General features: G+C 38.7%; 3 protein-coding genes across 4 annotated transcripts; all 3 read right to left on the bottom strand.

Annotated features, from left to right (window-relative positions):
• Positions 1 to 18,330: 18,330 nt before the first annotated feature.
• LOC100673683 (olfactory receptor 7A17-like) lies at positions 18,331 to 19,424 on the bottom strand. The gene has a single exon (XM_003413049.3). The coding sequence runs from the start codon at positions 19,303 to 19,305 to the stop codon at positions 18,331 to 18,333; it is 975 nt and encodes a 324-aa protein (XP_003413097.2). The 5' UTR covers positions 19,306 to 19,424.
• Positions 19,425 to 30,727: 11,303 nt separating this feature from the next.
• LOC100670907 (olfactory receptor 7A10-like) lies at positions 30,728 to 35,423 on the bottom strand. 2 transcript variants are annotated; one of them, XM_023552306.2, is made up of 2 exons: positions 34,482 to 35,423; positions 30,728 to 30,889 (listed from the first exon to the last, which is right to left on the bottom strand). In XM_023552306.2, the coding sequence occupies exons 1-2, from the start codon at positions 35,372 to 35,374 to the stop codon at positions 30,859 to 30,861; spliced, it is 924 nt and encodes a 307-aa protein (XP_023408074.2). In that variant the 5' UTR covers positions 35,375 to 35,423; the 3' UTR covers positions 30,728 to 30,858. The 2 variants fall into 2 exon arrangements, with proteins under 2 accessions (XP_023408074.2, XP_003413367.2); XM_003413319.3 differs by lacking the exon at positions 30,728 to 30,889 and having other exon boundaries at positions 34,454 to 35,423.
• Positions 35,424 to 70,062: 34,639 nt separating this feature from the next.
• On the bottom strand, positions 70,063 to 71,038 carry LOC100671191 (olfactory receptor 7A17-like). Its single transcript, XM_003413320.3, has one exon. The coding sequence runs from the start codon at positions 70,990 to 70,992 to the stop codon at positions 70,063 to 70,065; it is 930 nt and encodes a 309-aa protein (XP_003413368.1). The 5' UTR covers positions 70,993 to 71,038.
• Positions 71,039 to 72,089: the final 1,051 nt, after the last annotated feature.

Raw genomic sequence — 72,089 nt, 5'->3', positions numbered from 1 at the left:
GACAGAATCCATCTGACATGGGCAATTATATCCCTGGTTCCACAATCTCTTCTAAATTCTGCTTGAATTTCTGGCAGTTCCCTGTCGATACACTACTGCAGCTGCTTTTGAATGATCTTCAGCAAAATTTTGCTTGCGTGTGATATATATGATATTGTTCAATAATTTCTGCATTTGGTTGGATCACGTTTCTGGGGTATAGGCATAAATATGGATCTCTTCCAGTCAGTTGACCAGGTAGTTGTCTTCCAATTTTCTTGGGATAGATGAGTGAGCACTTTCAGCTCTGCATCCATTTGTTGAAACATCTCAGTTGGTATTCTGTCAATTCCTGGAATCTTGTTTTCTGCCGAAGCCATCAGTGTATACTTCTTCCTTCAGTATCATCGGTTCTTGATCAGATGTTACCTCCTGAAATGGTTGAACATCGACCAGTTCTTTTTGGTACAGTGGCTCTATGTATTCCTTCCATCTTCTTTTGATGCTTCCTGCATCATTTAATATTTTCTCTGTAGAATCCTTCAGTATTTCAACCCAAGACTTGAATTTTTTCTTCAGTTCTTTCATCTTGAGAAATGCTGATAGAGAGTAGATAAGAATTATCTTAGGTGAAGAAAAGGACAACGCACAATACAGGGGCTGTCAGCACAGCTGGACTAAACTGAAAGGTAAGAAGTTTCCTGAACATACCGAACACTCTGAGGGACAGAGTAACAGGGGCAGAGTCTGAGGACCATGGTTTCAGGGGACATCTAGGCCAATTGACATAACAACGTTTACTAAGAAAATGTTCTGCATCCCACTTTGGTGACTGGCAACTGGGGTCTTAAAAGCTAGCAGGTAGCCATGTAAGATGCATCGATTGGTCTCAGCCCACCTGGAGCAAAGAAGAAAGAACACCATAGACACAAGGAAAATATTAGCAAAAGAGACAAAATGGGCCACATAAACCAGAGACTCCATCATCCTGAGACCAGAAGATCTTAATGGTGCCTGGCTACCACCAATGACAGCACTGAAACGGAACATAACAGACAGTGCCTGAAGGAGCAGGAGAAAAGTGGGGTACAGAACTCAAATTCATATAAAAAGACTAGACGTTATGGTCTAAGACTGGAGGAACCCCAGAAGACATGGCCCTGGGACTCTCTGTTAAGCCACATTTTAGTCATCTAGTGCTGCTGTAATAGAAATACCACAAGTGGATGGCTTTAACAAAATGATTTTCATTTCCTCAGAGTAAAATAGACTAAAAGTACAAATTCAGGGTGTCAGCTCCAGGTGAAGGCTTTCTCTCTCTGTTGGCCTTCTCATCAATCTTCCCCCAGACTAGGAGCTTCTCCAAGCAGGAACCCTGGGTCCAAAGGACACTGCTTTCTTGGTGGTATGAAGTCTCTCTGCCTGCTTCTCTCTTTTATATCTCAAAAGAAATTGCCTCAAGACACAACCCAAACTTGTAGATTGAGTCCTGTCTACTAACACAACTGCTGCCCATCCTTCCTAATTAACATCGTAGAGGCAGGATTTACAACATATAGGAAAATGGAATCATAGCCCAGCAAAATTGATACACACATTTTCGGGGGAGACATAATTCAATCCGTGACAACCCAGAACTAAAATCATTCCCAAAGCCAACTCCTCAGACAAAGATTAGACTCAACTATAAAATGTAAAATAATATTCATGAAGATTGCGTTTCTTAGTTCAAGTAGATACATAAGACTAAATGGGCAGCTCCTGTCTGGAGGTGAAATGAGAAGGCGGAAAGGCACAGGAGCTGGCTGAATGGACACGGGATCTGGGATGGAAAGGGGGAGTGTGCTGTCACATTATAGGGATAGCATTTAGGGTCACATTACTATATGTGTATAAATTTTTGTATGAGAAACTAACTTGAGCTGTAAACTTTGACCTAAAGCACAACTAAAAAAAAGAGTTGGAGAGAAAATATCTACCATATATTTTCAATCATCTGTCAGTTTGACGTACGTACTATGATGGCTTGTGTGTTTCTGTGATGCTGGATGCCATGCCGCCAGTATTTCAAATATCAGCAGGGGTCACTCATGATGGACAGAGTTCACTGGAACTTCCAGACTAAGACAGACTGGGAAGAAGGACCTGGCAGTCGCTTCTGAAAAAGCTGGCATGAATAGCAGCAGAATATTGTCTGATATATTGCTGGAAGACAAGCCTCTCAGGATGGAAGGCATTCAAAGTACGACTGGGGAAGGGGCGCCTCCCCAAAGTAGAGTTGACTTTAAAGATGTGAATGGACTGAGGGTTTCAGGGTCTTCACTTCTTGATGTATCATGACTTAAAATGAGAAGAAATAGCTGCAAACAACCATTAATAATTGGAATGGCCTTGCATTCATCTTCAAAAAGAATATTTCAAGAACTATCCTGAAGTACAGCACTGTCAGTGACAGGATAATATCCATGCGCCTGCAAGGAAGACCAGTTAATACGACTGTTATTCAAATTTATGCACCAATCACCAAGGCCAAAGATGAGGAAATTGAAGATTTTTACCAACTTCAGCAGTCTAAAATTGATCCAACATGCAATCAGGGTGCACTGATAACTACTGGTGATTGGAATGCAAAAGGCAGAAACAAAGAAGAAGGATCGGTAGTTGGAAAATATGGCCTTGGTGACAGAAACGATGCCAGAGATCACAGGATTGAATTTTGCAAGACCAACTACTTTTTCATTGCAAATACATTTTTTCACCAACATAAACTGCTACTATACACACAGACCTCCCCAGATAGAATACATAGCAATCAAATTGACTACTTCTGTGGAAAGAGTTGATGGAAAAACTCAATATCGTCAGTCAGAACAAGGCCAGGAGCAGACTGTGGATCAGACCATCAATTACTCATACGCAAGTTCAAGATGAAACTGAAGAAAATTAGAACAAGTCCACGAGAGCCAAAGTACAGCCTTGACTATATCCCATCTGAACTTAGAGACCATCTCAAGAATAGATTCGATGTATTGAACACTAATGACAGAAGACCAGACAGGTTGTGGAATGACATAATAGATGAAGGAAGCAAGACGTCATTAAAAAGACAGGAATGAAAGAAAGGATTGAAATGGATGTTGAAAGAGACTCTGAAACTTGCTCTTGAATGTCTAGTAGCTAAAGCAAAAGAAAAAAATGATGAAGTAAAAGAACTAAACTGAAGATTTCAAAGTGAAGCTTGAGAAGACAAAGTAAACTATCATGATGACATGTGCAAAAACCTGGAGATAGAAAACCAGAAGGGAAGAACACACTCAGCATTTCTCAAGCTGAAAGAACTGAAGAAAAAATTCAAGACTTGAGTTGCAATATTGAAAAATTCTACAGAGAAAATATTAAGCAACACCGGAAGCATCAAAAGAAGATGGAAGTCACTATACCAAAAACAATTGGTCAATGTTCAAGCATTTCAGGAGGTAACATCTGATCAAGAACCGATGGTACTGAAAGAAGAAGTCCAAGCTGCACTGACAGCTTTGGCAGAAAACAAGACTCCAGGAACTGACAGAATACCAATTGAGATGTTTCAAAAAACAAATGGAGCACTGGAGATGCTCACTCATCTGTGCCAAGAAATTTGGAAGACAGCTATCTGGCTAAAGGACTGAAAGAGATCCATATTTATGCTTATTCCTAAGAAAGGTGATCCAACTGAATGCAGAAATTATTGAACAATATCATATGCAAGCAAAATTTTGCTGAAGATCATTCAAAAGCAGCTGTAGCATTACATCAACAGGTTGCTGCCAGAAATTCAAGCCAGATTTAGAAGAGGACATGGAACCAAGGATATCATTGCTGATGTTAGATCGATCCTGGCTGAAAGCAGAGAATAGCAGAAAGATGTTTACTTGTGCTTTATTGATTATGCTAAGGCATTTGACTGTGTGGATCATAACAAATTATGGATAACATTGCGGAGAATGGGAAGTCTGGAACACTTAATTGTGCTCATGAGATCTCTATACATGGATCAAGAGGTGGTCGTTCAAACAGAACAAGGGGATACTGTATGGTTTAAAGCAGGAAAGGTGTGCATCAGGGTTGAATCCTTTCACCATACCTATTCAACTGTAGCAAATAATTTGAGAAGCTGGATTATATGAAGAAGAATGGCACATCAGTGTTGGAAGAAGACTCATTAACAACCTGTGTTATGCAGATGACATAACCTTACCTCCTGAAAGTGAAGAGGACTTGAAGCACTAATTGATGAAGATCAAAGACCACAGCCTTCAGTATGGATTACATTTCAACATAAAGAAAACAAAAATCCTCACAACTGGACCAATAAGCAACATCATGATAAAGGAAGAAAAGATCTAAGTTGTAAAGGATTTCGTTTTACTTGGATCCACAATCAACACCCATGGAAGCAGCAGTCAAGAAATCAAAAGATGCATTGCAAATTGGCTGCAAAAGATGTCTTTAAAGTGAGCCTGATCCAAGCTATGGTGCTTTCAATCACCTCATATGCATGCAAAAGCTGGACAATGAATAAGGAAGGCCAGAGAAAAATTGACGCCTTTGAATTGTGGTGTTGGTGAAGAGTATTGAATATACCATGGACTGCCAAAAGAATGAACAAATCTGTCTTGGAAGAAGTATAACCAGAATTCTTCTTAGAACCAAGGATGGCAAGACAATGCCTTACATATTTCGAACATGTTACCAGGGAGGATCAGTCCCTGGAGAAGGCCATCATGCTTGGTAGAGAGTCAGTGAAAGGGAGGAAAACCCTCAAGGAGATGGATTGACATGGTGGCTGCAACAATGTGCTCAAGCATAACAACTATTGTGAGGATGGCAGAGGACTGGATAGTGTTTCGTTCTGTTGTGCATAGAACCTATTCGACGGCAATCAACAACAACAACTCAGGATTCAAGAGCAAGTTTCAGAGTTTCTTCTGATATCCATTTTGACCTTTTCCTTCTTTCCTGTCTTTCTAATGACCTCTTGCTTTCTTCATGTATGATGTCCTTCCACAATTCATCTGGTCTTTGGTCATTAGTGTTCAAGTGGTCAAATCTATTCTTGGGATGGTCTCTAAATTCAGGTGGGATATACTCAAGGTTGTACTTTGGCTCTCACGGACTTATTCTAATTTTTTTAACTTCTTGAACTTGCATATGAGCAGTTGGTGGTCTGTTCCACAGTCAGCCCCTGGCCTTGTTCTGACTGATGGTATTGAGCTTTTCCATCATCTCTTTCCATAGGTGTAGTGGATTTGATCCCTGCGTATTCCATTTGGAGAGATCCATGTGTATAGTCACCATTTATGTTGATGACAAAAAATGTATTTGCAATGAAAAAGTAGTTGGCCTTGCAAAATTCTATCATGGGATCTCCAGCATCGTTTCTATTACCAAGACCATACTTTCCAACTACCAATCCTTCTCCTTTGTTTCCAGCTTTCACATTCCAATCACCAATAATTATCAGTGCAACTCGATTGCACGTTGGATCAATTTCAGACTGCAGAAGTTGGTAAAAATCTTCAATTTCTTCATCTTTGGCCTTAGTGTTTGGTCCATAAATTTGAATAATAGTTGTATTAACTGGTCTCCCACGTAGACGTATGGATATTATCCTATCATTAATAGCGTTGTGGTTCAGGGTAGATCTTGAAATATTCTTTTTGACCTTGTATGCAATGCCATTCCTCTTCAAGTTTTTATTACCGGTATAGTAGACCACATGATCATCCAATTCAAAAGGGCCAATACCTGGCCATTTCAGCTCAGTAATGCCTAGGGTACCGATCTTTGCGCCTTCTGTTTCATTTTTGATGACTTCCAATTTTTTATACTTAGTACATTCCATGTTCTGATTATTAATGGATGTTTGCAGCTGTTTATTCTCATTATGAGCCAGGCCACAACAGGAAATGTAGGTCCCAAAATCTTGACTCCATCCACATGATTAAGGTCAACTCTACTTTGAAGAGGCAACTCTTCACCAGGAGTCTTTTGAGTGCCTTCCAACCTGAGGGCCTCATCTTCCAGCACTGTATCCGACAACGTTCCACTGCTATTCATAAGGTTTTCACTGGCTAATTCTTTGCAAAAATAGATAACTAGGTCCTTCTTCCTGGTCTTAGTCTGGAAGCTCAGCTGAAACCTGTCTTCCATCGATGACCCTGCTGGTAGTTGAATACTGGTGGCATAGCTTTCAACATCACAGCAACATGCAATCCCCCACAGTATGACAAACTGACAGACATGTGGGAAAATTGTATGTGTATAAAGTACAAAACAAGGGAGTTTGAATTGGGGTGTTCCATGTCCCCAGGAGATTTCTACAGTGTGAAAATACTCTGGCCTCCTGCATCTTCTCCTATTTTACCTCCAACCTCCCTGCCTTTTGTTTTACTTGCTGTGGTCACACTGTCCTCCTTGCTATTCCCTGGTAATGCCAGGATTGCTTCTGTACTGTGGCGTTTCCACTGGCTGTTTTTCTGCCCTAAGTGGCAGCCTTCTAACAGATATCAGGTTTTGTGTTGACATAAGTTTTCATTTCTCTGGAATAGATGACCAGGATGCAGTTTCTTGGTTGTACGGAAAGTGTTTTAATTGTTTTATTTTTATAAGAAAACTGCGAAACTATTTTCCAGAGTGGCTGTTCAACTTATATTCCCACCTGCAATAAAACGTATGAAAGATCCAGTTTCTCCACATCTCCTTCAGCCTTTGGTATTATCACAATTTTTTTTTTAATTTTAGCTTTTCTTATAAGTGTGAAGTGATACTTCATTGTGATTAATTCTAATTTCACTAATGGCTAGTCATGTTGAACATCTTTTCATGTGTGTATTTGTGATGCATTTTCTTCTTTCATGAAGCATCTTTTTTTTTTTACTACTTTCTAGTTGTATTGTTTCTCTATTTTTACTTTTGAGTTTTAGAGTTCTTTATGTATTCTAGATATGAATACTTAGCTCAGATATGTAGCTTGCAAATATTTTTTTCTAGTCAGCAGCTTGTCTCTTTTTCCTCTTAAATGGCCTGTCACAGAGAAAAGTTCTTAATTTTGAGATTTATTTATCGATTTCTTTCTTTTAGGGATCTGCCTTTGATGTTGTGTCTAAGGATTCTTATTCAGACATTAGGTCCCTAATATTTTCTTTTATTATTTCTAAAAACATTTATGGTTTTATGCTTTATGTCTAAATCTATGATTCATATTGAGGTATTTATGTGTAAAACAGCAATCATTTATTTTCTCTAATAGTTTCTGTAGGGCAGGAATTTTGGAACAGCTTGGCTGGATAGTTCTGACTCAGCATCTCTCATGAGGTTGCAGTCAGGTGTTAGCTGGAGCTTGTTGATCTACTTCCAAGGTGGCTTGCTCACATGAATGGCATAGAAGAGAAATTTCCAGTAAACCTTTTAACCAGAGTGAAATGTCTAAAAGCTAGATTCTTTGTCTCCGTTGCTTTCAGCAGTAGCATCAGTTTAAAGTTTTTCTTTCCAGATGTCTGTCTTTGGGCCCATTATTTACTCAGCTCTGTTGACACTAGCTCAGAACTTTCACAACTATGTATCATTGAGCTCCCTGAGTTAGCTACCATGGGAATCAAGGAAAAATATATTTTACGTTTTCTCTGTAATCAAAACAGGTAAAAGGAAAAAAAAAAAAAAAACTCTCAGAAGAGAAACTCATAAAGCTTTGAAATTCTAGGTTAAAGTGGTCCTTTATATTTCTTTCTGGAACTAATTTCAGGTTACTTCCAGAAATTAGACACGGAATTAATTGCCTAGCTGGTTTTCAATGGAGACAGCTCAGACTTCTTGACAAAGGCCTGCCATTTAGTCACCTAATTGCTAGTAACTGAGGAAGCATTTCCATCTCTGCCGTAAAGACAGGATGTAAAAGAAATATGATCTAAGGAGAGAAATCTTTACACAGGTGTCTTCTCTTTAAAGTGGACCAAGAGATGTTTTATTTATGACAGTAATGTAATAAAAGTTATTTTGAAAGGGCCGTGGAGTTAGTCTTATCTGAAGTTTCTCAGTCATAGCAATGATTGTGAGAATGGTGCAGGACTGGGCAGTGTTTCATTCTGTTGTACATAGGGTCTCTATGAGTCTAAACCAACTCAACAGCACATAATAATAATAATAAAAGTTTCTCTGGAAATTTAAAAGGATTTTGGTTTAACAAGCTATTTCTGGAAAATGAGATCTTGGTACCAAGTGGTTTGCAAAAATTTCTGAGACATCTGGTTAGGACAGGTGCAGTGGGTAAGAGTTTTGCTGCTAACCAAAAGGCTGGCAGTTCGAATCCACCACCTGCTCTTTAGAAAGCCTATGGATCAGTTCTACCCTGCTCTATAGGGTTGCTATGAGTCAGAATCTATTTGGCGGCAACAGGTTTGGTTTTTTTTGGTGATGTTTTTATGACCCCTCCTGAAGGATACGCAATGTAAACATTTGTGGTTCATTGAAGACCTTTGTAATTTATTCCTGAAACCCAACACTGTAAGCCTTCCCCGTGTACTCAATTATCCAATAGAAGCTCATTCCCCACCTTCTAACTCACCCTTCTTGTGACCTCCACCAAGAACTAACCAAACAAATGATTCTAATTTCTTTGTTCCTTGGACTATATCTGTTCCCGTTAGAAACTCTCTAACTGGAGCCATTAGTTTTTCACTTATGTGAGCTTGTATCTTTCTGTATTCAAATGTATTTTTTTTTTTTTATTTTACTGACTAAATCCTCTTAAGCTTATTTCAGGGACTGAATGGATTTCCTCTACAACATTGGCAAGCTGATGCTGACTACTGGAGAGAGGAGACTTGGCCTCTCTTCATGTGGTCCCCTGTATAGGACTGCTTGAGTTTCCTCAGGGAAAAGCAGCCAGCATCTCCCAGTGCAAGCTATCCAGGAGTCCAAAGCAATATCTTGTATAACCAGGCTTCACTGTTACTTCTATAGCTTTGTATTTGTCACACAGGCTGGCCTTTATTCAGTGTGAGTTGGGGCTACGTTAGGGAGTGAATACCAGGAGGCGAGGATCATTGGTGCTCGTGTTGGATTCTATCAAAACTCCCTTTTCTTTTCATTATGTAGTTTTCTTTGGCCATGTAAACTCTGCCCTTGACTTCAATTTTCACCCATGTGCTGATGATTTTCAAAAGTCTATGTTACCCCCAGATCATGTTCATTTTTTTTTTTTTCTTTACAAGGTGTGAGGTTTAGGTCAAAGTTAATTTTTCTCCCTCTGTGGATATCCAATTTTTACAGCACTATTTGTTGTAAACACTTTCCTTCTCTCCACCTCCCCTCCCCCACCACCCTTAGGTGAAATAGGAAGGCTAAAGGGTGGCCAGAATTGGATAATTTCCCTTCTTCGTCTTGTTGAATAAGTTCTGATAAAATCTTTTCCTCTGCTGTGTAGGGTTTTTTTTATGGAGAATTGGTTATTTTCCCCTCCATGCCAGAAACATAAGGGTTTTTTTGGTTTTTGTTTTTGGGTCCTCACCTTGAGAGCCCGATGGTACTCCTGGGGTTAATACACACAAATGTTTGGAGTCACCACCAAGATTGCAGCCCCCAGGAATTTCTCACTCTCATGGTAGTGCGCACTGTCCCTCTAGCAATTCACCAAAGTTACCATTTAAGTGTTCCTGCGAATTCATTCCTCCAGGTTTTCTGCTCCAGGTAAGGTGGCCTGGGCTGTGATTCTCTGTGTTTGCCTGCCTATATAGATTTTGGGATGGTGGTTTGCCCTGTGAGCTCAATTCTTTAATAGGTCTGAAAAAAAGTAATTGAGTTTAAGTTTATTCACATTTTTTGCTTGTAAGGATGGTAGTGAAGACATCCAATGTCTTTATATGTATGCATTAAAACCATAAGTCACTGCCCTTCTTTTGAGTCTTTGTCAGAAATCAATTGACCCCACATGTGTGAGGCTAATTCTGGGTTCTCTACTCCATTCCATTTAACTCTCTGCCATTTCTGAAACTATGTATCTTCAAATCAGGTAGAATGAGTCTTTCCTCTCTATTCTTTTTTAATTTGTTTTAGCTACTCTAGTTCTTTGCCTTCCCCTAGAGCTAGTGCCCTAAATTAGGACTTCCAGTCTCTTAAACTGTGAGAAAATAAATTTTTTTTCTTTAAACCACCCATTTGTGATATTTCTGTTACAGCAGCACTAACAAACTCAGACACTCTCCTAAAATACACACAAAGTATAAGGAAGTTTGGCATCCAGAATCAACTCTAACGTTATCAGTGTGAAAAGGGTAGGATGGAGGGGCACTCAGCATCCATTTCTCTCTCCTTGTGGTTTGTGTTCCTGCACCACAGAGGGTGGTGATTGGGAAACCATATTTTCAAAGCTCACTGAAACCTACAGATGTGATTATGGAGATAATGATTGGAAGTGCACATGAAAAATTGAGAAGGTAAAACTGTGGTAAATGTCATATTTCACTTGATTCTGCTACCAAGTGTAGATGAAGAGTCATTGGATGTTTTGGAAAGAGTGGAGGTAAATTTCCACTTCAGTAGCTTCATGATGTAAGGAGGTGATGTGCATACTCTAGGCTAAACAAGTGCAGATCTAACAGGCACAATGAGTCTTGAGCCAACACTTCTGGCAAGAGCTTCCTACTACCACGATTGCAGATAACACAGTGTGTTTCTGGAGTCAGTGATTTTAATGGAACCATTGATCTTACTACATTCTCGATGATAGCAAAAGTGTCAACATTCTTACATGGTCTATTTTTCAGTGTTGTTCTGGGAGTCATTCCCAATATTTGAAGCCTAAATCACTAGCTTTTTCAACAATTTTGTAAGTATATGCTTGTACTTAATTGTGCTCATGAGGAACCTGTACATATATCAAGAGGCAGTTTTTCCAGGTGGAGCCAATGTGGCACTATAGACGGAAGCACCACGCCATCCCACCACAACAAAGACCTAAAAAACAAAGCAAAATAGAGACAAATGTCAGTCCTGGAACACTAAGCATCAAATAAAGGGATAAAGATCTCAACCAAGCACCGAATGGAATAAGAAACTGACAGAGAACAGAGAGCTAATAGAGATACTAGCAGAGGTCTCCTATCAGCTAACGCAGCATGGATTTGCCATCTTGGACTGCTGTCAGAGATCAGTGGACAGGGAGTATAGGAAAGCAGCTTCAAGGAGTTCCCAGCAGGAGTTGGAGCACTCCATAGCCAGCAAGATATGCTTTCCCACTCCCTATTCTTCTTCCCCCTGCTTGGCCTCCATTGCTTCCCAGCAGGCTGATCCACCACTTCCCAGTGGGCCAAGTGACCCAGGTCTGGGAGGCACCAGCTCTGTGCTGCTTGGATTCACTCTACCCACACCAGCTGGCTCCTTCAGTGCCATTTCTTTCTTTCTGGTTTTGCTTTTTTTTTTTTACTTCTTTTGGTTTCTTCCCTGCCTCTCACCTCCTCCCCTCTCAAGCACCTGGCTCTGAGTGCCATCTCTGCTTTTTCTTGACAGGCTGTGAAACACCACTTAGCCAGGCAAATGCTTTCCTGGTCTGCTCCACCAAACTGGTTGGATCCCTGGGGCATTTTTTTGTTTGTTTGTTTCATTTGTTTGTTTCTTTTTCTTTTCTCAGCTTGGGAGCCCCTTCTAGCCAGGCTGTACTGTGTGGTGTGGGAGCCACTTCCCTGGTCTGTGCAGCCATGACAGTGGGATCCCTGTTTTCTTTTTTTTTTTTTTTTTCTTTTTCTCTTTTTGTTTTTCTTCATTTCTCAGTTTCTCATCTCTCTCTACTTACTTTCTTCTCCTATATCCTGAATACCTAGTGCAGTGTGCCATCTCTGCCCCTTCTAGCCAGGCTGTACTGCACGACTTGGGAGTCACTTCTTTCGGCTGAGCAGCTGTGCCAGTGGAATGCTTGGGTGCCTTTCTTTTTTAATTTTTTTCTTTTCTCTTTTTCTTCATTTCTTTCTGCACTTTCCTTCTTTCCCTGACTCCTAAACACCTGGCACTATGTGCCATCTCTGTCCATTCTAAATGGGCTGTGCCTCAAGGCCTGGGAGCCACTTCCCCAGTCTCTGGTGGAATCCCTGGGGGGCATTTCCTTTTTTAATTTAATTTTAATTTATTTTTTCTCTTTTTCATTATTCCTTATTTTTATTCATTTCTTGGCTTCTTGTCTCTCCACTATAATGGCAGGATCCCTCAGCACTTTTTTGTTTGGTGTGGTTTGGTTCCTGTTTCTGTCTCTTTTTTCCTATACCCATCTTAGCTCCACTTATCACAATCTGACCCCTCTCTCCTGCCTACCTACACTGTGAGCTGAACATCACACCGCCAAGTAGCACTGGCACAGCCTGCAAGAATCTGCCCTGCACCAACCCCCAGCCTGCCCTGTTGGCCCCATTACACCGCAGAAACAACCCATCCTAGCCCCTGTCCTTCAGCTAGACCTGTTCTGCTGCACCATACCTGAGCAACTGGCCCTGCCCATTGGACAAGGAGGTGAAAAATATTGTGCCCACAGATGAGTAAACAACAAGGAAAGCACAGTCTACCTGCTCAGACATGACCAAATAAAACAAAAAAGCAGGATGAAACAGATAAATCTACAATTGATAAACAAATAAAATGACTACTGAATGTCCCAAATACAGCAGACGATATCAAAACACATTAAAAAAAAAAAAAAAAACAGGATAGGAGGACTCCAATAGGGGTCCAAAATAAAATACCAGATGACTTACTAGTAGAAGAAAAGGCACTAGAATTATCTGATAGGGAATCCAAATCTCTAGTATTCAGAGCCATCCATGGGTTGAAGCAAAAGCAGAAAAAAATGAGGAAGAAATAGACAAATTCATGGAAAATACAGACAAAAAATGGAAGAATTCAGGAAAATAATACGGAACAAAATGTCAAAATAAATTCACAACTAGAAATCATACAAAAACAACAATTAGAAATCTAAAAGATAAACAACAAGATTTCAGAAATGGACAGCATCATAGAAGATCTGAGAAGCAGGTTTGAGACAATGGAAGACAGGATCAGTGAAGTTGAAGACAAATACTTGGATACTACTTTGAGGAAAAGTCAGGAAAAAGAACAAAGAAAAATGAAGAAACCCTGAGAAACATGTGGGATACAATCAAAAGCAAAAATTTGCAAGTGATCAGAATTCAAGAACAGGGGGAGAAAATAGAAAACACAAGGAGGATCATTGAAGAATTGCTGACAGAAAACTTCCCTAATATCATGAATAATGAAAAGCTGACCATCCAAGAAGCTCAATGAACCCCATGTAGGATAGACCCCAAAAGAAAATTACCAAGGCATATCATAATCACACTCACTAAAACCAAAGACAAAGAAAGAATACTGAGAGCAGCTGGAGAAAAATGAAAAGTCACATACAGAGGGGAAACAATAAGACTAAACTCTGATTACTTGGCAGAAACCATGCAGGCAAGAAGGTAATGGGATGACATATATAAAACCTTAAAAGAAAAAAAAATTGCCAACCAAGAATACTATATCCTGCAAAACTCTCATTCAAATATGATGGCGAAATTAGGACATTTCCAGATGAACAGAAATTAAGGGAATAAGTAAAAACCAAACCAAACTTACAAGAATTATTAAAGGAAGTCCTTCAGTCTGAGAACAAACAACATCAGACAACAACCTGAATCTAAGAAGCAAGATCCCACTGACCAGATACCAACCTAGGAAATGAGCTCCCAAGGACTGTTCGAAACCAAAAGATTTACAACAGAAAACTGGAGAGGTTAATCTGTAAATGACAACAACATCAGAACAATTAAAGAGGGAATAAATGGTGTATGTATAAAACTTTCTAAAGGAGAGGAAGTCAAGACAATACCAACTAATAACAGACTAGTTCAAACCTAGGAAGATAAGGGTAAATTTCATGGTAACCACAGAGAAAGTTAACAAACTTAATCATCAAAGTAAAGAAGAAAAATATAAAGTCTTAGTAAAAACAAATCTACAAAAACAAAATAAAGGAAAAAAAATCTGCAGACAAAAGGAATTCAGCACAGGAGAGTAAGGGGAACAAAGAAAACATCAGTACCACAAAAAAAAAAAAGTACAAAAAAAAACCACTACAAAATGACAGCAATAAATTCACACTTGTCAATAATCGTACTGAACATAAATGGCCTAAATGCACCCATAAGAAGACAGAGTGACAGAATGAATTAAAAAACAGGATCCATCAATACACTGTCTACAAGAGACACACCTTAGAAACAAAGGTATAAATTTATTAAAAATCAAACAATGGAAAAAATATATCAAGAAAACAGCTACCAAAAAAAAGCCAGAGTGGCAACACAAATCTCAGATAAAAAGACTTTAAAACAAAATCCACCATAAAAGACAAAGAAGGGCATTATATAATGATTAAAAGGACAATCCATCATGAAGACATAACCATTATAAATATCTACACACCCAATGACAGGACTCCAAAATACATAAAACAAATTCTAACAGCACTGAGAAGAGAAATTGATAGTTCCACAATAATAGTAGAAGACTTCAACATACCACTCTCGGTAAAGGACAGACCATCTAGAAAGAAACTCAACAAAGATACAGAAGATCTAAAGGTCCAAACTAGGCAACTTGAACTCATAGACATATATCAACATATATTATGGTGTTGGTGAAGAATATTGAATATATCATGGACTGCCAAAAGGAAGAACAAATTTGTCTTGGAAAAAGTACAACCAGAATGCTCCTTAGAAGCAAGGATGGCAAGACTTTGTCTCACATACTCTGGACATGTTATCAGGAGGGACTGGTCCCTGAAGAAGATCATCATGCTTGGTAAAGTAGAGGTCATCAAAAAAGAGGAAGACCCTCAACGAGACGGATTGACACAGTGGCTGCAACAATGGTCTCAAGCATGAAAAGGATTGTGAGGAATGCACAGGACAGCATTTCATTCTGTTGTAAGTGGGGTTGCAATGAGTCAGAACTGACTTTGTGGTACCTAACAACAACAACAACATGCTTACAGTTTTTCTGCTCAAAATAATTCAAGGAATTTGTATTTAAAGAAAATAAGCCTGGCAGGCACACTATTTGATACCAGAATTGATCACACAAAAAAAGACCTTCCAAAATAAAAATCTGGGAATTGATATTTCAAATTCTTGGGTTTGAGAGCAATGATGATATTGTTTCCTTTGCGTTTTGGTTTGCTGGTAGTTCATGAATAGCAGGTGAAAATCTGCTTCATAACATATCACATACAGTCAACCAAAAAGAACCACCTATTGAAGCGAAGATTTTTGGCAGACTGAATATCTTATGAATCAGGATTCAAGGAATGTGTAGCAGACTGGGAAAGCTTTTTATTGCACTGGAGAACTTCCAGAAAGAAAATTACAAGTGAGGATTTTAATTTCTCAGATCACGGCAAAATCAGAGAACAGAAAAATTACAGGATTGATATGAACTGAATCTCATATCTCTCAGAGCCACAGGTCTAAAGTAGATATGACTGAAAAACTGAGCCTACTCCTATGAATTGATGAATTACAAAACAAGTTGAAGTCACGACTTTGCTAAAAGTCTTAAGTAAAATAATGATATTATTGGAAGAGGTACTTTATAAAAACAAAGTATGCAAGTGAGTGGATTTGAATGAATGAGAATACTCTAATTTTCCAAAATTCAGAGACAGACTTCAGTGCTAGTCTAGGCAGTACACCTTTACCTATCGGAAGAGGCAGGTACTGCCTTGCCTGAAAAGCCCATAATGACTTTGCTTAATGCGTATTTTTCTTGAAATAGCATGCCACCTCAGGACATTCTCCATCTCTCTCCTTTGTCATTGTCTTCAGACCAAAATCTAGAGTCAGAACCCGTGTTGCCACCACCAGACAAATGCAAAATATGATGAAGAAGGAGAAGGCTAAGATGTAAAAATTATTGCCAGATCCTTCTAACTTTTATTATAAAAACTTGGGGGCATATTGTGAAGAAAATTTGATGAGTGCCCGTTCATGGAAAGTGCTCTTGAGTAAGACAAATATGGCAATGCCTGTGATATGGTGATATGAATGATTCTGGGTTCAATATTCGCGTTGGAATAAGAATAAGCATAGTTCTAAAGTTGTTCTCAATTGACTGAAATAACTTTGGCTTGTTCTAAATGAAGTTCATGCCCACAAATACCTTACTGCGATATAAAGGAAGAAGTCCAAAGTGCAAGGAGACAAGTATACTGTGCTGAATTTATTGTGTGTGACTCAATCATGCAAACCCCAAGCATGTCCTAAGAAAAGGTTCAGAGGCCATTGCATTTACTGTGATTTAGAAATACATTGGTGAGAAATCCAACAGCTTTGTTGGAAAGCTTTATAGTGGTTGTCCTCTGTATGACAGAGGGTGCTTCCTGAACTCAGTTTAGATAGTGGCATCCTGAATTGGTATCACTAAATCACCAGATGTATGGTATTTATGGTTAGTCGGCTGTATGGCCAGCATGTTAGTTTACATAGATCAAACCATAAGGATCTTAGGAAGTAAAATAAATTTTTTTTCATAGTACCTCCATAAATAAAAAAGATGGGCAGCCTACTAAAGTCCCGTCCATTCTGTATAACCAAACAAAACAAGAAATCCCCCAAAACCCAAATCTAAGTCTGGTGAAAAGAAGCTTGTAAAACTGCCACAAATTTTAGAATTTTTGCAAAAATCTCTCTCTCTCTCTCTCCATCTCTTTTCTTTGTTCCCTCTCAGTTTTTTGGAGAAAACCAGTTAAGAAACCTGTGGCATTTTACCTGGAAAATTGTGAACTGGCTTAAAAAAAAAACACCTTGTTCAGTACTTTTAAAAATCTTTATGATTGTTTGTGTGTTTGAGCCCATTGTTGTGGCTATTCTGTCAATCCATCTTATTGATGTTTTCCCTCATTTTCACTGATCCTCTACCAAACATTTTCTAGAAATTTGTCTTTCCTATTGACTTCCCCAAAGTAAGCAAGACAAAGTTTCACCATCCTCATCTCTAAAAAGCATTCTGGTTTATTTCTTCTAATACTGATTTGTTCATTTTTCTGGCATTCCACGGAATGTTCAATATTCTTCAACAACACAAAAATTTGAATGCACCAATTCGTCTGTCTTCTCTTTTCATTGTTCAGCTGTCACATGCATATGAGCCAATTGAAAAGACCATGTTTTTGGTCAGGTACACCTTAGTCATTAAAGCAACATCTTTGCTTTTTATAACTTTAAAGGAGTCTTTTGTCGCAGATTCAGCCAACACAATATGTCATTTGACTTCTTGACTGCTACTTCCATGGGTGTTGGTTATTGATCCAAATAGAAAAAAACTTTGACAACTTCATTTTTTCCTGGAGTAAATTACCACAAACCTTGGCAACCAGTACAAAGATTTGACAAGTGTCATGGATTGAATCATGTCCCCCCAAAATATGTGTCTCAATTTGGCTAGGCCATGATTCTAAGTATTGTGTGATTTTGCACCATTTTGTCATCTGATATGATTTTCCTATGTGTTGTAAATCCTGCCTCTATGATGTTAATGAGGGGGGATAAAAAATTTTTTTTTTTTTATAATGAGGGGGGATAGGCAGCAGTTATGTTAATGAGGCAGGACTCGATCAACAAGACTGGATTGTGTTTTGAGGCAATCTCTTTGATATATAAAAGAGATAAACCAGCAGAGAGACAGGGGGACCTCATACCGCCAAGAAAGCAGCATCAGGAGCAGAAAGCTTCCTTTGGATCCAGGGTTCCTATGCAGAGAAGCTCCTAGTCTGGGGGAAGATTGAGAGAATAAACTGTTTGTTAAAGCCATTCACTTGTGGTATTTCTGTTACAGCAGCACTAGGTGACTAAGACAACATAATAAATCATTTTTCTCCAAAAGCAGATAATACAAGAGTCAGTTGCTTCCATCTGTTAGGGACAGCAGTGCACCTTCTTCCCTTCAGCTCTCGTCATAATTTAGTAAGTTCACAATATCGGTATTAAATATTTTATTGCTAAATATTTATGCAGTAGATTCTGTTTTCCACACTAAACTCTGAGAACACAATCACATAGGTCAATTTTTTTTTAATGGAAATACAGCTTATAATGTAAAAAATTAAGATCTAAGATATTGGGCTCTGTAAAAAAGATAAAATTAAGACTATCTTTATGAACAGATAAATGTATCATAATTGAGGTCTTCTAGGTTTTCAAGCTCTGCTACTCATGACCAACTCTTGAAACCTGAAAAGCTGATTCTTTTATATAAAGAATGTCTCTAGCTGATGAGTTTTTTTAGGGCTTGCTTAATGTCCTTGTTTCTAAGACTATAGATAAAGGGGTTCAGCATGGGTGTGGCCACAGTGTACATCACTGAGGCTATTGCAGTTTTCCTGGAGTTTTGGGTAGCAGCAGAACTAAGATAAATGCCAACAAATGTACCATAGAACAAGAAAACTACTGAGACATGAGACCCACAAGTGGAAAATGCTTTATACTTGCTCCTAGCTGATGAAATTTTCAAAATGGAAGATACAACCTTAGAATAAGAAAAAAAGATACCAGTGATGGGAATAACTCCAAGAAGTCCAGTTGCAAAATACATCACTAGCTCATTGAGGGAGGTGTCAGAACAAGCAAGTTGGACAACTTGATTAAGATCACAGAAAAAGTGGGGAATTTCCAACTCTGTACAAAAAGATAGTCGCAAAATCATTAAATCATGTAAAAGAGAGTCTAAAACACTCAATAACCAGGATATCAGTAGCAAAAGGCCACATAACTTGGGGTTCATGATGATTGTGTACTGCAGTGGGTGACAGATGGCCACAAATCGGTCATAGGCCATCACTGTCAATAGGAAGTTTTCTAATTGTCCAAAACACATGAAAAAATACATCTGACTGAGGCAGCCTTCATAGGTTATGACTTTGCTCTGCATTCGAATGTTCAGCAGCATCTTTGGAACAGTGGTGGAGGTGAAACAAATGTCAACAAATGACAGGTTAGAGAGGAAGATGTACATAGGTGTGTGGAGGTGGGAGTCAGTGACAAAGGCCAGGATAATGAGAAGATTCCCAATGAAGGTGATCAGGTACATGGACAGGAACAGCCCAAAGAGAAGTGGCTGCATCTTTGTCTCTTCTGAGAGCCCCAGGAGGATAAAGTCTGAAACATGTGTTTGATTTTCTTGTTCCATATTGGTGATCAAACTGCAGGAAAAAAGACGAGCAATGTGATTTAGCCATAGCATTGATTAACAACTGAACAAAAAGGCGGCAGTTGTATTTTTAAAATGTTTACTTTATTAATATCTATATATTACCTTCAGATCTAGTGCCCCGTATCTGAAAATATCATGGAATCCCAAAGATTTCATCTTCTCCTTGACGTTGAAACTGACTAGCGATCCTTGCCCATAGTCATAAACATTTTCCCAAGGCAATATTTTTTCTCTACAAACTCCCTAAGACTTCCTTTTTTTAAATTCAATAAATATTTTTGACTAATTATTTTGTACCAAGTATTGTTAAAAGCACTGGGAAACAGCAGTGAAATTAATTTCAAAAATATTTGCCCTTAAGTTTTATTCCAGAATATTTGTGTGTTGAGGGGGCAATAGAATATCAATTAAATAGTAAACAACATTTCATGTGGCAATCATTATTATTAAGTAGAATAATGCAGAATAAGGAAGTTATAGAATGAAAAAGGAAAGCTTCTTTGTATAGTCACCTCTGATAAAGAGCCTTTGGGTAGAATATCTGAAGGCAGTGGGGATGTGAGCCAAGGCAATATCTGTGAGAAGAGTATTTAGGGCAGAGAAGCAGCCAGTACAAAGTTCCCAAGGCAGGAGCATTCCTGGAACCATTACAAAACAGTGAGGAGGACGAAGTGACTGGTGAGGGTATCACAGAGGCAGCAAGAGGGCAGAGTTCCTAACACATGGGATCCCACAGTTCTGCTGCTGTTCTTTATATTTACATATTTATATTATGCATATAATTATATATATCATTTATAAGGACACTTTTTTTGTTTTATCATTTATAAAGTACATAAATGAACATAGTTCATCAAACTACAATTTCTTTCCCTCATTTTTCATTTAACCTAAATTTTAAATTTTTTATTGTAGAATACATCTTCAGTTGGGAAATATCTGCTCAGCCTTGATTCTTTCATTAATAGCTTCCCCTACTCCATACACATGCACAACCATGATTATAATATTGCATCACTGCACCCGAAGTGCAGTTGATTGAGCCAACAAAGTGCACTCTAAAAGATGAGCCATTCAACTTGGTTCTTCTCTCATAATTAGATTTTATAAATCAGGAATTCCAACTGGGCAGTCATGGCTGTGAGGATCTCAAGAACCAGTCAGCCTTGGGGCAGGTTATGATTTAGTGATCTTATGCCATGTGTATGGAGAAGGAGAGAAAGCCAGTCTACAGAAATGGAGAGAAGAATGAAGTGAACTAAAAGGGATATGCAGAGATAAAAGACTGCATAGAACTGTGAGAGAGTAATGGGGAATCAACCCAGTGACAGAATACTGTCAGAACACTGTCAGCACTGCAGTTCCAAGTTATAGTCCCACAATGACCAGAAAAATAATAGTGGAAACACCCAACTAGATACATATTTCCAATCTTCATAACATAAAAAGATTTATATCCTTACACTATCACAATAACTTACAAATGATATCAATAAAAAAGTGAAAACACACAGAATTTTTTCTGTAGATATGTTTTTTCTGTAGAAAACTTACAGAATTCAAGTGAAAGTTTTCCCATACATTTTTTTCTTTAATCTGATGAATCTGGAAATGTTTGTTACATGAAGGAGTTACTTTTTTAAAAAATTAATGAAATGCTAGTGAATCCTACAAAACATGTAAGGAAGAAATTATGTCAATTCTTCATAATATATTCTAAAACACAAAAGCAGAAGGAACACTTCTTAGCTCATTCTGTGAGGCCAGCATTGACCTAATTTGAAGAGAACATATAGACATGACAAGGAAAGAAAACTAAAGACCTATACCTTTCATGAACATACATGCAAATATCCTCAACAAAACATTACCAAATCAATTCAGCAATGTATAAGAAGAATTATACACCATGACCAAGTGGAATATATTCCAAGTATGCAAGAGCGGTTCAACATTCAAAAATCAGTCCTAGCAATCCAACACATCAACAGGCCAGGGAAGAAAAACCATGTCAATTGTCGCAGAAAAGAATTTGACAAAATCACTAATCTATTCGTGATTTTAAAAAACTGTAAGCAAACTAGTAATAGAATGGAAAACCCTCAACTTGATTTTTAAAATCTACAAAGGATCTACAGATAACATCACAATGATGAAAATATAAATATTTTACCATTAAAATTAGAACATGTCAACTGTTCTCTTTCTTATCACTTCTAGTCAAAATCAAACTGGAAGTCATAGGTAGTTAGATTAAAAAAATGAAATAAAAAGTAAAAAGACTTGCAAGAAAAATATGAAAATGTCTTTGTTCAGAAACAACATGATTGTTTATGCAGAAAATCCCAAAGAATTGACAAAAAAAAAAAAAAAAAAACTGGAATTAATAAGCAAGTATAGCAAGGCCACAGGACACAAGATAAATATGCAAAAGTGAATTGCTTTCCTACATATCAACAATGAACAAGTGAAATTCAAAATTAAAAAAAAAAAACTCTACAATAGCATTCAAAAAATTAAGTAAATATATATAAATCTAACAAAATATGCATAGTACTTATATCCAGAAAATGACAAAATCCTGGCTAAAGATCTTAAAAATAAGTGGAGAGAAATTCTGTGTCCATGCTTTGGAAGACAATATTTTTGAGAGGTTAATTCTTCTCAACTTGATCTATACACTTAATGCAATCCCAACTAAAATCCTGGCAAGATATTTTGTTGCTACCAACAAACCAATAACAAAGTTTATATAAAAAGACAAAAGATCTAGAGTGGTCAACGTGATGCTGAAGAAGTTGGAGCACTCACACTACTCCAGTTAAAAGTTTACTATAAATCTACGGTAATCAAGATAGCATTGTATAAGCACAAAGTAGACACATAGATTAATAAACAGAATAGATCACACACAAAAAAGATTCTTACAAATATAGTCAGCTCATCTTTCACAAAGTAGCAAACAAAAGTAAGGGAAAAGAGAAAGTCTTCAAAAACTGGAACAATAAGACATGCCTATCCTAAATTCCACCCCAATTTAAAGATCATCTCAAGAATAGATTTGACTCATTAAGCAGTAATGACAGAAGACCAGACAAACTGTGGAATGACATCAAGGACACCATACATGAAGAAAGCAAAATGTCATTAAAAAGACAGGAAAGAAAGAAAAGACCAAAACGAACATCAGAAGAGACTCTGAAAGTTGCTCTTGAATGTAGAGTAGCTAAACCAATTGGAAGAAATGATGAAGTAAAAGAGCTGAACAGAAGATTTCAAAAGGTGGCTCTAGGAGACAAAGTAAATTTTTATAATGAAATGTGCAAGACCTAGAGTTAGAAAACCAAGAAGGAAGAACACGTTCTGCATTTCTGAAGCTGAAACAATTGAAGAAAAAATTCGAGCCTTGAGTTGCAGTACTGAAGGATTCTACGGAGAAAATATTAGATGATGCAGGAAGCATCAAAAGAAGATGGAGAAATACACAGTCTGTCACTGTACCAAAAAGAATTGATTGACACTCAACCATTTCAGGAGGCAGTATATGATCAGGAACCGATGGTACTGAAGGAAGAAGTCCAAGCTGCACTGCAGGCATTAGTGAAAAACAAGGCTCCAGGATTGATGGAATACCAATTGAGATGCTTCGACAAATGGCTGCAGTGCTGGAAGTGCTCACTTATCTATACCAAGAAATTTGGAAGATAGTTACCTGGCCAATTCCAAAGATAGGTGATGGGACAGAGTGGAAAAATTGTCAAACAATATCATTAATATAACACAAGTAAAATTTTGCTGAAGATCATTCAAATGCGGCTGCAGCAGTATGTCAACAGGGAACTGCCAGAAATTCAAGCTGGATTTAGAAGAGGACATGGAAGAAGGGATATCATTGCCGATGTCAGATGGACCTTGGCTGAAAGCAGAGAATTTTGGAAAGATGTTTACCTGTGTTTTATTAACTTTGACTGTGTGGATTATAGCAAATTATGGATAACATTGTGAGGAATGGGAATTCCAGTACACTTAGTTGTGCTCATGAGGAACCTGTACATAGACCAAAAGGCAATTGTTCAAACAGAACAAGAGGATAATGAGTGGTTTAAAATCAGGAAAGGTGTGCATTAGGGTTGTATCCTTTTACCACACTTTTTCAATCTATATGCTGAGGAAATAATTCGAGAAACTGGACTATATGAAGACGAATGGGGCATTAGGATCAGAGGAAGACTCATTAACAACCTGCAGTATGCAAATGACACGACCTTGCTTGCTGAAAGTGAAGAGGACTTGAAATACTTACTCATGAAGATCAAAGACCACAGCCTTCAGTATGGATTACGCCTTGACATAATGAAAATAAAAATCCTCACAACTGGACCAATAAGCAACATCATGATATACGGAGAAAAGATTGAAGTTGTCAAGGGTTTCATTTTAATTGAATCCACAAGCAACACCCATTGAAGCGGCAGTCAAGAAATTAAATGATGCATTGCATTGGGCAAATCTGCTGCAAAAGACCTCTTTAAAGTGTTAAAAAGCAAAGATGTCACTTTAAGGACTAAGGTATACCTGACCCAAGCCGTGGTGTTTTCAATCACCTCATATGCATGCGAAAGCTGGCAATGAATAAAGAAGACCAAAGACAAATTGATGCTTTTGAATTTGCATTTTGTTATGAATTTTGTAGATACAACACCAAAAGCATGATCCATGAATGAAAAAATTTGTGATAGACTTTATTAATATTAAAATTTTCTACTCCGCTCTACCCAGTTCTAGATGCAGGTAATTAAAAGTTGAGCTACAGAATGGAATAGAATATTTGTGAAACACATATCCCCTAAGGGCCTTGTGTCCAAGATATAAAAAGAACCCTTAAAACTCAACAATAAGAAAACAAACCACCCAATTTAAAGAAGCCAGTGAAAGATCTCAATAGCCACTGACTAAAGAAGATACATACACTGCTAACAAACATATGAAAGAAGTTCAATATAATTTATCATTGTCGTTGTTGTTAGGTGCCATAGAGTCAGTTCCATCTCATAGTGACTCTATGTACGACAGAATGAAACACTGCCCAGTTCTGCACTATCCTCACGCTCTTGGCAGCAATTGATGTTGTGTTTTAAAAACTTAAACCATTCTAAAAGGTGTGTGGAATCTCTGGGTGGTGAAAATGGTTAATGTGCTCAACTGCTAATCGAAAGGTTTGAGGTTCTAGCCCACCCAGAGGTACCGCAGAAGAAAGGTCTAGCGATCTACATCCAAGAAATCAGCCATTGAAAACCCTGTGCAACACAAGTCTACTCTGACACCCATGGGGTCTCCATGAGTCAGAGTCAACTCAAGGGCAAATGGTGGTGGTGAGATAGGTGGTTAGCACTATGTCGTTACTACTTTCATTTGTAATTCCTAATGACAAATGTACCATGAACTGCAATCGTACTGGAAAGGTGTTTACCTGTGTTTTATTGACTATGCAAAGGCTTTCAACTGTGTGAAGCATAACATATATGGGTAACTTTGTGAAGAATGGGAATTCCAGAACACTTAATTTTTCTCATGAGGAAGTTTTTCTTTTGTTTTAAATAGAGACAATAAAAAGATTGCCAGGGATTTGGAGGGACAGGGTAAGGGTTAAATAATTGAAGCACAGGGAAATTTTTAGAGCAGTGAAAAGATTCTGTGTGAACTGTAATTGTGCATACATAACATTATAAAAAAAATTTTTTTTTATTAGTCAAAACCCATTGAACTTTACAGTATAGACAGTAAACCTTAAAATGTATAGATTTAAAAAAAAATCATTCAGGAGGTTAAGGTAATCTGAGGGTGGAATGCAGAACTCATTTAGAGGAATACAAATGCTGAAAGTTACATATAGAAATATTTATAGATATGTGTACGTGCACGGGTTTCTATACAAATACGTATTTCCTTGCTGTCTGTGAGTGGGCTTAGTAGCAATGAGCACAGCTAGTGACCAGCTCTTGGTTTCTAATACCATTCTCCAGTAAAAGGGATCAGGGCTCCTTGGAGAAATGATTGATTTTAGGCCTGGGGCAGGAAATATACAAAACAGCCTGGAGCTTCTAGCAGTGCCAGAATGTAACGAAGTTCCTAAAAGACAAAAATTGAATAAATCAATAGATATGGGGGTATGTCAAGGGGACACAGGAACCAACTGACAGAGCTCTCAGTGGCCAAAGTTGGAAGGAGTAGAACAAAAAATAACAATGATGAAGTAGCATTGGATTATGCCCAAAGTATAAAATGAACACACATGAGTTCATATTGATATAAATAAATGATTAAATAAATAAATAGGAAGAAACAAATCTGTGCAGAAGAATCCCAGTAATTTATGTAAATATTTTGTTTTCAGGGGGGTGGACAATAGCTCTCCACTTTTGAAGCATGGGCTATAGAGTGACTTTCTTGTAAAGAGTATAGTATGGAAAGGGGGAGAAAGAAGAAATTTTACAGTAGAGAGAGTGGAGAAACTTGACAAACACTATGTCAGCCATGTCATCAAGATCAACATCAGCAATGATAACTCATGTGATTGTAAGGACTCTTGGTATAATGTGATAAAAATGGCACTTTTCCTCTCAAAAACATCAGTTGCAGTTGAGTCAGTTCATAGTGAGGCTATAGGACAGAGTAGAACTCCCCTATACGGTTTCCAAGGCTGTAATCTTTGTAGAAGCAGGTTGCTAGTTCTTTCTCCCACAGAGCTGATGGTGGGTTTGAACCGCCAACCTTGTAGTTAGCAGCCAAGCACTTAAGCATTGTCCCTCAAATACACATAACCCCAGTCAAATCACAAGAAAAACATCAGACAAATTCCAACTGAAGAACATTTTACAAAATACCTGACCAACAATACTACTCAAAACTATCAAGGCCACCAAAACATGGAAAGTCTGAGAAATTGTCCCAACAGGAGGAGCAAAAGGAGAAATGACTAAATACAACGTGGTGTCCTGGATGGCAGACACTTATAGTAGGGGAAACTAGGTGAGGAGTTTGTGGGAATTATCTGTACTATCTTCACAATTTTTCTGTATATATAAAACTGGCCTAACAAAGTTTATTATAAATTTAAAATATTAGGGAAATGTAAAAATCTTGGAAATGTCGAGTTCTGTGCCTGACGCCACATTCAACTACATGCCTTGGAAGAGTAATATCACTGCTGTAAGTTTCACATCTTCATCCTTAAAATCAGAATAATGAAAGCAATTTCACAGAGTTACTGAAAGAAATAAAATGAGTATAAAGTCTTTGCTATTGCACCTAATCAGTGAATTTTTGCATACATTACATTTCAACATCTCATGGATTCATCCCCTCCTCTATGTCCCCACTTCCCTGTACAATTTTCACCCCTAATCATCTCTCTACCGTTTTGATAGGAACAATAGTCTGTCCCTCACATTGACCTAGGTGACCTTTCCACAGAGCAAGCCTGGTCATGGACATCCCCTTCCGTAAACCCTGCTTCCACTAATATTTCCACTAATTACAGAATTAAGTGTCAACCCTTCAGCCAAGATATAATGCTCTCTGTTATCTGGCTGCTGCCTACCTGGCCAAGTTCATGTTTCACTTTTCATCCCCTGCCCCTCATTGTTGGTCAGATGTTAAGAACACCTACAGTTTAGTTAATCCTGTATTTCCTTTCCTGCTGCCTCTTTTTAGAGTGCTTTCACCCCTTCTCCTAGTGGCAGAAGAATGCCTCATTCGAGCCTAAGTACCATTATAAGATTCTCTGCGAAGCCTTCACTAACCTACAAAGAAAGAGTCAATGTACTTCACCTGGATTGCAGTGGCTCCTCAGGGTATTACTTTTATTCATTTCTGTGTGTTTTCCCCAGTTTAGACTGTGAGATACTTGAGATAAGGAAAAATGTCCTATCATTTCTTATCCGTAAAATATAATTCAGTGCCTACCACAGAGTGATTGGTGAATAAATATTCAGCAATGAGCCCTGCTGTCACAGTGGTTAAAGTGCTCAGCTGCTAACCAAAAGGTTGGTGGTAATTACAATCTTGGAAACCCCATGGGGCAGTTCTACTCTGTCCTATAGGGTCACTATGAGTCAAGAATCCTCTCGACGGCAATGGGTTTAATGGGTTTGAAAAACTGGAAGTACCTATGGTTGAATGAGGTTAAATAGATATTTACAACAATGATGGAGAAATCAGGTGCAGTGAAACAAGGTGAAATGCTATTGAAAGAGAGGGGCCCCATGATTTAGAACCAACAACGGAGGAGTTACCTGGAGAATGGAAATATTTTAGTGTATCCAGAATCTCCCTCCAGAACTAGGAACTTTAATTCAGCAAGACTTTGTGTCATTACACTTTCTTTAATTTGTCTTCTAGAGTTATTAACAATTAAAGGAGCCACGCAGCTTGCCACATTTCTCAGCACCTATAAAGATGCTGTGGCTCACCCAGATATTATCAGGGAAGACTCCAAGCTCACTGATGCGGTTTTTTCTTTGGATGATGGATGAAATTGGAAGCTATGCCTGAAGGAAAGGCAGGGAGATGGAACCAAACATGAGGTCTCTGGAAGATATAATTGTGTTTTCTTATCACCTGAGTTTAATAAAATAGTCTCGAGGTGGTATAGGCGAAGCATTTATAGTTTCTGTGACTTTAGGGGCTGGATTCCCATGACCCTCATTAATGAAGTATTCTTTTGTCTCTCTGCTCCCTCAGAGGTTAGTTCTGTGGAGTTAGGAGAGAAAGAAAACTGCAGGCTTGTGCCAGTTTTGACCTTTGGGAGACAGCTCTGGAGCTTCATGTTTATTTCTTATCCTGTTGTACTCTTTCCTTCCGGGACGTGGTCACCTCTATTTAGGTGTGCTCTCTAGTATTGTTGGGTGCTCCAAAATGATTGCACCATTCCTGATTCTGGATGTATATTCTGGGTACACATTAAAACATCTTCTATCTTTGATCTGTATCCTCTGGTGTTGGCTGTCAATCATGGAGCCTCCCTCTCTCGATAGCATTTCGTTTCACTGCTTCTTTATCCCCATTGTTGGAAATATTTGCTAAACCTCATTCAGCCATTTGTGCTTTAATCATTCAACAAAAATTCATTCAGCAATTACTGTATGGTAGGCACTAAACTGGTGGTGAAGGAAAGAGTGAGATATTGTTCTTCTCTCAAGGCGCTAAGTGCCTAACATGGGAAGAGACATGAAAATAAATAAATGCAATATGCTGAGGTGACATGGCAATCCTATAGAAGTGGATCCAAAAAGCAATCAATTATTCCTGTGAAAGTTAATGTTGACTTCATAAAGAAGCTAATAACTGTAGTGTGAGGTTTGAAAGAGGAATTAGAGTTCTCATAGGTGGGGAAGAAGTGAAAGCAATCACCAAGAAACAGTAGGGAAGAAAATGTGGTGCTAACTGAATTGTGAAGTGTTCTTAGGACATTACAAATAAAGTTTAATATCTGATGAATAATGAAAGTCATGGATTCAAAAGTGGAAAATAAGCCTGGGCAAGTAGGCAGTGGCTAGAAAACACAGAGTCTTGTATTTTAGCAACAGGATTGATATTTAATTGCAAAATTAATGGAGAATCGATACAATGTTATGGCAGTTGATATCCACTCTCAAGCTTGTACTGTGAGAATGTAGCCCTGGGTTAACATGAGAAATAGAATATTACTGATGTTAAAGCAATAGAGAAATAATGATGGATAGAAATTGGGATGGAGAGGTGGGGAATAAATTGAGGTTAGTGAGGAAGAGAAAAATAAAATATTTTATAAAAATCCTTGATGAAGACCAGAATCGAGACGGCGGATAAGAAGCTCTACTTTCCCATTCTCCCATAGCGGAAAAAAATATATGTCAGAAAATTATAGTACTAGCCTTGTCAGAACGCTGGTGAACAATCAAGGGATAATGGCAGCTAGGTGAAGGCTTGGCAGAGTGGTAGCCAGACTCAGAGGCTGTTCTTGATACTGGCTTGAGCACCACTCCTGTTCCCACTTGACAGTCAGCTTGAAGCAGCCAGCATGTCCCCTGCTTGGGATCTCGGTCCCTGGTTCAGGAATAAGTAGAGGGCACCTTATTAAGACAGTATAGCATCTGAGTGTTTGAATCAGTTGAGCGACTACCTCAAGGGCTAAAGCAAAGTGCTCGTCTCTGTTTTACTATCTTGCAGGTTGCTCAGGGTTGAGGAGGGGGAGGCATAGCCTGACAAACTATAAGGTGAACTGAGGCAACCATGGCCATCTGGGGCAATTTAGTCAAAACCCCAAATAGATAATTTCTTTAGGAAATCGGACCATTTAAAGGCACCGAGTGTGTATAATTCAGACAGCCACTGGCATGCCCAGAGCAAAAAAAATGCCCAGAAAACCATAGATAATCCTAAACTTTCTCACTGGGGGTGGGGGGTTGTCTCTTGGCTCAGTGTAAGACTGATTATGGGCTGCCCAAGCAGAAAGCCATTCTGAAAAGACTGCAAATGTTAAAAAAGTGCAGATCTATCAGGCACAATGAGTCTTGAGCCAACACTTAAGGCAAGAGCTTCTTACTACCTGGATTGCAGAATACGCAGTATATTCATGGAGCCAACACTTTAGTGAAATCTTGATTCCACCACCTTCCTGATGAGAGCAGAAATATCAGCTTCTTTGTTTGGCCTGTTTTTAAGTGTTTTTTTGGAGTCATTACAATACTTGAAGGGCATATTACCCAATCTTTCAACAACTTTTAAGTACATGTTTACAAAGTTTCCACTCAAGGTAATTAGTGGAATTTCTGTTCAAAGAAAAATTCCAGTCAGGTACACTATTTGATACCAGAACTGATCACAATAAACAGACTTTCAAGGTAGAAATATGGGAATTGATATCTCAACGAGATGGATTGACACAGTGGTTGCAAAAATGGACTCGAGTGTAACAGTGGTTATAAAAACAGTGCACGACCGGGCAATGTGTCATTCTGTTGTACATAGGGTCATTATGAATTGGAACCAACTCAACGGCACCTAAAAACACAACATCTCAACTTGTTAGGCTTAAGGACAACAATGTTGTTGCTCCATTGGATAATGGTATTCCGGTAGTCTGTGAAAAAGAGTAGCAAATCTGTTTCACCATGAAGAGTCTGTCTATTGAACAAAGATTTGGCAGACCGGATTACATGATAAAAATATTTTGTTGGAAATCAGAACTCAAGGAATGTGGGGTGGGCTCGGAGAGTTTTTGAGTACAAGAAAGAACTTTCAGAAAAAAAAACATAACAAGCTGAGGATTTTAAGTGATCAGATCATGGCACAATCAAAGAACCAGAAGAATTCCCAGGATTGCAATGAATCAAATCTCTCGTTTCTCAAAACTGCAGCTCAGAGGTGGGTATGACTCAAAAATAGAGTCGTATCCTGTGGGTTGATGAATTACAAGATAAGTTGACTTCACAATCTTGCCAAAAGTCTTAAGTAAAATTCAAGGAATTATATGGCAAGAGACAAATTAGAAAAGTAATGGGTACGAATGAGTCTATCTGGGTAAATCATAATATTCTGATTCTACAGACTACCCAGAAGTTTCAGTGCTATCCTAGACCTTGCCTGAAGCCCTGGAATGACTTCACCTAATGTATATTCGGAGCCCTGGTGGTGCAGTGGTTAAGAGTTCAGCTGCTAACCAAGAGATCAGCAGTTCCAATCCAGCAGCTGCTCCTTGGAAACCCTATGAGGCAGTTCTACTCTGTCCTATAAGGTCGCTATGAGTTGGAATCAACTTCACGGCAATGGGTTAATGCATTTAATGTATATTCACCTGACAAGTGGTTTCCAACGCATCTCATGTCTCATCTCTTCTCTTCTCATTAACTCCAGAATAAGATCTACAGTCAGATCCCAGGATGTCACAGAGAGACAAACACAAAGACTGAATAAGAAAGTGAATGTTAAGGTATCAAAATAATTGCAAGATCTTTCTAAAAACTTGGGGAATATGTCTGAGAATGAATTCTGTAAGTGCCAGTCAATGGAAGAAGAAAAAGTACTAAAGTGAGACGAATATAGTGATTAAAAAAAAAAGTTGCCATTGAGTCTATTCCAACTCATAGTGACCTTATAGGACAGAGTAGAATTGTCCCATAGGATTTCCAAGCCTGTAATCTTTATGGAAGCAGACTGCCATATCTTTCTTCCATGGAGTTGCTGGTGGGTTTGAACCTCTCACCTTCTGGTTAGCAGCTGAGCACTTAACCACTATGCCACTGGGGCTCCTTAATATAGTGATATTAGAAATTACGGGTTTGACATGCCAGTTTGAGCAAATTGGAATAGTTCTAATTTTTTTTTTTTTTATCAGTTTACTGAAGCTTTGATTCACCAGTGGTCTGCTCTAGAAGTTCAGTGCCATAAACTCCTTACTATAATATACATATGACTAAGGAAGACTGAAGAATTGACGCCTTTAAATTGTGATGTTGGAGAAGAATATTGAATATACCACGGACTGCCAAAAAAATGAACAAATATGTCTTGGAAGAAGTACAACCAGAATGTTTCTTAGAAGCAAGGATGGCGAGACTACACCCCACATACTTTGGACAAGTTATCAGGAGGGATCAGTCCCTGGAGAAGAACACCATGCATGGTAAAGCAGAGGGTCAGGGACAAAGAGGAAGACCCTCGATGAGAGGGATTAACACAGTGGCTGCAACAATGGGCTCAAGCATAGCAACAGTCATGAGGATGGAGCAGGACCTGACAGTGTTTCGTTCTGTTGTACATAGGGCTGCTATGAGTTGGAACTGACTCAATGGCACCTGACAACAACAGACTATACAGGAAGGAATTTAAATTGCAAAGAAACAGGGATGTTTTGAAGGATTTATAATAAGTGACTCAGTCACTCACTCCCAAGTATGCTGTAGGAAAAGGTTCAGAGGCCATTACATCCACCAGGACATTAGAAATACATTGTGGGGAGGCTGATAGCTTCTTTGGAAAGCGCTGTAGTGGTTGTCCTCTGTATGACAGAGCTAAAATGGAAGATGCTGAAATTGAAATGGGTGCCTTCTGAGTTCGATGGAGATAATGGCATCCTGAACTGGCATCACTAAACCACCACAGGTTTGGTATTCATGGTTAATGTAACAGACAGCAGGGCCATTTTTTCCAAATAGATTAAACCACAGGGATCTTTTAGAAATGGCCACTTCATCATGATATCTCCATAAATAAACAACATAGGTATTCTATCAACGTCCTATGCAATCTGTGTAACTGAAAATACTCTAGTTCTGGTGAAAAGAAGCTTGACTTGAGTCACCAAAAAGAAATATGTCTCACTTGATTCTCAGACCTGAAACTGTTCACTGACCTAGACCCTTGAACGATGAGTTCAGATACACTTGAAGCTGGCCTATAAAACTGCCACAGATGTATGCCATACGTTTTCCTTCTAACCCTACTCCTAATAGGTCATAAGGGTCATTTTTCCCCAACTCTTTCCATGATATCATGTTGGTAGCTTGAAACTGGTCATGTAAAGTGGAAAATATTACCAATAATCACATTTCTTCCTTCCGTTCTCTCTCTGTGTCTCTTTCTTTCCTTCCTTCCTCTTTTCTAGCTTTCTCTTTCATTCCTTCCTTCTTACCTTCCTTCTTTCCTGCCTTCCTCTCTTTCTTTCTTTTTTTTTAGAGAGGGATTCAATTATTTATCCGAATGTTATTGTTGTTGTTAGGTGCTGTCGAGTCAGTTCTGAATCATAGTGACACTATGTACAACAGAATAAAACACTGCCCGGTCCTGGACCATTCTCAAAATTATTGCTATATTTGTAGCCACTGTGTCAATCAGTCTTGTGGAGGGTCTTCCTCTTTTTTGCTGACTCTCTACCAAGCATGATGTCCTTCTCCAGGAACTGGTCCCTTCTGATAATATGTCCAAAGTACCGAAATGTAGTCTTGTCACCCTTGCTTTTAAGGAGCATTCTGGCTGTACTTCTTCCAAGATAAATCTGTTTGTTCTTCTGGCAGCCCATGGTATAGTCAACATTCTTCACCCACACCATAATTCAAAGGTCAATTCTTCTATGGTCTTTCTTATTCATTCACCAGAATACTAGTGCTCAAACAGACCTGTGGTCTCTTAGTTGGAAAATTGTGAGCTGGTTAAAGAAAATAACCAGACATTTTGAAAATTGGACACTGGCCATGAACTAACACTAATCCCAAAATCTCACTATGGTTTATCAATCAAAGCAGTGGCTTCTGAGGCCAGGTGATAAACGAAGAATTCAGCTTACTTTGTCTCACAAAGTATACAGTAAATCAAAAATTATACCCTCTTATTGTTCCCTAATATCTGGAATGCATAGTTGGAAAAGAGATAGCTGGTAATTGACAGTGTACCCACATCACTGTTATAATCTGTAAGTGATGACAATTATGGTAGGATGTGCCAAGCAGAATCTTCTGAAAGCATTCCTGCCTATCAAAATATTTTTTAATAAGCACCAACACATCCCTGGAGAAATCACAGAAATTAGTGACACCATCCATGTTTGAAGGAACAGAGGTTACAATTTCTATTATATCTTAATTTAATTTATATGTTGGACTGTGCAGAAGAAAAATAAATATTGGAGAGCAAGTGTGGATTGTTGTAATCTTAATCAAGTGGTGACTTCAAATGCTTCTGCTAAATCTGGATGTGATCTTTCTGGCAGCAGCTTCAAAGTCTTTGATATGACAAATGATTTTGCTCCAAAAGTAGATAATAGGAGAGCCATTTGCTTTCATCTGGCAGGGCCAGCTGTATTTTTTCATTCCTCCAGCTCTTCCTACAGTGCTATCAATTCCCAATATTTTGTATTAAATATTTTACTGCTGAAAATTCATGCAGGAGATTGTTTTCTACATTGAACCCAGGGTATAAAACCAGAGAGGTCAAAAATTGTAAAAAGAAACACAGAAGTGGGCATTGCTTATAATGTATCAAAATTAAAGAGACTGAACTCAAGAAATAAGGTAAACTGCAGATTATCTTTCTATGAACAAACAAAATACCATAATTTATGTCTTTATGCTTTTGAGTTCAGTTATTTATAAGTAATTCTCTAATCTTGATACAAATGATCCTATCACGTACAGAATGTTTCTCAGCTGAAAAGATTTCTTAGGGCCTGCTTTATGTCCTTGTTTCTAAGACTGTAGATAAAGGGGTTCAGCATGGGTGTGACCACAGTGTACATCACTGAGGCTATTGCACTTTCCCTGGAGCTTTGGGTAATACCAGAACTAAGATACACCACAACACTTGTACCATAAAATAAAGACACTACTGAAAGGTGAGACCCACAAGTGGAAAATGCTTTATACTTGCCCCCAGCTGATGAAATTCTCAAAACAGAGACTACAATCTTTGAATAAGATAAAAAAATACCAGTGGGTGGAATAACAACCAGGATCGCAGTTGTAAAATACATCACTAAGTCATTGAGGAAGGTGTCAGAACAAGCAAGTTGGACTACCTGATTGAGTTCACAGAAAAAGTGGGGGATTTCCAACTCTGCACAAAATGACAGATGCAAAATCATTAAACCATGTAATAGAGAGTCCAGAACACTCAATACCCAAGATAGCAAAAGCAGAAGGCCACAGAACTTGGGATTCATGATGACAGTGTAGTGGAGGGGGTGACAGATAGCCACGAACCGGTCATAGGCCATCACTGTCAAAAGGAAGTTGTCTAATACTCCAAAGAGCATGAAAAAGTACATCTGGCTGAGGCAGCCTTCATAGGTTATAACTTTACTCTGCATCTGGATGTTCAACAGCATCTTTGGGACAGTGGTGGAGGTGAAACAGATATCTGCAAAAGAGAGGTTAAAGAGGAAGAAGTACATGGGTGTGTGGAGGTGAGAGTCGGTGATAATGGCCAGGATGATGAGCAGGTTCCCAATGAAGATGATCAAATACATGGACAGGAACAGCCCAAAGAGGAAGGGCTGCATTTCAGTCTCTTCTGAGAGTCCCAGTAGGAAGAATTCCGAAACACGTGTATAGTTTCTTGATTCCATGTAGCTGAAAAAAACTGCAGGAAAAAAAACAAGGGCAAGACATATTTACAAAAGCATTGTCAACAATGTAAGAAAAATGTGATTTTTCATATTTTAAATGTTTCCTTAATTCTTATATATTATCTACGGGGCTCTGGTGGCACAGTGGTTGAGAGCTCAGCTGCTAACCAAAAGGTCAGCAGTTAAAGTCCACCAGCTGCTCCTTGGAAACCCTATACGGCAGTTTTACTCTGTTCTTGAGGGTCACTACAGATCTAGTGCCCTATAGCTAAATATTTCAGGGAATCCCAAAGGCTCCATCTTCTTCTTGATCTTGAAACTGACTAGCTGATCTTGCGTCTAATCCCAAATTTTTCCCTAGTTAACGTTTTCCTCTACAAATTCCCTGAGAATTTCTTTTGTTCATTCAATAATTATTCTTGACCAATTATTTTTGTGCCAAGGTTTTTTGAAGTCACTGGGAAACAGTCATGAAATTAATTTAAAAATTATTTATCCTTAAGTTTTATTCTATGGTATATGTGTTTTTGGAGCCCTGGTGGCTCAGTGGTTAAGAGCTCAGCTGCTAACCAAAAGATCAGCAGTACAAATCCACCAGCCACTTCTGGGAAACCCTATGGGGTAGTTCTACTGTGTCCTCTATGAGTTGGACTTGACTCAACTGCAACGGTTTTGGTTTCAGGTTTATATGCGTGTTTAGGGGCAATATAATATCAATAAATCAATAAATGATTTTCAAGTTAAGTAAAATAATGCAGGATATGGACATTATACAGTGAAGAGGAAATCCTTCTTTTGTATAGTTACCTCCGGTAAGTGGCTATTAGGAAGAAAGTATGAAGACAGTGAGGATGTAAGCCAAGAAGATATCAATGAGAAGAGCATTCAGGGCAGAGAAATAGCCACTGCAATGTTCCCAAGACAAGACCATGCCTGACATCATGATGGAACAGCAAGGAGGATGGTGTCACTGGCTAGGGTAACACAATGGGGGTAGATTTTGGAGGTAAGATCAGAGAGGTAACAGGAGGCCACAACATCCTGCTGCTGTGGAAAGCCCTAAGACTTGGGAGCCCACAGTTCAGTTGCTGTTATTTATATTTGTATATTATTGTATATTTTATAGATAATGTATATAAGTTAAACATAATTTATCCCTTCATAAGCTATACTTTCTCCTCTTCAAATTCCATGTCCTTTAAATCCTGTATTTTGGATTGCAGAAGACAGCTTCAGCTTGGGATATCAGATTAACCACTGTCTTCTTCACTGATAAGTTTCCCTATCCCTTCCCCCTCCACACACAAAGAGAGAGAAAGAGACAGAGACAGAGAGAACCATGATTGCAGTATTGCATACTTCAGAATCAGATTGGGCCAGCAGAGGACACCCTACAAGATAAACCAATAAACTCTGTTCTTCTCTGAGGATTTAGATATGAAATTCAGAGATTGTGGGTAGTTTGTCATGGCTGCAGTAATCTCAAGGACCTGACAGCTCTGGGGCAGGGATTGATTTGGTGATCGTCTCCCATGAGCATGGACAGGGAGAAAAAGCCATATACATAGAGGGAGAGAGGAATGAAATAGACATAAAGGGAGAAAAATAGATAAAAGCCTGCATAGAATTTAGAAAAGGTGTAATGGAGAATCAATTTCCTTGGGTGCTGGCAACATTATAGTCTCTAGTTACGTCTCCATGTTGCCCAGAAAATTTAATCATGGAATTACCTAACTAAATATTTTCAACTTTTATGACATAAAAGGATATACAGCCTAATTCCATGAAGATAACTTAAAATATACATCAATAAAAGTGAAAATATCTATAGAAAAATTGACAAAGAATTAAAACAAAAGATTTCCAATTCCTTTTTTCAAAATCCCAAGAGTTTGGGAAATGTTTTGGTAGACATAACAGCTATTTTTAAAAATATTAGTGAAGTGCATGTGAAGTCTACAAAATATTTAAGAAAGAAATAATACTAATTCTGTACAATCTCTTCCAGAATATTGAAACATAGGAAATACTTCCTAATTCACTCTATGAGACCAGCATTACACTATTAGCAAACCTAGATAAAAACATTACATGAAAGGAAAATTACAGACCAATGAACAAAGATACTCATGAACAAAGACACAAAAATCCTAAACAAAATCCTAACAAACCACATCCGATGTGTATGAAAAGATTATACACTATGACTAAGTGGGATTAATTCTATGTATGCATGTTGGTGTAATAGTCAAAAATCAATCAGTGTAACCCACCACACCAGCAGGAAAAGAAGAAAATTCATAGTATCTTATCAACTGATACAGAAAAAGCACATGACAAAATATAATACCCATTCATGATTTAAAAAAAAAAAAAACTCTCAGCAAACTAGGAATAGAAGAGAACTTGCTCAACTTGACAAAGAACATCTATTAAAAAAAAAAAAGTGCAGCTGATATCATATCATATTTAATGGTGAGAAACCTGATGTTTTCTCCAAGATCAGGAGCAAGATAGGGACGTTCTCTCTCATCACTCGTATTCAACATCATACGAGAAGTCCTAGCTAGTTCAATAAAACATAAAAAGAAAATAAGCTGTGTACATTAAGAAATAAAACTGTCTTTGTTCACAGGTGACATGATTGTCTACTTATAAAATCTAATAAATTCAACAAAAAGCTTTTGGAATTAATAAAAAAGTATAGTAAGCTCTCAGGATACAAGAGAAATATGTAAATGTGATTGCTTTACTATATATAAACAATTGGAATTTGAATTTTTTAAAATGCTGTTTATGCTGTTTATAATAAAAAAGAAAATAAAGTACCCCCTAAATAAAATACTTAGTTATAAGTCTAAAATATGTGGAAAGAACAAAACTCTGCTGAAAGAAATCAAGAAGAGCTAAATAAATGCAGAGATAGTCCATGTTTGTGGGTCTGAAGACTAATTGTAGTTAAGAGATCAATTCTTCTCAATTTGATCTATACATTCAATGTAACCCAAATAAAAATCCCAGCAGGCTATTTCATAAATACCCACAAACTCATTATAAAGTTAATATGGAAAGATAAAACCCCTAAAGTAGGTAGCACAATATTAAAGAAGAACAAAGCTGGAAGACTCATACTACCTGATTTCAAAACTCACTGTAAAGCTATAGTAATCAGAACAGTGTAGTACTGGCCAAAGCAGACAGATCAATGGAAGAGAGTAGACAGCCCAGAAATAGATCTACACAAATATAGTCAATTGATCTTTGACAAAGGAGCAAAGGCAATTGGATGGAGAAAGAAGAGTTTTTTCAACAATGCCATACATCCAAACAATTGGGCATTCATAAAGAAAATTAATAAACTTAGACACATTTTACATAAGTCACAAAAATTAACTCAAAATGAATCTTAGACCAAACGGTAAAACTTAAAACTATACAACTCTTAGTAAAACCATAGGAGAAAATTCAGGTGATCTTGAGTTTGGTGATGAGTTTCTAGGTACAACACCAAAGGCACGATACGTGAAGAAAAAAATTGATAAGTGGGCTTTATTAACATTAAAAAAATTCTTCTGCTCTGTGCAAGACACTGTTAAGAGAACCAGAAAGATGAGCCACAGCATGGGAGAAAGTATTTGCAAAACATGTGTCTGATAAAGGACTTGCATACAAAATAAAGAACTCAAAACTCAACAATAAGTGAGCAAACGACTTAACTAAAATATGAGCAAAAGATTTGAACAGACTCCACCCAAGAAGATATACAGATGGCAAATTCACGTATGAAAAGATACTCAACATCCTTAGTCATTCAAGGATCACAAATTAAAACGATGATATATCACCATATACCTATTAGAACGACTAAAATTAAAAACAAAAAACTGACATTACCAATTGTTGGTGAGGATGTGGTAGAGTAATATAAGCCCTCATTCTTTGCTGGTGGAAGTGCAAAACTGTTAAACTAACATGTATACTGCCACTTTGGAAGACAGTTTTTTATAAAACTAAACATAATCTTACCATATGATCCATCAATATTTAACCAACTGATTTGAAAACATATATCCACACAAAAACCTGAAGGTGAATATTTATAGAAGTTTTATTCATCATTGCCAAAAACTAGAAGTAACCAAGAAGATATCCTTCAACAAGAGAATGGATAAACTGTGATACATTTATACAATGGAATATCGTTCCAGGTATAAAGAGAAATGAGTTGTCAGAGCAAAAAATACGTGAATGAATCTTAAATACTTATTGCTAAATTAAACAAGCCAGTCTAATTTAGCAATAAGCCAGCCTAATTTAGCAAAAAAAGGCTGCATATTATATGATTCTAATTCTACAACATCATGGAAAAACAAAACTAGAGAGACAATGAAAATCAGTGGTTGCCAGGGGTTTGGGTGAGGGAAGAGAGGATTGAACAGAGGGAGCATAGGGAATTTTTAGAGTGGTAAAACTATTGTGTATGACACTGTTAATTTTGGACAGATGACATACAGTGCATTGGCAAAACCCATTGAACTTTGCAGAACAAAGGCTGAAGCTTAGTGTATGTAAGTAAAAACAAAAACAAAAAACTAGGAGATCAAGGGAATCCAAGGATGGAAAGTATAATATGACAAAACAATATAAATGCATTATAAGTGTGTGAACCCACCTCACCAAAGGGAGTCAGGTAAAAAGGTATGAACCAAGTAATTTTATAAATGAGTAGAGTGTTTAAAATGAAAGGCAATAGAAAATGTATATAAGCTGATAAAGTTGTATTCCACAAGGTATGGATTAACAATTCTGATACTTCTATACACGTACACTGAAATTGAATAATTAAATAAATGTATGGCATATGGTGGGAACCAGGTTTCTCACTTTTGGTGTGGGAATATACAGATAAGCAAGGAGGAGCCTAGAATTATCTATGTAGAAATAGAGTTAGAAACACGAGTATGAACTCATGTTTAGGTTAATATAGATTCAGATGGTCACATACAGAAATGTTTATAGATATGTGTATATAAACAGATGAGTATACACACATATGTTTGCTTGCTCTGTCAGCTGAGAGGGCATACAGGTGCTATAGCAATAAGCACACCTGGAGCTCATACCTTGTTTTCTAATACCATTCTCCAATAAAAGGAATCGCAGCTCTTTGAAGAAATGATGGATCTAGGTCTGATGAGTCTGGAGCAGCTTGTAGTGTAAAAAGTGATACAGTGTCCAAAAAATCCCATGATGATATAGATATGTCAAAAGGACATAGGAGCCAACTCAAAGAGTTCCTAATGGCCAAAGATGGGACTCTTTGAGCAACTGCATAAGTAAATTAATACTGGATTGGAACCCAAAGTATAAAATAAATATCAATAGCTTCACACAGATATATATAGATAGGTATAGGTATAGATAGATATAGATCATTGAGTTTGGGGCAGGGCTTCGAAACGGTCCATTTTAGTTCTACTCCCTACTGAAAGTTTGCATTTCCAACCAAAATGTACTGAATGAGAATCTACATTTTAACCAGATCCCCAGGATGATTCTTAAGTTTACATAAGAATCATCTGGGGATACATAAGAATCACCTGGGGATCTTGTTAAAACCTAGATTCTGATTCAGTATATCTGGGGGTAGAAATGCAAATTCTCGCAGGGAGTTAAACCAAAATGAACTGGTTCCAAGCCCTTATCGACTATGTTGGTATGGATATATATTGGTGTTGTTAGGTACCGTCAAGTCAGTTCCTACTCATAGTGACCCTATGCACAGCAGAACAAAACAAAGCCCAGTCCTGCACCATCTTCATCATCATTGCTATGCTGGAGCCCATTGTTGTGGTCACTATGTCAAGCCATCTTGTTGAGAGTCTTCCTCGTTTTCACTGATCCTGTACTAAGCATGATGTCCTTCCTGAAGAACTGATACCTCCTGACAACATTCCCAAAGTATGTGAGATGAAGTCTCACCAATCTTGCTTCTAAAGCACATTCTGGGTGTATTTCTTCCAAGACAGATTTTTCCTGGTGACACAGTGGTTAAACAGCCCAGGCTGCTAACCAAAAGTTTGGTAGTTCAAATCCACCAGCTGCTCCTTAGAAACCCTATAGGGCAATTCTACTCTGTCCTATAGGGTTGCTATGAGTCAGAATCGACTCGACAGCAACAGGCTGGGTGTGTGTGTATATATATATATATACATACACAGACACACACACACATACGTACATACGAGTGAGCACCTCCAGCACTGCATCTGTTTGTTAAAATATCTCAATTTATATTCCATCGATTGCTGGAGCCTTGTTTTTCACCAATGCCTTCAGAGCAACTTGGACTTCTTTCTTCAGTATCATCGGTTCCTGATCATATGCCACCTCTTGAAATGATTGGACATTGACTAATTCTTTTTGGTATAATGACTCTGTGTATTCTTTCCATCTTCTTTTGATGCTTCCTGCATCATTTAATATTTTCCCCATGGAATCTTTCACTATTGCAACTCGAGGCTTGAACTTTTTCTTCCATTCTTTCAGCTCGAGAAACACCGAGCCTGTTCTTCCCTCTTGGTTTTCCACCTCCAGCTTTTTGCACGTGTCGTTATAATACATTACTTTGTCTTCTCGAGAGGCCCTTTGAAATCTTCTGTTCAGTTCTTTTACTTCATCAATTCTCCCTTTTGCTTTAGCTGCTCAACGTTCGAGAGCAAGTTTCAGAGTCTCCTCTGACATCCATCATGGTCTCTTCTTTCTTTCCTGTCTTTTCAATGACCTCTTGCTTTCTTCATGTATGGTGTTCTTGATATCATTCCACAACTCGTCTGGTCTTCAGCCAATAGTGTTCAATGTGTCAAATCTAGTCTTCAGATGGTCTCTAAATTCAGGTGGGATGTACTCAAGGTCATATTTTGGCTCTCATGGACTTGCTCTGATTTTCTTCGGTTTCAGCTTGAACTTGCATATGAGCAATTGATGGTCTGTTCCACAGTTGGCCCCTGGCCTTGTTCTGACTGATGATATTGAGCTTTTCCATCATCTCTTTCCACAGATGTAGTCAATTTGATTTCTGTGTGTTCCATCCGGTGAGGTCCACATGTATAGTCGCCGTTTATGTTGGTGTGAGAAATTATTGGCAATAAAGAAGTCAATGGTCTTGCAAAAATTCTATCATTCGATCTCCAGCATTGTTTCTATCACCAAGGCCATATTTTTCAACTACTGATCCTTCTTCTTTGTTTCCAACTTTCCCATTCCAATTGCCAGTAATTATCAATGAATCTTGATTGCATGGTTGATCAATTTCAGAATGCAGCAGCTAAAAAAATCGTCTATTTCTTCATCTTTGGCTCTAGCGGTCGGTGTGTAAATTTGAATAATAGTTGTATTAATATGGAAGACAGCTTCCTGGCCAACTGACTGGAAGAGATCCATATTTATGCCTATTCCCAAGAAAGGTGATCCAACCAAATGTGAAAATTATACAACAATACCATTAATATTACACGCAAGCAAAATTTTGCTGAAGATCATTCAAAAACTGCTGCAGCAGTATATTGACATGGAACTGCCAGAACTTCAGGCCAGTTTCAGAAGAGGACGTGGAACCCGGGATATCATTGCTGATGTCAGATGGATCCTGGCTGAAAGCAGAGAATACCAGAAGGGTGTTTACCTGTGTTTTATTGACTATGCAAAGGCATTCGACTGTGTAGACCATAACAAATTATGGATAACATTGCAAAGAATGGGAATCCCAGAACACTTAATAGTGCTCATGAGGAACCTTTACAAAGATCAAGAGGCAGTTGTTCGGACAGAACAAGGGGATACTGATTGGTTTGAAGTCAGGAAAGGTGTGTGTCAGGGTTATATTCTTTCACCATACCTATTCAATCTGTATGCAGAACAAATAATGCGAAAAGCTGGACTATATGAAGAAGAACGGGGCATTAAGATTGGAGGAAGACTCATTAAGAACCTGCATTATGCAGATGGCACAACCTTGCTTCCTGAATGTGAAGAGGACTTGAAGCACTTACTAATGAAGATCAAAGACCACAGCCTTCAGTATGGATTACACCTCAACATAAAGAAAACAAAAATCCTCACAACTGGACCAATGAGAAACACCATGATAAACGGAGAAAAGACTGAATTTGTCAAGGATTTCATTTTAACTTGGATCCACAATCAATAGCCCTGGAAGCAGCAGTCAAGAAATCAAAAGATGCATTGCATTGGGTAACTCTGCTGCAAAGAACCTCTTTAAAGTGTTGAAGAGCAAAGATGTCACCCTGAAGACTAAGGTGTGCCTGACCCAAGCCATGGTATTTTCGATCACATCATATGCATGTGAAAGCTGGACAATGAATAAGGAAGACCGAAGAAGAATTGACTCCTTTGAATTGTGGTGTTGGTGAAGAATATTGAATATACCGTGAACTGCGAAAAGAACGAACAAATCTGTCTTAGGAGAAGTACAACCAGAATGCTCCTTAGAAGCAAGGATGGTGAGACTGTGTCTTACATACTTTGGACATGTTGTCAGGAGGGATCAGTCCCTGGAGAAGGACATCATGCTTGGCAGAGTACAGGGTCAGCGGAAAAGAGGAAGACCCTCAACAAGGTGGATTGACACAGTGGTTGCAGCAATGAGCTCAAGCATAACACCGATTGTAAGGATGGCTCAGGACCAGGCAGTGTTTCGTTCTGTTGTGCATAGGGTCCCTATGAGTTGGAACCAACTCGATGGCACCTAACAACAACAACATACATACATATGTACATACATACATACGTATATGCAGACATGCATGTATGTATGCACATATATGTATGTTTGTGTACATATATAATTGAATAAATAAGTGAATCAGGAGAAATCTCTTCTGCAGAATTTCCATAATTTATGTAGATATTCTTCCCTCAAGAATGTGGAGCATAACTCCCCACTCCTCTAGTGTGGGCTGCACAAAGTGACTTTTTTACAGCATGGGAAGGAGGGAAAATAATAACTTTACAGGGTAGAGACCTGCCAAACACTTTCTCAGCCTGGCTATCAAGGCCAGCTTCAACAGTTATAGGTCAGGTTGATTGTATGCATCCTTGTTATGATGTGATGAAAATGGTACTTCCTTTGTGGTTGTCATAGATTGAATTATGTCTCCCAAAATATATGTGTATCAACTTGGTTAGGCTATGATTCCCTGTGTCCTCCATTTTGTGATTGTAATTTTTTGTTGAGAGTTTTTGGGTGGGATTGTAACACCACCCTCACTCAAGTCACCTCCCAGATCCAAGGCAAAGGGAGTTTCCCTGGGGTGTGGCCTGCACCACCTGTTATCTCTCAAGAGATAAAAAGAAAGGGAAGCAAGCAGAGAGTGGGGAACTCAAGCCACCAAGAAAGCAGCACCAAAAGCAGAGTGCATCCTTTGGACCTGGGGTCCCTGTTCCTGAGAAACTCCTCGACCATGGGAAGACTGAGGACAAGAACATTCTTCCAGAAACTACAGGGAGATTAAGCCTTCCCCTGGAGCTGATGCCTTGAATTTGGACTTTTAGCCTACTTTGCTGTGAGGAAATAAATTTCTCTTTGTTAAAGCCATACACTTGTGGTACTTCTGTTATGGCAGCACTAGATGACTAAGATAGTCGTCTTCTTCCCAAACATACAACCCTAGTCTAATCATGAGAAAAACATCAGACAAATCCCAATGGAAGGATATTTTATAAAATACCTGACCAGTACTCCTCAAAATTATCAAAGTCATCAAAAACAAGAAAAGTCTGAGAATCTGTCACAGCAAAGCGGAGCACAAAGAGAGATGCCCACTAAATGTAATGATGGAATCTGGGGGGTAAATTCCATCATTCTGGGGGGTAGCTATTAGTAATAGGGAAAGCTGGGTGTGGTCTTATGGAAACTGTCTCTACCATCTTCACAGTTTTTCAGTAAATTTAAAACTGTTCCAATATTAAAGTTTATTAAAACGTAAAATACTAATCAAATGCAAAAGTCACAGACACAGTGAGTTCTGAGCTTGATTCCAGACTCCACTACAAGCCTTGGACAAGCAATATCACTGCTGAAAGTCCCACATTTTTAATCCCTAAAAATGAGAATAATGATACCAACTTTACAGAGTTATTAAAAGATTTAAATAAAATAATGAATATAAAATATTCAGCATATGCCTAGTATTAAACAGCAAATTTTTTGATACGTTATGTTTCAACTCCTCACAGATTTATTCCCCCACCTCTGCACCCCCCACTTTCTCTGTGCCATTTCCATTTCTTATTAACTCTCTGGCTTTGACAGCAGCAATAGCCTATTCCTCACATTGACCGGGGTGACCTTTCTACAGGGTGACCCTGATTGTAGACATCCTCTGCCATAAACTCTGCACTAACTCTCCACTAATTTGGAAATTAATTATCAATCCTGGAGAAGTCAGCACAACTTGACCAAGACAAAGTCACAGAAGCTTCATAAACACTTCCAAACTCCCTAAGGGACCAAATTACTGGGCTGAAGACTGGAGACCATGGTCTCGGGGAACATATAGCTCAATTGTTATAACAGTTTATAAAGGAAATGTTCTACGTCCTACTTTGGTGAGTAGTGTCTGCGTTCTTAAAAGCTTGTGAGTGGCCATCTAAGATATTCCACTGGTACCACCCCATCTGGAGCAAGGGAGAATGAAGAAAACCAAAGACACAAGGGAAAGATCAGTCTAAAGGACTGATGGAAATGGACCACAACTACCACAGCCTCCTCTAGACTGAGTCCAGCACAAGTACGTGGTGCCCAGCTACCACCACCAACGGCTCTGACAGAGATCGCAATAGAGGGTCCTGGACAGAGCTGGAGAAAAAAGTAGAACAAAATTCAAACTCACAAAAAAGACCAAACTGGGGTTTCTCCAGTCTCTGTCACAGCAGTAAATTTGGACATCCTTTTAACTCAGTACTGAAGTCACTCCTCAGGTTCACCCTTCATGCAGAGATTAGACAGGCCCATAAAACAAACAATAATACGCATAGCTCAACCACGTATACGAGTCTAAACGGGCACACCAGCCCAGGGGCAAGGACGAGAAGGCCGGAGCGGACAAGAAAGCTAGATGGATGGAAATGGGAAAGCCAAGGTCAAGAAGGGGAGCTTGTTGACACTTCATGGAATTGGCAATCAATGTCACAAAACAATATGCGTAGTAACTGTTTAATTAGAAACTAATTTTCTCTGTAAACCTTTATCTAAAGCACAATAAAAATAAAAAATTATCCATCCTCTAGCAAAAATGTAAGGCTCTGAGTTATATAGTTGCTGTCTACCTGACCAGGTAGATGTTTTAGATTTCACCACCTGCCCTCATTGTTTTCCAGTTATTAGATATTATTTGTAATTTCCTAAGCACACCTCACAGTTTAATTAGTACCTATGTTTACTCCCCTGCTGCTTCTTCCTGGAGTGCTCCTACCCCTTCTCCACCTGGAAAAACTCCAACTTCTCCTTCAAGGCTTAACACAATTATAAGCTTCTCTGTGAAACCTCCACTAACCTCCAAAGGAAAAATCAGGGACTTTAACTTGGCAGAACTTTCCATTATTAAGCTTTCTTGTTTTCCCTGGTGATGTCCCTAAAGTTACTAAAAATAAAGTGAGTCCCACACACCATACCATATTCCCTAGTACCTGTGAAGAAAAGCTATCTGTATTGCTGGCCCAGATATTATCAAGGGAACCACTTGAGTTCACTGATGCAGTTTCTTCCTCTGACAATTGAGGAAGTTGGAAGCACAATCTCAAGGGAGGGCAGGGAGGTGGAATTGCTCATGAGACTTCTGGAGGATATGGTCGTGTTTTCTCATCACCTGAGATTAATTACCTGGACTTGAGAGGGTGTAGAGGAAGTATTTACAATCTCTGTGAGTTTAGGGGCTGAATTCCCATGAGCCTCATTAATGAAGTATTTTTTGAACCTTCTACTACCTGAGAGGCTTAGTTGAACTAAGAGAGAAAAATAGACTGCAAACTTGTGCCAGTTTTGACCCTTGGGAGACAGCTTTGCAGCTCCATGTACGTCTTTTATCCCATTGGACTCCTTCCTCCCAGGAGGAGGCCACTTTCTTAAGGTGTGTCTATAGTGTTGCAGAGTCCATAATGATGGTCTCACCCCAGAATCTGGATTCCGAGTACACTAAAACATCTTTATTATCTGATCTGTCTCTCCTGGTATTGGCTCTCAATCATAAGACCTCCCTGTATTAACTATATTTTCTAGCTTCTGTAATATGACGTTTTAACATCCACACTCTAAGGACAGACACAAATTGAAAATAAGAGATTTTAATTCTCTCTGCTGAAAATTGAGAGAATTAAGTCTGTTCCTTCAAATTCACTTTAGATAGCTTGTAATAGTAAATTTTTTCTCTGTCTCTGAAAAGAATGTAAATCAAGGATGTTTCCTCAAGGATCTGGGAGCCATCTCTTTTCAAATGTAATCATCAAGAGAGATCACATCTCTGCCTTCCATTTTCCTAGAAGGAGATTAGCATAACTAGGTATCTGGAGTTAAAAAAAAAAAAATACTGGAAAATTAGCAATTTCACCTTTTTTTTTCCAGTTACATTTGCATTTTTTATTGCGCTTTAGGTGAAAGTTTACAACTCAAGTTAATTTCTCATATAAAAATGTATACACACATTGTTTTGTGACATTAGTTGCAATCCCCACAATGTGACAGCACATTCCCTCTTTCCACCCCGGGTTACCTGTGTTCTTTCAGCCAGTCCCTGTCCCTGTCCCTTTCTGCCTTCTCATTCTGCCTCCAGAGAGGAGCCACCCATTTGCTCTTGTGTATTTGGTTGAACTAAGAAGCACACTCCTCACGTGTATTGTTTTTTGTTTTACAGCCCTGTCTAATCTTTGTCTGAAGAGTGGGCGTTGGGAATGGTTTCAGTTCTGGGTTAACAGAGCATCCAGGGGCCATAATTTCAGGGATTCCTCTGGTTTCTGTCAGACCATTAAGCCCGATGTTTTTACCTTAATTTGAGTTCTGCTCCACAAGTTTCTCCCACTCCATCTGGAACTCTGTTGTGTTCCCTGTCAGGATGGTAATTGGTAGTAGCCAGGCACCATCTAGCTCTTCTGGTCTTAGGCTGGTGGAGTCTCTGGTTTATGTGCCCGTTAGTCTCTTGGGCTAATACTTTCCTTGTGTCTTTGGTTTTCTTCATTCTCCTTTGCTCCAAGTGGGATGGGACCAATTAATGCATCTCAGATGGCTGCTCGCAAGCTTTTAAGACCCCAGACCCCAAAGTGGGATGCAGAACACTTTCTTAATAAACTTTGTCATGCCAATTGACCTAGATGTCCTCCAAAATTATGGTCTCCAGGCCCCAGGCCCAGCTACTCTGTCCCTCAAAGTGTTTGAATGTGTCCAGGAAACTTCATAGCTTTTGCTTTGGTCCAGTTGTGCTGGCTTCCCGTGTATTGTGTATTGTCCTTCCCTTCACCTAAAATAATTCTTGTCTACTATCTAGTTAGTGAGTTCCTCTCCCCCTCCCTCCTCACCCTGGTAACCATCAAAGAATGCTTTTTTCTGTGTTTAAACTTTTTCTTGAGTTCTTATAATAGTGGTCTCATACAATATTTGTCCTTTTGTGACTGACTAATTTCACTCAGCATAATGCCCTTCAGATTCATCCATGTCGTGAGATATTTCATGGAGTCATCACTGTTCTTCATCATTTCACAGTATTACATTGTGTGTATGTACCATAATTTATCCATTCATCTGTTGATGGGCACCTAGGTTATTTGCATCTTCTTGTTATTGTGAACAGTGCTGCAATGAATATGGGTACACATATGTCTATTCATGTGATGACTCTTATTTCTGTAGGATATATTCCTAGAAGTAGGATTGCTGGATCATATGGTACTTCTATTTCTAGTTTCTTAAAGAAGCTCCAAATCATTTTCCAAAGTGGTTATAACATTTTACTTTCCCACCTGCAGTGTGTAAGTGTTCTAATCTCTCCACAACCTCTTCTACATTTATTATTTTTTGTTTTTGAATTAGTGCCAGCCTTTTTGGGGTGAGACAGTATCTCATCGTAGCTTCATTTTGCATTTCTTTAATGGCTAATGATCATGAGCATTGATACATATGTCTGTAGCAATTTCATCTTAAACATGAATGTAATGACTTGTAGACACTCAGCTATATAAAGGATAAAATTCCTTCTGTCTGTCTATTTAATGAATTGCCTGTGACACATCACATTCTGGTTTAATGCTTATTCAATAATAAAACTTCTCTTTCTCTTCTATTTTTAGTGGAGAGGTTTTCTGGATGCTGACTGCAGCCCTCCAAGGTCAATTAGGACACACTGGAATATGAGTAGAGCAAAGGGGAACCACCAGGGGTCTGTTTTTGTTAGCTGCAGTTGAGTCATCCCTGACCCCATGCACAATGGGACTGGCCATTGTGATCCATTGAATTTTCACTGGTTGATTTTCAGAAGTAGCTCACCAGGCCCTTCTTCCTAGTCCCACTTAGTCTGGAAGCTCTGCTGAGACCTATTCAACATCATAACAACATGTAAGCCTCCACTGACAGAGAGTGATGGCTGCACACCAGGTGCATTGGTTGGAGATCAGTATGGGTGTTCTGCACATAAAGTGAGAATTCTACCATTTCACTATCACTGCCCCCACTGGGGGTCCACCCAGTGAATATTCAACTGGTAAAGATGATCTGGATCAGGCAAGAGACAGACACTGCAAGCCATAAGTTTACTCAACTAGATATTTAGTCTATTTTAAGGGATTTTGCACAAAAGTGTAATGAGAAAGGGGCAAATTGGCTATTGTGGATGTTCACTATAGGATCTGAACTATGAAACCTGGGCATTAGGATATTATAAGATTTAATACTTTATCTGAACTATGTTTTAGACTTCTTCCGACACCGCTCCTTTCAATGAATGAGGGTGCTGCACTGTTACTTCCAGGTGGGGGTAAAGTCCAGTTCCCCCACTAGGCCTTTGTTGACAGCTAGAGGGCATTCTTTAGCTGGGTGAATGTGGGAGTTCAGATTCCCCCTTTATCTTTGCTAATACTACTCTGGCTGAGAGGGAGAGGGGATCCTCATTCCTGCACCCACGTGGTTTTTATTACAATGAATGAGGCAGGGTGTCCATGTTACTGCTGAACAGTGATGAAAATTTTTACTTTGCACTAAAATTCCTCTGACACCACATCAGTTGAGAGACGAAGGGTATCTCATTACTACCTACCAGGCATAATTTTGCTTGAGCATAGTTATAAAAAAAACCAAACCCATTGCCATCGAGTTGATTCCATTTCATAGCGACTGTATAGGACAGTGTAGAACTGCCCCATATGGTTTCCAAGGAGCACCTGCTAGATTCCAACTGTTGACTTTTTGGTTAGCAGCCATGGCACTTAACCACTAAACCACCACGGTTTGCAAGCATAGTTACAGCCACCTAAAATATTTTTATTGATTTATCGACAGTCTATTGCCTCACCCTCACACTGGAATGCAACATCCTTCAGAGCATGCATTTATCTTTTGTCATAAACTTGAAGTTTATTCCTTGATACCTTGAATAGGATTTTGTACATATTTAGTATTCAAAATATTTCTGCAATGAATGAAGACTTCCCCCAGAGAATTTGTATAAGACTCCCCCAGAAAAGATTGTTTGGGGAAAAGGGCTGGGGATAGAGACAAGGATGGCTCACAAGTGACAGTAACAAGGAGAAGGTAGAATCTGTATTCTTCTGAATTTGTTGATCTATAAATGAAATTTTCCTCTTTCCCAGCAGTCTCTATAGCTACACAAAACCAGGTTTCAGAATTTATCATCCTTAGTCTCTTAGAAGATGCAAAGCTGCAGCCCTCTCTCTTTGGGGGTGTTCCTGTCCATGTACCGGGTCACCTTCATTGGGAACTTACTCATCATCCTGGAACCATCGCTGACTCCCTCCTCCACATGCCCATGTACTTCTTCCTCTCCAATTTCTCTTTTTCAGATATCTGTTTTGCCTCCATAACTCTCCCAAAGATATGGCTGAAAATTCAGACTCCAAACTCCCCATTTCAAATCTTCCCTTCCCAAGATGTTCCCACAATGATATGAAATCTAATTTCTAAAATAAATCCATTATCCCATAATTCATAGTGGGTCTAGTTTCATGATTGAACCTTAACATTTATAATTATTGGTTCCAAAAGTGAAAAATGGGAATCTGGAATTGGCCCTGTAATATGGTTGTATTTAAAGGTGTGAATAACCCTATTTATTGTGGTAAAGGAAACACCAATAGTTCCTGGCACGCCATGGTAAAACAGCAACTTAAATAATCACTTGTACACATGTGGAATGAGAAAGTTGGAAATGAAGAAGAAGGATCAGTAGTCAGAAAATATGGCCTTGGTGATAGAAACAATGCTGGAGTTCGAATGATAGAATTTTGCAAGACCGACGACTTCTTCATTGCAAATACCTCCTTTCACCAACATAAACAGAGACTATACACATGGACCTCGCAAAATGGAACACACAGAAATCAAATTGACTACATCTGTGGAAAGAGATGATGGAAAAGCTCAATATCATCAGTCAGAACAAGGCCAGGGGCCAACTGTGGAACAGACCATCAATTGCTCATATGCAAGTTCAAGCTGAAACCGAAGAAAATCAGAGCAAGTCCATGAGAGCCAAAATATGACCTTGAGTACATCCCACCTGAATTTAGAGACCATCTCAAGAATAGATTTGACACATTGAACACCAGTGACCGAAGACCAGACGAGTTGTGGAATGACATCAAGGACTTCAGATATGAAGAAAGCAAGAGGTCATTAAAAAGACAGGGAAAAAACAAAAGACCAAGAGGGCTGTCAGAGGAGACTCTGAACCTTGCTCTCGAACGTTGAGCAGCTAAAGCAAAAGGAAGAATTGATGAAGTAAAAGAACTGAACAGAAGATTTCAAAGGGCAGCTCAAAAAGACAAAGTTAAGTATTGTAATGACATGTGCAAAGAGCTGGAGGTGGAAAACCAAAAAGGAAGAACAGACTCGGTGTTTCTCAAGCTGAAAGAACAGGAGAAAAAATTCAAGCCCCGAGTTGCAATAATGAAGGATTCCATGGGGAAAATATTAAACGATGCAAGAAGCATCAAAAGAAGATGGAAGGAATACACAGAGTCATTATACCAAAAAGAATTAGTCAATGTTCAATCATTTCAAGAGGTGACATATGATCAGGAGCCAATAGTACTGAAGGAAGAAGTCCAAGTTGCTCTGAGGGCATTGGCAAAAAAACAAGGCTCCAGGAATTGATGGAGTATCAGTTGAGATGTTTCAACAAACAGATGCAGCCCTGGAGGTGCTCACTCATGTATGCTAAGAAATATGGAAGACAGCTTCCTGGCCAACTGACTGGAAGAGATCCATATTTATGCCTATTCCCAAGAAAGATGATCCACCTGAATGTGGAAATTTTAGAACAATATCACACACAAGCAAAATTTTGCTGATGATCATTCAAAACCGGCTGCAAGAGTGTATCAACAGGGAACTGCGGAAAATTCAGGCTGGTTTCAGAAGAGGACGTGGAACCAAGGATATCACTGCTGATGTCAGATGGATCCTGGCTGAAAGCAGAGAATACCAGAAGGATGTTTACCTGTGTTTTATTGACTATGCAAAGGCATTCGACTGTGTAGATCATAACAAATTATGGATAACATTGCAAAGAATGGGAATTCCAGAACACTTAATTGTGCTCATGAGGAACCTTTACATAGATCAAGAGGCAATTGTTCGGACAGAACAAGGGGATACTGATTGGTTTAAAGTCAGGAAAGGTGTGTGTCAGGGTTATATTCTTTCACCATACCTATTCAATCTGTATGCTGAGCAAATAATCCGAGAAGCTGGACTATATGAAGAGGAACAGGGCATCAGGATTGGAGGAAGACTCATTAAGAACCTGCGCTATGCAGATGACACAACCTTGCTTGCTGAAAGTGAAGAGGACTTGAAGCACTTACTAATGAAGATCAAAGACCACAGCCTTCAGTATGGATTACACCTCAACATAAAAAGAAAACAAAAATGCTCACAACTGGACCAATGAGCAACATCATGATAAATGGAGAAAAAATTGAAGTTGTCAAGGATGTCATTTTACTTGGATCCACAATCAACAGCCATGGAAGCAGCAGTCAAGAAATCAAAAGACGCATTGCATTGGGTAACTCTGCTGCAAAAGACCTCTTTAAAGTGTTGAAGAGCAAAGATGTCACCCTGAAGACTAAGGTGTGCCCGATCCAAGCCAAGTTATTTTCAATTGCATCACATGCAATATGAAAGCTGGACAATGAATAAGGAAGACCGAAGAAGAGTTGACGCCCTTGAATTGTGTTGTTGGTGAAGAATGTTGAATATACCGTGGACTGCCAAAAGAATGAACAAATCTGTCTTGGAAGAAGTACAACCAGAATGCTCCTTAGAAGCAAGGATGATGAGACTGTGTCTCATACACGTTGGACATGTTGTCAGGAGGGATCAGTCCCTGGAGAAGGACATCATGCTTGGCAGAGTACAGGGTCACCAGAAAAGAGGAAGACCCTCAAAGAGGTGGATTGACACAGTGGCTGGAAAGATAAGCTCAAGTATAACAACGACTGTAAGCGTGGCTCCGGACCGGGCAGTGTTTCTGTTGTGCTTAGGGTCGCTATGAGTCAGAACCAACTCGATGGCACCTAACAACGACAACAGCCATGTGTAATCAAATGCCTGTAAAGATAGGACACTGAGTGAACAAGCATTTGCTACCATAGAAGCAAATTTTAGTGAGAGTAAGTAGTATATGGGTTAGTGGGTTGCTTCTAAGAGCACTGAAGGACTCGGAGAAGGAAAATGGTGAGCTCGTGACTTGAAATGGCTTTAAATTCCCAGGTCAAAATCCATGTAAGAAAACATAAAGCTAAAAAACTTCAAAAGCAAGCAAGCAACCAAGCAAGAAGAGATTAGTGCCACCATCAAAGACTTGAAAGATATATGTTGATTCATGCCATTTCCTCCTGCATATTTTTTCACGCAGAATATTGACACCCATTGCCTTCCAGTCAATTCTGACTCAAAAGGCTTAGAAAATTACCCCAGATTTTTGAAAACTTAGTCAGGTGATAAATCTGGATAGTGCAAATGGCTACTGTTCTTGGCTGCTAACTGAAAGGTTGGAAGTTTGCTTCCACCCAGGAGTACCTGGGAAGAAGGGCCTAGTGATCTACTTCCCAAAACTCAACCATTGAAAACTCTGTGGAGTACAGTTTTACTCCAACACACATGTGATTGCATTGAGTTGGAATAGACCCAAGAACAACTCGTAATCAGTTGCTGGCTCCAATCTCAGTTTCTGTTTCAGGCATGACTTCATCACTGGAACACATAAGTACATTTTCTGACACTTGGCATGTGGTTATTGATCTAACAAATGTTTATTCTCTCTGTATCTATCAATAAAGGCCAACAGGAACAGGGTATTGGGCAGGAAATAGCAACTACTGTGGACATCTTAGTAAGACATATGTGTTCCAGAGGGTGGGAAATACATTCTACATAAAATCAGTGTATTGCCACCTTGGTGAAATTTCAGTGCTCCAATGACCTGCAGCATGTTACAATATACCTCCAAAAAGAAGTCAAGCTGCTGCCTTTGAGCTTTCCTACCACTGAGGAAAAGGCACAATTTCTGCTTGTCTTCTTTATATTTTGGAAGCAACATATACCTCATTTGTCCATGCTGCTCACATCTATAGTAGTTAGAAGTGTCTATGACAGATAGGGATACTGTACGGAGCTTTTGACATTCACTTATAGGTGAATAACAAAGAAAATCTTGAGGATTCTGGAGCAATGTTATATCATCCTTTGTAGATAAATATTCTTTATTTTAGAAATAGTTTCTTGCTTGCTGCTAGACCTAATAGAGATGAAATACTTAACCTTGGGCCAGCAACATGCCATACAATCTGAGCTTCCCTTCCTAACTCACCAAGCAATATATTTGGACATGAAAACAGCGCTCCAAATGAAAACAGAATATGCATGATCAGGCACGAGCTTGTCCTGAAGGCACAAGTATGCTGCATGAGAATGTGGTTCAGATTCCTTTTGACTCAGAAACCTCAACCTATACCTTTGACCTCAGAGGGTAGGTCCCTAAGATCAGTTGACTGGGCAAGACAAAGTTCAGGCCTGGTTGATAGATTCCTCTGCTTGATATTCAGGCAATATCCAAAAAGGTAGACCTGCAGCATTACACCCCCACTCAGTGGTGGCCCTAAAGGACAATGATGAAGGAAAATCCTCCAAGGGAAGCAAAACTCTGAATAGCTCAGAAGGCTACTTTTTTGCCTGGAAGGAGAGGTGACCAGAGGTAAAGTATAGATTGACATTGATTCGTGGGCAGTGTTAATGGTTTGGGTGATGGTCAGAGACTTGGAAGAAAAGATATATACACAAGATAATTGGTAATAAGAAGGTCTGGGGAAGAAGTTTGTGTATTAATCTTTCTGAGTGGGCACTAAGCATGAAGATATTTGTGCTCTGTGTGAATGTTCACCAAAGAGTAACTTCAGTGGGGAAATATCATAGCCATCAATGGACAAACTGAGCCATCCTGTAGATGTCAGTCAACCTTTTACACCAGCTAGTGGTGTCCTGGCTTAATGGGTTTATGATCAGAGTGGCCTTAGTGGCAGGGATGGCAGTCATGCATGGGCTCAAGAATATGGCCTTAGACTCACAGGAAGTTCTGACTATATTCACTGCTGAGTGCCCAATCTGACAGTAGCAGAGATGATCACTGAACACCCAATGTAGTGCCATTATCTATGGGGAATACATTGATTACTTTGGGCCACTTCCATTACTTAAGGGCCACTGCTTTTTTCTGACAAATAAAAGGCTAGAAAAGCTAATTTTAAAAATCATTATTTTAAATTCATTTCTAACCTGGTCTAAAAATAAGAAATTAATTGGGCCTCAAAATAAATTAAAAAAAAATAGGAATCCCTGTTGGATAGGTGAGTTCCCATGCAGGCTGTAGCTTTGAAAGTATCTGTCAACACTGCAGAACGTCAGATTGTATAGTACAAAAGTGGGTTAGGGTGGAATGAAGTCCAGTCCTGCCCAAGTGGAAACTCTAGTAGGAAATTCCCATATAAAAGTGATATTCTTAAGATAACACCAGGATTCTAATGGTTAACAGTAAATAAGCTCATTACCCAAAAGAGGGCAGCAAGATACCTGCTTGTCTGGCCCCATGCTAAAAGATGGGAAACAGACTCTGAACGATAAGCCAGCCCTACAAGTCTAAAATCACACTACCACTGAGCCTGTAAAACTATGTGGAAAACTTATTTTTTTTTTTTTTTAACTTTTATTGAGCTTCAAGTGAACGTTTACAAATCAAGTCAGACTGTCACATATAAGTTTATATACACCTTACTCCGTACTCCCACTTGCTCTCCCCCTAATGAGTTAGCCCTTCCAGTCTCTCCTTTCGTGACAATTTTGCCAGCTTCCAACTCTCTCTATCCTCCCATCCCCACTCCAGACAGGAGATGTCAACACAGTCTCAAGTGTCCACCTGATATAATTGGCTCACTCTTCATCAGCATCTCTCTCCTACCCACTGTCCAGTCCCTTTCATGTCTGATGAGTTGTCTTTCGGGGATGGTTCCTGTCCTGTGCCAACAGAAGGTTTGGGGACCATGACCGCCGGGATTCCTCTAGTCTCAGTCAGACCATTAAGTATGGACTTTTTATGAGAATTTGGGGTCTGCATCCCACTGATCTCCTGCTCCCTCAGGGGTTCTCTGTTGTGCTCCCTGTCAGGGCAGTCATCAATTGTGGCCGGGCACCAACTAGTTCTTCTGGTCTCAGGATGATGTAGGTCTCTGGTTCATGTGGCCCTTTCTGTCTCTTGGGCTCTTAGTTGTCGTGTGACCTTGGTGTTCTTCATTTTCCTTTGCTCCAGGTGGGTTGAGACCAACTGATGCATCTTAGATGGCCGCTTGTTAGCTTTTAAGACCCCAGACGCCACATTTCAAGGTGGGATGCCGAATGTTTTCATAATAGAATTATTTTGCCAATTGACTTAGAAGTCCCCTTAAACCATGGTCCCCAAACCTCTGCCATTGCTCCGCTGACCTTTGAAGCATTCACTTTATCCCAGAAACTTCTTTGCTTTTGGTCCAGTCCAGTTGAGCTGACCTTCCATGTATTGAGTATTGTCCTTCCCTTCACCTAAAGCAGTTCTTATCTACTAATTAATCAGTAAAAAACCCTCTTCCACCCTCCCTCCCTCCCCCCTCATAACCACAAAAGTATGTGCTCTTCTCAGTTTATACTATTTCTCAAGATCTTATAATAGTGGTCTTATACAATATTTGTCCTTTTGCCTCTGACTCATTTCGCTCAGCATAATGCCTTCCAGGTTCCTCCATGTTATGAAATGTTTCAGAGATTCGTCACTGTTCTTTATCGAAGCGTAGTATTCCATTGTGTGAATATACCACAATTTATTTACCCATTCATCCGTTAACGGACACCTTGGTTGCTTCCAGCTTTTTGCTATTGTAAACAGAGCTGCAATAAACATGGGTGTGCATATGTCTGTTTGTGTGAAGGCTCTTATTTCTCTAGGGTATATTCCGAGGAGTAGAATTTCTGGGTTGTATGGTAGTTCTATTTCTAACTGTTTAAGATAACGCCAGATAGATTTCCAAAGTGGTTGTACCATTTTACAATCCCACCAGCAGTGTATGAGAGTTCCAATCTCTCCGCAGCCTCTCCAACATTTATTATTTTGTGTTTTTTGGATTAATGCCAGTCTAGTTGGTGTGAGATGGAATCTCATCGTAGTTTTGATTTGCATTTCTCTAATGGCTAATGATCGAGAGCATTTTCTCATGTATCTGTTAGCTGCCTGAATATCTTCTTTAGTGAAGTGTGTGTTCATATCCTTTGCCCACTTCTTGATTGGGTTGTTTGTCTTCTTGTGCTTGAGTTGTTTTTTTTTTTTTTACTTTATGATTCTGTTTATGCAACATGTTTTTAATTAATTTTTATTAAGCTTCAAGTGAACATTTACCATTCCAATCAGTCTGTCACATGTAAGTTTACATACATCTTACTCCCTTCTCCCACTTGCTCTCCCCCTATTGAGTCAGCCCTTTCAGTCTCTCCTTTCGTGCCAATTTTGCCGTCTTCCCTCTTTCTCTATCTTCCCATCCCCCTCCAGTCAAGAGTTGCCAACACACTGTCCAGTGTCCACCTGATTTAATTAGCTCACTCTTCATCAGCATCTCTCTCCCCCCCGCTGACCAGTCCTTTTCATGCCTGATGAGTTGTCTTCGGGGATGGTTCCTGTCCTGTGCCATCAGAAGGTCTGGGGAGCATGGCCGCCGGGATTCCTCTAGTCGCAGTCATACCATTAAGTATGGTCTTTTTATGAGAATTTGGGGTTTGTATCCCATTGGTCTCCTGCTCCCTCAGGAGTTGTCTGTTGTGCTCCCTGACAGGGCAGACATCAATTGTGGCCGGGCACCAACTAGTTCTTCTGGTCTCAGGATAATGTAGGTCTCTGGTTCATGTGGCCCTTTCTGTCTCTTGGGTTCTTGGCTGTCGTGTGACCTTGGTGTTCTTCCTTTGCCTTTGCTCCAGGTGGGTTGAGACCAATTGATGTATCTTAGATGGCCGCTTGTTGGCATTTAGGACCTCAGACACCACATTTCAAAGTGGAATGCAGAATGTTTTCATAATAGAATTGTTTTGCCCATTGACTTAGAAGTCCCCTCAAACCATGTTCCCCAGACCCCAGCCCCTGCTCCGCTGACCTTGGAAGCTTTCATTTTATCCCGGAAACCTCTTTGCTTTTAGTCCAGTCCAATTAGACTGACCTTCCTTGTATTGAGTGTTGTCTTTCCCTTCACCCAAAGCAGTTCTTATCTACTGATTGATCAATAAAAGACCCTCCCTCCCTCCCTCCCTCCCCCCTTTGTAACCACAAAAGTATGTGTTCTTCTCCGTTTTTTCTATTTCTCAAGATCTTATAATAGAGGTCTTATACAATATTTGTCCTTTTGCCTCTGACTCATTTCGCTCAGCATAATGCCTTCCAGATTCCTCCATGTTATGAAATGTTTCACAGATTCGTCACTGGTCTTTATCGATGCGTAGTATTCCATTGTGTGAATATACCACAATTTATTTACCCATTCATCCGTTAACGGACACCTTGGTTGCTTCCAGCTTTTTGCTTTGTAAACAGAGCTGCAATAAACATGGGTGTGCATATGTCTGTTTGTGTGAAGGCTCTTATTTCTCTAGGGTATATTCCGAGGAGTGGAATTTCTGGGTTGTATGGTAGTTCTATTTCTAACTGTTTAAGATAACGCCAGATAGATTTCCAAAGTGGTTGTACCATTTTACAATCCCACCAGCAGTGTATGAGAGTTCCAATCTCTCCGCAGCCTCTCCAACATTTATTATTTTGTGTTTTTTGGATTAATGCCAGTCTAGTTGGTGTGAGATGGAATCTCATCGTAGTTTTGATTTGCATTTCTCTAATGGCTAATGATCGGGAGCATTTTCTCATGTGTCTGTTGGCTGCCTGAATATCTTCTTTAGTGAAATGTGTGTTCATATCCTTTGCCCACTTCTTGATTGGGTTGTTTGTCTTTTTGTGGTTGAGTTTTGACAGAATCATGTAGATTTTAGAGATCAGGCGCTGGTCGGAGATGTCATAGCTGAATATTCTTTCCCAGTCTGTAGGTGGTCTTTTTACTCTTTTGCTGAAGTCTTTAGATGAGCATAGGTGTTTGATTTTTAGGAGCTCCCAGTTATCTGGTTTCTCTTCATCATTTTTGGTAATGTTTTGTATTCTGTTTATGCCCTGTATTAGGGCTCCTAGGGTTGTCCCTATTTTTTCTTCCATGATCTTTATCATTTTAGTGTTTATGTTTAGGTCTTTGATCCACTTGGAGTTAGTTTTTGTGCATGGTGTGAGGTATGGGTCCTGTTTTATTTTTTTGCAAATGGACAACCAGTTATGCCAGCACCATTTGTTAAAGAGACTATCTTTTCCCCAATTAACTGACACTGGTCCTTTGTCAAATATCAGCTGCTCATATGTGGATGGATTTATATCTGGGTTCTCAATTCTGTTCCACTGGTCTATGTGTCTGTTGTTGTACCAGTACCAGGCTGTTTTGACTACTGTGGCTGTATAATAGGTTCTGAAATCAGGTAGAGTGAGTCCTCCCACTTTCTTCTTCTTTTTCAGCAATGCTTTGCTTATCCGAGGCTTCTTTCCCTTCCATATGAAGTTGGTGATTTGTTTCTCTATTACCTTAAAAAATGACATTGGAATTTGGATTGGAAGTGCATTGTATGTAAAGATGGTTTTTGGTCGAATAGACATTTTTACTATGTTAAGTCTTCCTATCCATGAGCAAGGTATGTTTTTCCACTTAAGAATGTCCTTTTTAATTTCTTGTGGTAGAGCTTTGTAGTTTTCTTTGTATAGGTCTTTTACATCCTTGGTAAGATTTATTCCTAAGTATTTTATCTTCTTGGGGGCTACGGTGAATGGTTTTGGTTTGGTTATTTCCTCTTCGATGTTCTTTTTGTTGATGTAGAGGAATCCAAGTGATTTTTGTATGGGAAAACTTACTTTTAAATCATCCTGGCTAGGTAGTAACAAAATGAAATGAAGAGTTAATCCTACCAGTAGAAATGCATCTTTCAACTTTGCCCCAAAGAGTTCTTACAAATAAGAATACAAAGAAAATAAATAGAATACAATTTTTAAAAGATCAGAGAAAACACTAAGAAAACAAGGTACCGTGAGTAAAAGCCAGGAGAGAAAGAAACAGTAGAAATAGGCTTTTACTATTTCAGATATTGGAATTATCAGACATGGAAAATGAAATAACTCTTTTAAATAAGTTTGACAAAATTATAGAAAGTCTTGACAATATATACAAGGTCATGTGCATATTTGGAAAGAATCAAATAAAAACTTGAGAGATAAAATATGCAACGATGAAAATTTAAAATTCTGTGAGTGTATTAACCAGCATTTAGAGATATATACAGAAAAAATTGGTGAAATGGAATACAGACTTAGAAATTATTCATAAAGCAGTCTTCAGATGAAAAATATGAAGATATTAGAAATTAAGAGACATGAAGGAGAGAGTGAAATGGTTTAAAATGTGTTTTAAAACTGTCTCAGATGGGAAAAAATTTAGACTGAATATGTAATATTCAAACATTTTAATGGCTTAAATCTTCTAAAATTGCTGAATGATACCAATTCTCAAATTTATGAAGCCTAACAAATCCTAGACAACCTAGTAAAAAATATGCAACTTCTATAGCTTTCATAATGGAAATGAAGAATATCAAGAATACCACAGAATTAGAAAAGATCTTAATAGCAACCAGAAAGGAAAACAGATTAGCTTCAAAGAAACAGGATTTAGACTGACTACTAATGTCTTATAGCAACAATGAGAAACAGAATTCAGTGGAATGTTACCTTCATTGTGCCTATATTAAATAATGTCAACCAGGGATATTGTACCCAGTGAAACTATCATTCAAGAATGATTTTGAAATAAAAATATTTTCATTGAAGAAAATACTGAGGTAATTTATTAATAAAAGGTTCTTGTTATAGTACATTTAAATGTAATTTATGAAAAAGGAAAATTATTTGAAATTTCAAATATAAGAAAGGCTTAAAAAGAGAAATTATATTGATAAATATGTAGTTACCTCAGTATAATCAATGACTATGTAAAACAACAATTTTTAATATGGAAGAAAGAACAGGTTTGAACTAAAATATTGTGATCAGAATAAAAGCATCCTTGCATTTTTCAACGAGTGAGTAGAGATGTTGATTTATCTTTGGTCTTTATAAAATAAGTATTTTAAAATATGTATTGTAAAATAACAAGACAAACCAGTAAACTGACATACTGTGGATAAAAAAGGAGAAAGTTTAAGAAAAAAAATGAGAAATATAAAACTTGTACTGTTATGGATTGAATTGTGTCCCTCAAAAATACATATTGTAAACCCTAACCTCTACACCTGTGATTATAATCTCATTTGGAAATGGGTTGTCTTTGTTATGTTAATGAGACAAGATTAGTGTAGGGTGTGTCTTAAGTGAGATATAAAAGAAACTAAACAAGCAAGTGAAAGAAGCACAGATTTGGGAAGAGAGCTGCCAAACCACATGAAGATCGCCCAGGAACAGAAGCTCAAAAAGACAAGTACCTTTCTCCAGAGCCGAGAGAGAGAAAACATTCCGATAGAGCCAGCACCCTGAATTCAGACTCCTAACCTCCTAAACTGTTAGAAACATACTACAGCCTCCAGAATGGATTACACCTCAACATAAAGAAAACAAAATTCTTCCCAACTGGGAGAATAAGCAACATCATGATAAATGGAGAAAAGATTGAAGCTGACAAAGATTTCATTTTACTTGAAACCACAATCAATGCCCATGGAAGCAGCAATCAAGAAATCAAATGATGTATTGTACTGGGCATATCTGCTGCAAAAGATCTCTTTAAAGTGTTAAAAAGCAAAGAAGTCAATTTGAGAATTAAAGTGCACCTGACCCAAGCCATGGTATTTTCAATCACGTCATATGCATGCAAAAGTTGGACAACAAATAAAGGAGAACAAAGAATTGATGCATTTGAGTTATGGTATTGGCAAAAAAATACTGAATACACCATGGACTGCCAGAAGAATGAACAAATCTGTCTTGTAAGAAGTACAACCAGAATGCTCCTTAGAAGCAAAGATGGTGACACTTCATCTCATGTAGTTTGGGCATACTATCAGGAGGGATCAGTTCTTGGAGAAGGACATCATGCTTGGTAACGTAGAGGATCAGCAAAAAAGAGGAGGACCCTCAAGGAGATGAGTTGACACAGTGGCCGTAACAATGGATTCAAACATAGTAAAGATTGTGAGGATGCAGCAGGACTGGGCAGTGTTTCCTTCTGTTGTACATAGGGTTGCTATGAGTCAGAAGCAACTCGATGGCACCTAACAACAACAACAAAAGTGGTGAGAAAATAAATTTCTGGCTTTTAAAGCCACCCATTTATGGCATTTCTGTTATAGCAGCACTAGATAACTAAGACATGTACTATGGTAGAAATAAATCTAGATAGGTTAGCAATCACTATAAATATAAATGATCTAAATTTTATAGTTGCATAAACTGGTTTTCAGGATATTTAAAAACAATGTTTGGTATGGTACTTCCACCATCAACCGTGATATAATAATAGAGACTGATTTACCTACCGTGTTAAACAACTAAAACGTACAGGAAGTATATGGAAACAGTATTTGAGAGATTTTGGTTAACTGGTAGGACAAGATGGTGATCCCTGAAAATAGGAAACAAATTAGGAGAGCTCTATAATTTCTCCAATTTACCTCCTGGAGAGAAATCACAGGCATCAGTGCAGGGAAGGGGAACAGAAAGAGCCTGGCAGCTTTGCTAAGAAAACAGAGTTTGAATTTTAGGGAGAGACCATGGCTGCTATAATTTATTTACAAAGCAAAATATCACAGGGGTATGCACACAGACAGAGGCCTCAGAGACTGCAGACTGGTCTAGTTAACATATAAGAGGAAATTATCTAACACCAGGGAAAGAACCATCAGAAAGGAGAAGGTGGAGCAATTCCTGAAGTCACATAACACCAGGAATCATTCTTGTAACAACCAGTCAAACTGTAAAGATGCACTAACACAGGGGCATCAAGTATAGTTCTCGGTTATGGGGCCAAGGTACCCAATGGTTGGTGCTTGAAAGTTATATAAAGAGACGTCAGAAACTGAGAGTCAGAGGGGTATTCACTAACTAGATAGTATATAAGACCTACCTTAGGTGAAGGGAAGGACAACACACAATACAGGGGAAGTCAGCACAACTGGACTAAACCAAAACGTAAGAAGTTTCCTGAATACAATCAAATACTTCGAGGGACAGAGTAGCAGGGGCAGGGTCTGGGGACCATGTTTTCTGGGGACATCTAGGCCAATTGGCATAACAAAGTTTATTAAGAAAATGTTCTGCATCCTGTTTTGTTGAGTGGTATTCAAGGTCTTAAAAGCCAGCGAGTGGCCATTTAAGATATATCAATTGGCCCCAATCCCCATGGAGCAAAGGAAAATGAAGAACACCAAAGAAACAAGGAAAATATTAGCCCAAGAGACAGAAACAGCCCCATAAACCAGAGACTCCATCAGCCTGAAACCAGAAGAACTAGATGGTGCCCGGCTACCACCAATGACCACCCTGGCAGGGAACACAACAGAGAGTTCCTGATGGAGCAGAAGAAAAGTGGGATGCAGAACTCAAATTCTAACAAAAAGACCAGACTTAATGGTCTGACTGAGACTGGAGGGACCCCAGAAGACATGGCCCCCAGACTCTCTGTTAGTCCAGAACTAAATACTATTCCCAAATCCAACTCTTTAGGCAAAGATTAGACTGGGCTATAAAGCATAAAAATGATACTCGTAAAGAGAGTACTTCTTAGCTCAAGTATCTACATGAGACTAAATGAGCAACTCTTGTCGGGAGAAGAGATGAGAAGGCAAAAAGGGACAGGAGCTGGTTGAATGGACATGGGAAATCCAGGGTGGAAAGGAGGAGTGTGCTGTCACATTACAGGGAGAGTGACTAGGGTCACATAACAATGTGTGTATAAATTTTTGTATGAGAAACTAACTTGAACTGTAAACTTTCACTTAAAGCACAATTAAAAAAAAAAAATGATCTACTTAAAAAAAAAAGAAACTGAGCCAAAGTCTAAATAAAGAGTGGAAGCAGGGCTGAAAGAGAATGGGCTGCAAGAGAAACCAAATCCCCCTGAAGAAGCAGGAGTTATAATATAACAGATGTTTATAATTTGGAAGCTTCCCTATCCTTGCCTTTGCCTAAGTGTCCCTGAAGTTGTTCTTAGGTGCCACCAATTAGCCCAACCCTAATAGAGAATGAAACATTGCCTGATTCTGCACCATCCTTACAAAAATTGTTATGCTTGAGCCCATTGTAGCAGCCACTGTGTCAATCCATCTTGTTGAAGGTCTTCCTTTCTTTCACTGATCCTCTAATTTACCAAGCATGATGTCCTTCTCCAGGGACTGGTCCCTCCTGATAACATGTCCAAAGTACATGAGACCAAGCCTTGCCATTTTCGCTTCTAAGATGCATTCTGGCAGTACTTCCTCCAAGACAGATTTGTTCGTTCTTCTGATAAAAAAAGGATAGTCCATGGTATGTTCAATATTATTGGCCGACACTATAAGTCAAAGGTATCAGTTCTGGTTAGGTCTTCTTTATTCATTGTCCTCTTTAGTTTCAGCAAGGAAGGTTGTGTCATCTGCATATGGTAGGTTGTTACTGAGTTACTGCTGGTAAAAGATTACCTCCCACCATATTCCTTTCCCACAGCACTTGTTTAATTTCTCTGGATTAATTCGGGTAGTTTGTTTTCTTTTTTGTCGTTGTTCCACTGACTCTGCCTCCTCCCAGGATGGTAGACAAATGCAAAACTTTTGCACCCTGGAAACTCAAAAGAATTGAAATAAGCATACAGTCATAGAGTTGAGTGATGCTTATGAAAGGTACATGGAAACCACCCAAAAAATGTGAGATGGAGGTGAGGGGAAGAGGGGAATACTAACATTGAGGAGGAGACCACCTGGAAATGATTTTCCGGATTTTCTCCTGTAACATAGGTTTACCTCCTCATTTTCTTTTCTGGGTAATTCAACTCCTAAGGATGGGGAAAGGAGTCATTTTCCCCATCTTTGACTAGACGCATTTTCACTCTGGCTGCATTATTACGGATTATAGGTAAGGGTTCTATAACTGCTTTCTACTGTGTCTCAGAATAACTGAGCTCCTTCATCCTGAATGTGTTTGTTCTGGCTTGTCCCTCACTCCCTGGACAATTAATTCAACTCCTAGGAAAAAGCAATAATATTTTCTAGAATTTTGCATTGAAGGATTCCAGAAAATGATTACAGAATTTAACTTAATGTAAAATAATTGAACAGAAAAGAGTTCACTCAAAATAAGTCTACTCCTCCTTCCACGGAAATGTTAGTGGTGTAGTGGTTAGGTGCTATGGCTGCTAATCAAAATGTCGGCAGCTTGAATCCACCAGGCGCTCCTTGGAAACTCTATGGGATAGTTCTACTCTGTCCTATAGAGTCGCCATAGGGTGGCTCTGAGTCAGAATCGACTCCATGGCAATGGGTTTTGTTTTTTTTTTTTTTTTCCTCCTTCTTCGTTGTATGTGTCTCTGGTAATTTGAAGAAAACGATCATGTCCCCCATTTCTCCAGGAAAAATCATACTATTTCCGTTGGTAACCTGATATTTGTCCCTTTCACAATCCTTGTCAGGTTCCTTTAGCTGAAATCCATATTTTAATAGCTTGTTCCAAGTTTGCCCTTCAAAAAGATTCAAAACTATGCATGTGTTTAACCAACAGAAGAGAACTTGGTAACTTTTTCTCTTTTCTTGTAGCCATTTATAGATTTTTGTCTGGAATAAAATTAAGTTTTCATGAGAACAAATTTATTCTTTCACTGTAAGTGAATCATGATTGTTACTTCATATTTTAGGGATTCAGGAGGAGAGTAAAACTGTAGTGATAAAATCCAATAAGATTTTTACTCTGAGAGAAAGGGAGGAAAAGCAGGAATGATGAGTTAAGAAGATATGCAAGAATACAGGGCAGAATTGTATCATTCTCTGTCATTCACTTACTTCATGCTCTATAAATCATCTTTTATAAGGAAGTGATGAATTAGCTGGGTATCTTAATAAGGCCCAAGGAAAAGTCCTAGGGAATTTTGAAAAAGATACAATAATCCACTCCCAAAACACAGATTATAAGGAAATTTACGTTCTACCATGAAGCTTACTTGTTATCAGTTTGAGAGAGGGTAGGGAAGAGCGACACTCAGCATCTCTTTCTCCCTCCTTCTGGTTTGAGTTCCTGTTCTATAGAAGGTAGTGATTGGGAAACTAGATTTCCCAAGTTCACTGAAACCTAGAGTTCCAAAGCCAATTTCTGGGTTATTGATCAGATGTACACATGAGAAATCCAAAAGGTAAGAGTGAGGTAGGCACCACATTTCATACAGTTCTGCTGCCAACCGTGGTTGGAGTAGCACTGTGTATTTTTGAAAGAATTAAAGGAAACTTGAACATCAGTAGCTTCATGGTGTCAGGAAGTGATGTACATACGCTTAGCTAAACAACTGCAGATCTAGTAGTTGCGGTGAGTGAGTGTTGACCCAACCCTTACAGCAAGAACTTCCTACTGCTTGGATTTCAGACAATGCAGTGTGTTTCCGGAGTCAGTCACTTCAGTGGAGACTTCTTGATTCCACCACCTTCCTGATAATAGAAGTACCAACTTTCTTAGCTGGTCTGTTTTTCAGTGTTATTCTGGGAGTCATTTCCAGTACTTGAAGGACATACCATCAATTCTTTCAACAGTTTTGCAAGTACATGCTTATACATTTTCTGCTCAAAATACTGCCAGAGATTTCTGCTTAAAGAAAATAATCCAAATGGGTATGTTATTCAATAGCAGAACTGACTGCAAGAAAAAGACCTTCCAAAATTAAAATCTGACAAATGATATTTCATCTTGTTAGGTTTGAGGTCAATGATGATACCAGTTTCCTTTGGGTGATGGTATGCTGATAGGAATAGACAGCAGTGGCAAATGTCTTTCATAATATATGATCTGAAGTCAACCCAAAAGAACCACCTACCAAAGGGAAGACATAGGCAGAATGACTTATGTGATGAAATATATTTTAGGGAATCAAGATTCAAGGAGATTTGAGTGAGCTGGAGAGCTTTCAGGAAGTACATGGCAAACTGAGGATTTTAAATTCTCAGATCATGGACAATCTTCCTGCGATGGTTAAGATTGTCTGTGATGGTCAACTTGGCAGGGCCATGATTCTCAGTGTTTTGGCAGTTGTATACTGTTGTGATCACTTCCTTGGTGAAATTTTTTTATACTGTTGTGATCACTTCCTTGGTGAAATTTGATATGTGATCATCCTCGTGATGGAATCTGCTGAATGGTACCACTGGGGGCAGGACTTGTGGCTGCTCACCACCCCCTCACCCTTCATCTCTCCACCCTCCACCTAGATCCTTCCTGCTGGCCTTGCCAAGGTTTTTTGGCTTGTTCTGGATTCTGTAGCTGCCTCGTGTTCATCTGACTTCCGGTTCTTGGGACTTGAGCTAGCAGCTTACCTGCCTATCTTGGGATTTGTTGATCTTCACAGCCTGTGAGCAAGAGTCCTGTTCTCAATGATCTTGGATTCACCAGCCCCTGTGGCTATGTGAATCAAGAGGAACGTCTATCCTTATCCACGGACTTGGGACATTCCAGCCCTTACAATCCCGTGAGCTGTTTCCTTGATATAAATCTCTCTCTCTACATATATGTATATATTTATACACTCTACTGGTTTTGCTTCTCTAGAGAACCCAGTCTAAGACACTTAATGTTAAATTTCATTCAGTGGAATCTATTTTCTACACTAAACTCAGAGAATACAATAACAGAGTTCAAAATTTTTATTGAAAATACAGAATATACTGTTGCTTTTAATGTATAAAAGATAAAATTTATGATATTAAACTCTGTAAATAAGGTAAATTTCAGACTCTCATTGCACAAACAGATAAATGTATCATAATTTAGTTCTTCAGTTTTTGGAGGTCTGTTACTCATGATGAACTCTCTAAACCTGAGACAAAAGATTCTCTTATGTAGAGAATGCTTCTCAGCTAAAGAAATTTTTTTGGCTGTAATCTTTTTTTTTTTTTACTTTATTTATTGTGTTTTGGCGAAAATTCACAGCTCAAGTTAATTTCCCATACAAAAATCCACACACATATTTTTATGTGACCCTAGTCGTAATCCCTATAATGTGACAGTACATTCCCCCTTTCCACCCCAGGCTTCCTGTGTCCATTCAACCAGCTCCTATCACTTTCTGCCTTCTCATCTCACCTGTGGGCAGGAGCTACACATTTAGTCTCAGGTATCTACTTGAACTAAGAAGCACATTCTTCATAAGTATTTATTTTATGTTTTATAGTTCAGTCTAATCTTTGAAGAGTTGGCTTTGGGAATGGTTTTAGTTCTGGGTTAACAGAGAGTCTGAGAGCCATGTCTTCTGGGGTTCCTCTAGTCTCAGCCAGACCATTAAGTCTGGTCTTTTTACATGAATTTGAGTTCTGCACCACATTTTTCTCCTGCTGCATCAGGGATTCTCTGTTTTGTTCCCTGTCAGGGTGGTCATTGGTGGTAGCCAGGCACCATCTAGTCCTTCTGGTCTCGGGCTGATAGAGTCTCTGGTTGATGTGGTCCTTTGTCTCTTGGTCTATTATTTTCCTTGTGTCTTTGGTGTTCTTCATTCTCCTTTGCTCCAGGTGGATTGAGACCAATTGATGCATCTTAGATGGCTGCTCTGAAGAGTTTTTTTAGGGCCTGCTTTATGTCTTTGTTTCTAAGACTGTAGATAAATGGGTTCAGCATGGGTGTGACCACAGTGTACATCACTGAGGCTATTGCAGTTTTCCTGGAATTTTGCATAGCAGCAGAACTAAAATACACCCCAAGAAATGTACCATAGAAGAAGAAAACTACTGAGAGGTGGGACCCACAGGTGGAAAAGGCTTTATATTTGCCCCTAGCAGATGAAATTTTCAAAATGGAGGATACAATCTTGGAGTAAGATAAAATGATACCAATGAGTGGAATAACACCCAGAAGTCCATTTGCAAAATACAATACTAGTTCATTGAGAAAGATGTTAGAACAAGCAAGTTGGATTACCTGATTAAGTTCACAGAAAAAGTGGGGAATTTTTAACTCTTCACAAAAGGACAATTGTAAAATTAGTAAGTCATGAATTAGAGAGTCTAGAATACTCAATAGCCAGGATACCAAAAGCAAAAACCCACAGAACTTGGAGTTCATAATGACCATGTAGAGCAGTGGGTGACAGATGGCCACAAATCGGTCATAGGCCATCATTGTCAAGAGAAAGTTGTCTAATTGTCCAAAAACCATGTAAAAATACATCTGGCTGAGGCAGCCTTCATAGGTTATGACTTTGCTTTGCATCTTGATATTCAGCAGCATTTTTGGCACAGTAGTGGAGGTGAAACAGATGTCTGCAAAAGAGAGATTGGAAAGGAAGAAGTACATGGGTGTATGAAGGTGGGAGTCACTGATAATGGCCAGGATAATGAGAAGATTCCCAATGAACATAACCAGGTACATGAATAGGAAAATCCCAAAAAGGAGGGGCTGAAATTCTGCCTCTTCTGAAAGTCCCAGGAGGATAAATTCTGAAACACTTGTTTGGTTTCCTGTTTCCATAACTGATGAACTTGCAGGAAAAGAGACAAGAGCAATGTAATTTAGCCATAAGCAGTGATCAACAATTTAATAAAAGTGCTGTTGTTTTCAAAATATGTTTAATTAGTTAATGTCTATATATTACCTATAGATTTAGTGCCCTGATGCTGAAAACTTCATGGAATCCCAAAGAGTCCATTCTCTCCTTGATGTTGAAACTGACTAGCCATCCTTGCTCCTAGTCTGAAACATTATCCCAAGACAATATTATTCATTCCAAATTCCCTGAGACCATCTTTTGTTCATTCAACAGATATTTTTGACCAATTATTTTGTGCCAGGTATCATTAAAGGCCCTGAAAAAGAGCAGTGAAATTAATTTTTAAAATCATTGCCCTTAAATTTATTCCAGGATATTTGTGTGCTGATGGGGTAATAAATATCAATAAGTTAGTAAATAACATTGCATGGGGTAGTTATTATTATTAAATTAAATAATGTAGAATTGGGAAATTATAGAGTGGATTAGAATTTCTTCTTTATACAGTCACCTCTGATAAGAGGACTTTGGGAAAAAAAAAAAATGAAGGCAATGAGAATGTTATCCAAGCAGATATCTGTGGAAAGAGCATTTAGGACAAAGAAATAGCCAGTGATAAGTTCCTGGAATAAGAGCATTCCTCAAAGCATAAGGGAAGAGCAAGGAAGATAGCATGACTGGTTTGGGTAAGGCAATCAGGATAGAGGCCAGAGCTCCTAACATACAGGTTGTCACAATATTCCTCCAAGGTATGGGTTAACAATTCTCATACTTCTTTACGTGTATAGTGGAAGTGAAGAATTAAGTAAATGAATGGTAGATGGTGAGACCCAGATTTCTCACTGTTGGATGTGAGTTTAGAGAGTAACTTTACAGTGTAGAAATCTGACAAGCACCATCTCAGCCAGGCCATCAAGGTCAACATCAACAATGATAAGTCATGTTGATTGTATGTACCCTTGATATGATGGGATGAAAATGGTACTTTTCCTCTGTGGTTTTCCTCCCCAAATCATGAAATTCCAGTCTAAACCAAAAGAAAAACATCAGAAAAGTCCCAGTGGAAGAACATTTTATG

Source organism: Loxodonta africana, chromosome 3 (assembly GCF_030014295.1).
Source record: "Loxodonta africana isolate mLoxAfr1 chromosome 3, mLoxAfr1.hap2, whole genome shotgun sequence".
Lineage (NCBI taxonomy): Eukaryota > Metazoa > Chordata > Mammalia > Proboscidea > Elephantidae > Loxodonta > Loxodonta africana.
Note: the sequence above shows the minus strand (reverse complement) of the source record. Positions and strands in the feature narration are given on the sequence as shown.

What these genes read in the sequence shown, in the direction of transcription:
- LOC100673683 (XM_003413049.3), bottom strand. Translation starts at nt 19,305, where the DNA reads ATGCTATGGCTAAATCACATTGCTCGTCTTTTTTCCTGCAGTTTGATC.
- LOC100671191 (XM_003413320.3), bottom strand. Translation starts at nt 70,992, where the DNA reads ATGGAAACAGGAAACCAAACAAGTGTTTCAGAATTTATCCTCCTGGGA.
- LOC100670907 (XM_023552306.2), bottom strand. Translation starts at nt 35,374, where the DNA reads ATGGAATCAAGAAACTATACACGTGTTTCGGAATTCTTCCTACTGGGA. An exon ending in CTTAGAAACAAGGACATAAA is followed by an intron (nt 30,890 to 34,481) that starts GCAGGCCCTAAG and finishes GGCAAGGTCTAG; the next exon opens with GATAGCACTGAAACTTCTGG.